General features: G+C 32.0%; 2 protein-coding genes and 1 long non-coding RNA gene across 7 annotated transcripts in view; 2 read left to right on the forward strand and 1 right to left on the reverse strand.

Annotated features, from left to right (window-relative positions):
- Positions 1-4,760: 4,760 nt before the first annotated feature.
- LOC126742190 (cystathionine gamma-lyase) lies at positions 4,761-29,452 on the reverse strand. The gene is made up of 8 exons (XM_050448782.1): positions 29,324-29,452; positions 14,174-14,350; positions 7,993-8,150; positions 7,814-7,943; positions 7,500-7,764; positions 7,251-7,403; positions 5,234-5,408; positions 4,761-5,177 (listed from the first exon to the last, which is right to left on the reverse strand). The coding sequence occupies exons 2-8, from the start codon at positions 14,327-14,329 to the stop codon at positions 5,036-5,038; spliced, it is 1,179 nt and encodes a 392-aa protein (XP_050304739.1). The 5' UTR covers positions 14,330-14,350; positions 29,324-29,452; the 3' UTR covers positions 4,761-5,035.
- LOC126742191 (uncharacterized) lies at positions 16,823-17,941 on the forward strand. Its single transcript, XR_007662504.1, has 3 exons — positions 16,823-17,053; positions 17,114-17,367; positions 17,816-17,941. It is a non-coding gene; the product is annotated as an uncharacterized LOC126742191 (long non-coding RNA).
- Positions 29,453-34,715: 5,263 nt separating the features above from the next.
- LOC126741868 (constitutive coactivator of PPAR-gamma-like protein 1) overlaps positions 34,716-72,089 on the forward strand; it is a 59,579-nt gene continuing 22,205 nt past the window's right edge. The window contains exons 1-12 of one of the 5 annotated variants that reach the window (XM_050448315.1): positions 34,719-35,060; positions 42,105-42,637; positions 42,699-42,845; positions 42,900-43,067; positions 43,124-43,319; positions 43,377-43,501; positions 43,561-43,651; positions 52,043-52,234; positions 52,292-52,543; positions 69,315-69,591; positions 70,879-70,990; positions 71,057-71,360. In XM_050448315.1, the coding sequence (XP_050304272.1) occupies positions 42,134-42,637; positions 42,699-42,845; positions 42,900-43,067; positions 43,124-43,319; positions 43,377-43,501; positions 43,561-43,651; positions 52,043-52,234; positions 52,292-52,543; positions 69,315-69,591; positions 70,879-70,990; positions 71,057-71,360 (2,368 nt within the window). In that variant the 5' untranslated portion in view covers positions 34,719-35,060; positions 42,105-42,133. Of the gene's footprint in view, positions 35,061-42,086; positions 42,638-42,698; positions 42,846-42,899; positions 43,068-43,123; positions 43,502-43,560; positions 43,652-52,042; positions 52,235-52,291; positions 52,544-69,314; positions 69,592-70,878; positions 70,991-71,056; positions 71,361-72,089 lie in introns of all 5 variants that reach the window. The other 4 variants (XM_050448313.1, XM_050448317.1, XM_050448312.1 and 1 more) reach the window with 4 other exon arrangements.

Raw genomic sequence — 72,089 nt, forward strand, 5'->3', positions numbered from 1 at the left:
AGTTCAGAAAAAAGTTCAGTCTCTTCAATCCAGTCTTTGGTCAGACCATCCATCCTTACCAACCTACGAAATATGTAAAAATTTCCTCTATTAGTCCGAGAATAGGTAATTTAATTAAGTCCATAGACAACAATATAAAAATTGTGTATAAGTCCTTTCAAAATATAAGAAGTCTTTGTTCAAGATTAAAAGACTTTGTAAACCCATTAGAAGGCAGTGGCGTTTATCTTTTATCATGCGACTCTTGTCTAGCCAAATATGCTGGTCAAACCGGCAGAAATTTAAAATTAAGAATTAAAGAACATTTGAACTCTCAGAAGTTGCCTAATGATAAAAGATCCGCCTTTGGAATGCACCTAAGAGAAACAGGTCATTAATTTAATACAGACGACAATTTCAGAGTTTTGCATGACCTAAATAAAAGCAAAAAATTAAATATATTAGAAAATCTAAATACACAAGTTAATTGTCTGAATGAACCTATTAACGCCCAATATCGAGAAGCAGCCAAGATTGTAAATTTATTTAAGTAGTTTACCACATTCCTGTAAATTTTTCGTTTTTTAAAATGTTAGTCGCGTTTAATCCTAGATGTCTCGATTCGTACTAGTATTAAATATCTGTGTATAATGTAGTACCCATATGGAATTTTTAAAAACCAAAATCCGTTATTGTTTGTAAATATACGGTGTGATGAGATGTTTTTTAGATTAAGGTACTGTAATGTTATGTGTGTGCCGTTGTTTTTAACCTTTTTATAGACATTTTGTGATAATATCATGTAAGTTTTACTATGTTTTTAATTAATTTATTAGTTTAATAACACCCTTTTATATTTTTACTTACATAGTTTTCCCTTGCCAATGGTTTAACAACCGAAAGTTTTGTGAAGAATTGTGAAGTAAACAGGATCTTTCGCCTATTATTTTGCTTTGTTCTCATTAAATATTTGGGTTGGCATTAGTAATGATTATTTGATAGGCTTATTTTTCGTCCTAAGAAGACTTAGTGGACAACCATATTTACACTTTCTTGAAGAAGATCTGCTGCCAATGCTTGAAGGCCTGCCCCTTTTATTAAGAAACCAGATGCGCTAATTCACAATATGGTGCGCCTCCACATTTTAGCTTACGAGTAAGTAGATTTTTAAATCACACCTACCGAAATCGGTGGATAAGCTTAGGGTACGTTGTTCTTGCATACATTGGAGTGGAGAACACTTCCAACAACTACTGTAAATAATTTGGATAATTTATTTTCTTTGTTTTCCTTTGTCATTTCGCTTAAAATTCATTTTAAATTAATCGTTTTAGTAAATAAGTCGCGATTCTTAAAATAAAATTGAAAAAAATCAGATGTGGAGGGGAAAGGTGTACAAAACGACATAGTGGGGTAAAATGACATACTTATTATATGTAACTTGCTAACGTCGTAAGAATATACGCATGCGCTAAATTAGATCATAAATTATTTACCCAACAGGTTCCAACCACTTCAGCTTGTCTCTGCTCACTAACGGAGGTGTACGCTCGATATTTCTAAATTTGTGGTGCAAAAATATTTTTCGCTAGACAACATTTCGCTAGGTAAGTTGTTTTATTTTAACTGATTATTTAAACTATTTTTTTTTTACATTTAGTAATAAGAGATTTACAAGAGGAATAAGGCAAATATTAGAAAAAATATTTTTTTTTGTTTTCTCTAGTCGTGTAAAATGACATAGTATGTCATTTTGCCCGACTTAGTTAAAAGCCATAGAAGCGGTCAATAATGGTGAAATGGGCTGGTTAAAGGCATCTAAGACTTACGGGGTACCACAAGCAACCCTACGAAGACATGCTTTAAAAACAAATAAAACAATAAAGACGGGGGAAAAACGCCTCGGTAGATTTAAGCCTACTTTTCCACCAGAAGTAGAACGGCAGTTAGTTGAACATCTAAAACTTCTAGAGTCAAGATTTTTTGGATTCACAAGGAAGGATGTGTTAACTTGGCCTACCAGTTAGCTTTTAAAAATGGCTTTCAACACAACTTTAACCGTGAGAAGAAGACAGCAGGAAAAGATTGGCTGCGAGAATTCCGAAGAAGAAATCCAGATATAGCATTACGCAAGCCAGAGGCGACATCTGCTACTAGAGCCCAGGCTTTCAACAAACCACAAGTTGCTCGTTTTTTTGAGATTCTAGAAAAGGTGATTAAAAAAGAAAATATCAACCCACTTAACATATATAACGTCGATGAATCAGCACTCTCTACTGTGCAAAAGCCTCAAAAAATATTTGCAACAACAGGTCGTAAGCAAGTAGGAGCCATAGCCAACCAGTGCTGAAAAGGGATCCCGTGTAACCGTTGTTTGCTGCATGAGTTTCAATGGTAATTTTATCCCACCAGCCTTAATATTTCCCAGAAAAAACATGAAGGACGAACTTACTGATAATGCTCCCCCAGGGCTCAGGGGTCTGGTTGGATGACTGGACCAGTATTTTTGCAATGGTTAAAACATTTTCAAGTTTACGAAGGCCTCATCAGACGAAAAGGTGCTTTTAATTGTTGATGGCCATTCCAGCCATAAGTACCTTGATGGTCTGATTTTCTCCAAAGAACATGGTATTGTTCTGCTCTGCTTGCCTCCTCACTGCAGCCCCTTGATGTTTCATTCTTCGGTCCCTTAAAAACCTATTTCGATCAAGCTATAACTAAGTGGCTTAAGGTACACCCAGGCAGAGTTGTAACGCAATCAAATAGGTGCCTTACTTACTGAAGCATATGGAAAAGCTGCCACTATTCAAAATGCAACCAACGGCTTTTCTAAAATCGGAATATGCCCACTAAATCCTGATGTATTTCCAGAATACATGTTTCAAGCAGCAGAGACAAGAAATATTCCAGAATCTGTAGGTAATATAAATATAAAAAACACTCTAGCTGAAGAACCTTCCGCAGCACTATCTCTACAAACTTCAAGCGGGATGGACATTTAAAGGACGTAACCAATCTTCAAAAAGTAATCCCCAGTACATCAGATCAACAAAATAAAAGTTTACTTGCCGTTACTGTCTCCGATCTGAGTCCCATTCCAGTAGGACCATTTATCTCAGTCCAGGGAAAGAGGAAGCCGAGAAAGCGTCAGGGAACTACCGTGCTAAATTCTAATCCAAATTTGGAGGAAGCAAAATCAAGAACTACACCCACAGTCGAAAATAAAAAAAGAGCTGCAACTAAAAAGGTATTTGTTGATACTGACTCTGAATCGGAAAACAACCCATTCTTAATAGAAGACGACGAAGATTGTACTTGCATTTACTATGTGGAAGAATTTAAAAGGTCAAAGGCAAAGGAAATTTAGCTGCAATGTTGTTCTTGCTCGAAATGGGCACACGCTGAGTGTGCTGGAGTCGAGAAAAAACTAAGATGTTTGTTTGTGAACTGTGTTGCGATAATTAATTTTCTACAGAAATTTTTGGCAATATTTAATAGGTATGTCATTTTACCCACTTAGGAGGGTAAAACGAACTTTTACCTTTTTAAATTAAATACTTTAAAATGAGAATTTCTTTTTGAGTTTTTTTAGTGATTTTTATTTTGGAAAATAGAGTAGAGATGCCTGTATTTTTTTGTTACTTTTGTAGAATTAAAATATTTTTTGGTCATAGACAATTTTAATTTTTGAAAATCCTATGTCATTTTGTACACCCTTCCCCTACAGTTTTCTTTTTAAATGAACTTATGTTCCTTAAAAAACAGTTTCTTAGGCAACGCGATATCTAACGTTTTACAAGTTACTTTCGATCGTATCAAATCACCTTCGATCAAGTTTGGGTTGTTACGTCGGTATTCTTCACCAAAATATTAGAAATCCAGATTTTGCGTCTTTAGTTTTTAACGAATTCTCTGCAGATTTTAATTATATACGGGATGTCCAGTTTAAAATGATGTGTTTGGGGATATTGGAAACCGTTAAAGGTAAAGGGTGGACTAAATGAGGAAAAATTTGCTCAATCAAGTGCCTTTATGATCTCTCATCTACTCCTTTGAACACGGTATAGCAACGGATATACAGCGAAAAAAAAAATTCGTTGCTAATATATTTTCAACAAGATGGCGCTTCGCCACTTAGTAAACGTAGTCTCACAGAATTATTTTTAACGAACTTAAAAGGATAGGCAACCTGAGACCAGCAAGATGGCGAGATCATGTGATAAAATGTGGTATACTGTAGGTCATATAAAACCGAAGAGGAGCTTACAAAGGCTGTTATAGAATACTCCTTAAAGCTGTTAACAGAATTACCTCAGAAATAATAGGAAAATCTGGAATCTAGAAAATATGTTGTGGGTGTCAGAAAATAGTGGCCTATTTAAACCCGTACTTTAAACCTAAAATGTTAGTTTCTCGTTTGCAGTGTTTGTTGCATGAGCAATAAAAATAAACATATTATACATGATTGAAGAGCATTTATAAAGAGGAATTTGAAAATGCCAATATTCAATATGGCGCTCATAAGAAAAACAGAAGTTGACTTCGGCCTCATTCAGCATAGTGGGCCTAGATTATGTTTTACTTTATTTTCAAATTCACGCGCATTTCTGCTTAATGTATTTCAGGGCAAGGCAACCAGAAAACCAAAGGAAAGAGAAAAAAGCTCCGGTTCGCGATCACAGGAGCTAATTACATGAATCAGTTGTTCGCTCCTGTTCATGTCTCATATCTGTGGTATTACGTTAATTTTATCATCCTGAAAAATAGGAATGAAATTTGAATTTAATAAAATTATATTTTTTATTTGTGTAGCAATTGTATTAAAAAAAAGTTAACGATTCAATAATTTCTTAATCTTTAAATTTACTAACATCCATTTGAAGATTTTTAAATAAATATGTTTTACAATATACAATTTTTTTACAAAAAATAATACTTGTCTGAAAGATACTACTAAACTACTGAAAATAAACAACAAGAGGTACAAATACTCAATAGAAACAATTCTCATGCCAAACCAGCGTAATATAAAAGATCTCATGTAAAAATTAATTATTTAAAGACCCCTAAATGCCTGCTCCAAATCAGCAATCAGATCGTCAGCCTCTTCCAGTCCTACCGACAACCTAATTAAAGTATCTGAGATTCCTAGTTCTTTCCTTAATTCTGGAGGCACCGATGCATGAGTCATTACAGACCTAAGAAAATAAACAGTTTAAAGAAAAATACCAGATTTAAAAAATAGTTAACGTACGGTAACTCAACCAAACTTTCATAACCTCCCAGACTTTCTGCCAATGTAAACATTTTCAATGAAGTCAAAAATGCTTTGGATGTTTCTATATTTCCTTTGAGGTAAAAGGAGAAGGTGCCACTATGGCCGCACGTTTGCTTCTTGAACGTTTCATGTTGTGGATGAGATGGTAGGCCTACAAATATTTTTGAATATTTCTTATTAGAAAAGTTTTTGAAAAGTTACAATTAATTAACATAAACTACTAAAAAACAATTATCGCATATTTTTTATTGTATTTCCAAAGAGTTATTCAGGGTGTTACAAAATAAGATGCTGATGCTTAAAGGCGTTAATCGTTGGTTAGGCGATTTTAAGAAGAAAAGTTCAAATAAACCCCTTAACTTTTAAGCTACAGAGTGTCAAAAAAACTGCAGAATGTCAAAGTGTTGTGGAGGCCATTTTCAACAACTAATCTAGACTATTTTAATTTTTGTTCAGGTATTGTTATTTTAGTTTAATGTTAAAATGAACATATGTTTATAAAATAAATACATTTTTGTTTTTTACTAATAAATTGACCATGCATAAAGATGTTTTTTTTCCGCGGAAATCGCCTGTCGGACGAAAAAAAGTCAAGAAATCAAATTTGCCCCAAAATGAATGGGGATTATAAAAGTAGTTTTTATGTTACGAAAAAGCAATGGTAACAAAATATAATCGCAAAGCGTCATTGCTTGCGCCAGTACATTTTCTAACGTATCAAATAAAGTGACGGTATTTCCAGAAGGTGGTCTATAAGGGCCAAAACCCGCTTACCACTCACTTCAAACCCAACACTCATATGTTTAAAATCTGGAGAATTGACATTGTCGAATATTATTCGAGAAAATTGTAAAGATTTTTTTATATAAAATCCAACTCCCCCTCCAATGCCAACTCTATCCTCTCTCACGAAATTATAGCCCGGTATATTATAAAAATTACTATCACAATTTGAAGACAACCAAGTTTTCGAAAGGCCTAGAATATCAAACGGATAAGAAAATACATAATTTTTAAATTCATCAAGGCCTGTGTTTAAGGACCTTACGTTCAAATGAGCAGCAACAACATTATTTATCCCGATAAAATTATCATCAACCAGGGCGCTACGCATGTCGTCATCCCGCAAAATATCGCGTTCATCCATCAGGAATCCCCCGAATGGTGTACATAATATAAAGAAATTAATCTTACCAAAAGCTTACTACAGCATTAAAAGAGTATTTTAACGACTTATTTTAATATTTAAAATTAATGTTCATCAGATTTTTTTTAAATTCTTATATTATATTAGTTCTTGCCTTTTCTTTTCTCTCTCTCTCTCTTTTTTTAGTTTTTTTTGATTATATGAAATATGCTCTTATGTACAATCAAAATGGATTCTGTATCCTATTTTAAATTTAACCAAGTAACTACTAGTATTGTAAATTCTAGGATTAGGAAGTTTTTAGCACAAGTTTGTAAACTTAGTAAATAAAGTATATTTTGACTTGACTATATTTCGAAAATATTTATTCTACGTTTCTGTACGGACACCGCAATCTCCTACATAAAAAAATGGGTGTTGATACTACTCAGAGGGTGTGTGTTAAATTTCATAAACATATCTAGGAAGTTATTAAAGTTATAATGAAGAAACGATTTTTTTCCCATATCCTGTAGCTCAAAAGTTAAGGTGTTTAGGACTTTCCACCAAACAAAATTCCACCCTGTATGTTTTGGCAGTGTAAATCATAAAGGCAGGGAAATTTTTTCGGTTTTTTAAGATTTTTGTTCCATTATGTATTTTCATCTACAGGAATTTGAAAGTCTTTCAGACCGATAACTGACCTGCGAGTATTTTGCATAATACAACTAGATTTTATTTAAAAAATTGATAATATTTTTGAGACCAAAGAAAAAATAGTATTTAACAATTTTAATATTCAAAGCCTTTCGGAGCTTCCCAAAATTTGCGATAATTGCTTTGAGTAGTATTGTCAAGTAAGCTTACCGGGATGCAGCACTTTTTCTACTTTAGGATGATTTTCTAAATATTTAGCTACTAATAAAGAATTTTCTTTATGTTTTTCCATTCTCAATGCTAGAGTTTTTAATCCTCTATTCACTTGGTAGCAATCGAACGGACTTGGAACAATACCCATGGCTAAAAATTCAGAAAGTATTAAAACCTTGATATTTAGAAATGATTGTTACAAAAACACTCCATCTCACTCCTCTTATGTAGTAATGTTTTACTTACAATTTTGTAAAAATTTCATCTTTTCATACAACTGGTCATTCGAGGTAACCAAAGCTCCCATGACAACATCAGAATGTCCATTCATGTACTTTGTTAATGAATAAGAAACTATATCTGCTCCGAGTTCTAAAGGTCTGAGCAGATATGAAGTTAGGAAGGTGTTGTCAACCACCAAAATCAAATTATGTTTTTTTGCTATCTCCGATACTGCTTTAATATCTACTACTTGCATAGTTGGGTTAGTGGGAGTCTCTATCCAGACGAGCTTCAAATAAATGTTAAAATATAAATTTATAATACAACATAATAAGTACCTTAGTATTCTTTTTAATATTCTTTTCAAAGTTTCTAATATCTGAAAGGTCCACCAAAGTTGTTTCGATTCCAAACTTTACAGCCACCTTATTAAACAAACGATTAGTTCCTCCATAAATATCGTTACCGCTAAAATAAAAGATAAAATAACAACGAATATAGATTATTTATTTATTACCTTATGAGATGTTCACCAGAATTTAACAGACCCAACAAAGCAGTCGTAGCACCTAATCCGGAAGAAAATGCCAAACCATATTTGCCATTATCAAGTTTTGCCAGAACTTGTTCCAGAACATTACGAGTAGGGTTGCCTGATCGACTGTATTCATAACTCTAAAATAAATATTTGTTAATTAGAAATTTAGGTAGTTTAGGTAGTACTCATAGTTTTTTATTTACATTAACAAAATGACGATAAAAGCTTATCGGCTATCATTGAACATAACTTGTAGTACCTGTTCCAATAAAAATGGAACGTCTTACGGTATTATATAAGTGCAACTGAGTGTATAAAGTTACAAACTATAGATCAATCAATGGATCTAAAGTCAGCCATGAAGAAATGTCAATAACAGTTTCCTGTCCTAGAAGATTTGGTTAGATTTTTTAACATCTGTTTGTAGCTGTTTTTGTACATTTTTCAATTCATTTATAAAATTTGTTGCGTTATTTTATTTAATACTGACTGTTCCAATGATTATTTTCTTTGCAACTATCATATAGTGTTATCATGTATTTATTTTCTGTATCTAGATTATTTAAATATAATTTTTTTCATATTCAAAAAGGCCTTGGTTATAATGTAGGTTTAATATTAATTATTTATATAATTCGTTTTATCTTGGGTACTCGTGGTATACATGGTGCCTCCGATTAAGTGGGCACTATTGGTATCTTTCGTTAATATTTAAGATAGAGGGTCGGTTAAATTAGCAAACTAGTAAATGTTTTCTGTGGTTTAAAACGGCAAAAACAGAAAAAAATTAAATATCGCGTTTTCTAAAAATTTTAAATTTTTCTTTTGTTAAATGGAATACCCTGTATATTTTTACATAAACCAAAAGATATCAATTTTCTTAATAAGGAAGTTTACACTAATATGTAGCCTAAACTTAAAAAGTTATAGCGATATAATTTTACCAAATTTAGGAAAAAATTACAAGACAGTTTTACCACTAACCAAAACTCCTTATTTTTACTCTCGACATAAAAAATAAAGTGTTTTGGTTAGTGGTAGAACTGTCTCGTAATTTGAGCGTCACGCCAAAGTTTCCAACCATAGGACTAAATTTAGGAAAGTTGGCTTTAAAATATAAAAATAACATCCAGTAAACCTCCTTAATTTACAATAAATGTATACTTAATTTGTAATTACAATACGTGTTTGAAGTTCATCAACGGTTCTGTATTTTTTATTTATATACTTCATTCTTTATGTAACCCCAGAAATAAAAGTCGAGAGGGGTTAGGCCTGGTGACCTAGGTGGCCAACGAATCGGGCCAAGTGTCGCAATTCATTTATTGTTAAATAGTCTATTAAGTAATATTCTTACATCATTTAGTTGATTCGGAGGTGCTCCATCCGGAAGGAAATGGATTTGTTACCGTATCTCCAAGTTAACATTCTCCAAATAATGTTACAGTGCTGCAGATATTATGAGGTCAAAATATCTCTATATATAGAGTTTATCCGATCAAACCGGAAAATGTTATCGTATTACAAGACAGGATTAGAGCAGATCGTGAATTGATAACTTAATATAACTTAGATGTTTACTTTATTATTTAATTGACTATTAGGATATCTTTCGTTAAACAATGCTGCCGTTCTTCTTGCACATCTTTGACTTTCCTGGCAAATAAGAATAATTTCTGTTCTTTGCTCAAGATTAAATATCATTGTTTAAAAAATACTTAAGAGCGCACAGCGCTTGACTTTTTTGACAATTTTTTAACCAATTTGTCAATCGTTAGTAAAGTCAAGGCCTAACCAGGCAAGTACTGGTTAAATAAATCTATCATATTTGCTTGATTTTTAGCAAACTTCTCAATTAAAAGGTCGACTATGTGGTTTTTCTTAAAAGGTAATTAAAAACCTTTAAAATGAGGTATGACTCGAGCCCCCTTTCCATTTAAGATTTTAGAAGTTATGTCCGCCCTCGCCAGGGAGCTGCTGGAATTTCATTGAAAACTAACCTAAAAACTGTCCCCTTAAAAATAAATTTGACGTGTTTTTGGAAATTTTTAAATTTTATACAGGGGCAGAAATATAGAGGGTGGTATCTTTTCAAATTTACATCCTATATAATATGAAGTACCTTATTTCTCTTAAGAATACAGGTCTGCTAAATACAAAAGATAAAAAACTTAAAAATGAATTGGGAAACTACAGGCAACTTTAAAACCTGAAACCTCAAGTAAGAGCGGCACATTACGTAAAGGTGACTCCAAAAATAACTGGAACATGCTGTTTGAACTTAATATACACTGCCTAAAAATTCTATACCGGACCACTTAGGCAACCCCAAAATCATAAATAACCTATTTGTAAATGGAAGGTTTTCCAAAAGTCCTAAAAGTTTTAGAGAGTCTACAGAGAATAGAGTATTTTGCTATTTTACCTGATGCTTTTTTAGGGAGAATTTTAGCTGTTTAACTGATCTCTTAAAGATCACAGACGATAAGGCGACTTACAGGCGACTGAACGAAAACAAGTTGATAAACCTGAGCCCCAATTATTCCAAGGCTTTTGACAAACTACGAACGATCAGTCTCTTATCAGCTTAATGAGAGTGAATCCTCTTCTTTGAGTCCCCCGCAGGGGAAGAGCAGATACACTACTCTTTTGGGTGGGTCACGTCACCCTGGGTCCGAGTGATTTAGAGAAGCGTCTGCACTTAAAATTGAGTGGCTCTCTCGACAACGTCTGACGCAAAATGGGCAGCTGAAATTACCACCTGGCAGTAGGTATAAAATGCATAAAACTTTAATGCAAGTCTCAAGGCTTCGGAAATTGCGTGGCCACTCCTCGACTTAGGCAGAGGGTCGAGTGACGCCATGACAGTCTCCAAAACAAACTGGAACGAATGGCGCTTCCAGCCGCAATACTACCTATTCGATACAAAATGTTTTTCATTGTCTTGAAGAACTTTCTAGTAAAAGGGCTCGAATATCTCTAGATATAAAGCACATATAATAGTACTACAAGAAACAAATCTAAAAACTCAAAACAAATTCAAAATAAAAAGTTACAACATAGTAAACAAACAACATAGTAGACCGGATAAACGCCAACAAAGCATCAGGTGGCTATCCTAATCAACAATAAAATACAATATAGCGAAATATTATTGAACACATATATTGAAGCAGTAGCAATTACACTTGTACCGCAAAATACTACGATATGCTCTATATATATTCCAACATCTTATGGAACTAACATAAATTCGTTAAATAATGTTATTCAAGAACTTCCAAATCCTTTTATTATAGGAGGCGATTTTAACTCAACAACAACATAATATGAGGATCAAGATATACAAATCAGATAGGTAGTACAGTAGAATATATAATTAATAATACCAACATTACTTTACTAAATGACGGAGCTCCTCCTCCGGAACCTTTTCTGCCATAGATCTAACTATGTAGTTCAGCTTTAGATATAGATATAAGATACTTATAGCAGTGACCACTACCCGATTATAATAAGACCTTTACATTGAAATCCTGCAAATGTAAATAAAAAAGTCTACAACTTATCTAAAGCTGACTGCGAAAACTATAAAAGATCATTTAAATGTGACGCAAATCCTAAAAGCCAAAACTTTCTGGAAAAATTCATCGCAGCTATCAAACTTTCGGCAGACCAATATATTTCAACAAATTTGATAAACTATAACAACTATACCAAAGCCCCTGATGGAAAGAATGCAAAGATGCAATTTTAGAAAGAAAAAAAGCCCCTAACAAATTTAAACACTCACCATCTACCGAAAACCTTATCTCTTATAAAAGAGCAAAAAGGGTCACAAAAAGCGCAAAGAGCAATCTTCTGGAAGCAATATGTATCCTCCATAAACTCATCAATTATTAGCAACGAACTTTGGTCAAAAATTAATAGAGTTAAGGGCAAACCCTCAAATACTATAAATGGGATAATACATGATAATGAATGACTAGAAGATTCTCTCGAAATAGCAAATTGCTTTGAAGAATATTTTCAGAATATATCACCATCTCATAACTATGACGAAAAAATGTTAACGATAAAATCAAACATTTAAAAAACAGAAATAATCTTCAATAGTAATACTGAATAATACTGAATTCTCATATAATCTGCCCATAACCATTAAAGAACTAGAATTTGCAATAAAGACTCCACATATCATTAAATTATAAGAAATGAATTTTACACCATTATTAAGAATAATTACTCCGACCACATCACAATTTTCACAGACGGATTGAAGACAAATTTACATACCAGCTCAGCTTTTTTCTTAAAACATTTTTCACAAAGTTGTGAAATAAATTCAAATAGCAGTATACTCACAGCAGAACTACATGCTATTAAAGAAGCAATTACTTTCATTAAAACATCATCTTTCAATAAATTCTTAATTGCTACAGACTCTCTTAGCTCATTACATACTCTTAAAAGGTATAGTTGTGAACACCCAGCATTCATAAATATTCAAAGTGACATAATCAAATGCAATAGAAATGGTAAAAATATTAGTTTTATCTGGATTCCCAGTCACATCGGTATAGACGGGAATGAAACAGCTGATAACATGGCAAAAAATCCAACTGGTATTTGCTCTAGACTATCAAATACCTTTTACTACAGAAATCTATTCCTGCAAATAAATAACAAAATACAAAATTTAACTCAACTCAAACTAGATTTAGACGAAACCGACAATAAGCTTCTTGAGATAATCAAAATACAACCTTCGCCTTACCTAGATGTAAATTTAAACATAAAAGACCAATCTCACCATAAAACATCTAATCTAATAATAAAAATAATAATCACCACTAACCTAAAACGTATACTTGAACCAAACAAAGAAAATATAAAGAATATAATAAAATTCTTAAAGGAAGTAAATCTATATAGCGATGGATAAGATGTCTTACCACCTCAACTTACTCCCAAAGGCTCCAAGTGACCAGTACTTAAGTTTAAACCCAGGTAAATACAAATTTCTTCTGCTCTGTTCTGTTGGAGAGTATTCCAAGAAAAAATTCCAAGTAAAAATTTAGATTTTATGAGCATATTGATCAATGTATAAAGAAGGTCATTATTAACCTGAAGCTACTTTATAATCAGATGCAGTTCTTTAATAAAAACCTAAGGAAAGTTTAATGCGTTAAAAATAGTATTTGTGCTTTATTTCACTTATTGTGATGTTGTATATGGTCCGTTCTTCCTAGCAAGTCATTCAAGACGGGCTCAGTTTATTCAAAACTGTGGCGTAAGATTTATACAGAGAATGAGAAAGTTTGATAGAGGTATGAGTGATTAAATGCGCGCAATGAAGTGGTTAAATATGACTGACTTGATAGTCTGCTCATTTTCAAAAACTTGTACTTGGATTTAGAAATAAAGAAATAAATATCTCATAATATTTCCTCGTTATAAAACTGTATTTAAGATGAGTTTTAGCTATTGCATTTATTTATTCTGTAATAAACATCCTGATATTTTTCACCCCCCTTATTCAAAAGAAAAATTAACAGCCACATTACTGATCTCTATCCGCCGGGTAACTGGTTATTATTACAATCTATATGGAAATTTTATATTATATAATAAATAGGCACAACTTGACGAACACTTATACATTGTAAATTTTGATAAAGATATTAATATTAATATTATTATTTTGATTACTTTTCTTCCAATAAATAATTGCAAAGGAGAATATAATATTTTTAAAACATGAGCGCTAAATTATTAAAGACTGGCATATAGTTTTTATGCCTCAATAAGGAGATAAATAATCAACGTTGTGCATGCCACAAATAAATGTAACTTTTTCATGTAATAATTTTTACTTTAGCGAAAAACACATTGCATCAACCGATTGTTTCACCACAAATTATCATGTTAATTTATGAGAATTTGTGGTTTCACAATGTAATGAAAATAAATACATATTAGTGCAACAAATAGTTCCAATTTAACAAACAAATTAAAATAATAATTATTATTTATTGGTTTTTATAAATATCAGTAATAAATATATGATTTAATAGTTCCAATCTAACACTTTAGTTTAGTAATATTTTTAAACGAAATCAAAATAACAATAATTAATTGGTTTCTGAATTGTTTTTACCTTAAAATCTGCAGGACCGAATTGCTTAAAAGTCGTAGAGGTGACTAGAGGACTAACTACTGCCATAGAGTCCCACTGTTCAGGTTCTTGAGCATGATGAATGGCTTGAGTAGCAAAACTTTTTGGATAGGGTAAAAAACCGTCGCCTTGAGACATTTTAACGTAGTTGCGGATTCGCTGTAAAAATTCAAACTGATGTAACTTACAGATTTGTTACTTAAATACACTGGGTTAAATGATTTTTTTAAACGGCTAAAAATATGAACAATATCTGTGGTATAATTTAAACAATGACTTGCTAAAATCTTTGATTGTTTGCTTTATATATATAGATAAGATTAGTAAGCTATTTAAGTGTGTAGTTTTAGCATATGATTTTTTAAAAATTTTAATGTGTATGTACGCAAGATTTTTGATCGAAGGATTCTTGATTGCAAAATTTATTTTAAAATATTAGAAGATAAGTTAATGATTTTTTACTAGACACTAAGTTAAATTACTTTTTAGATAAATGATATTTCTCACAGTAAATTATAATTTATATTATTTGAGCTAAATTACTTACGCTAAATAATTTTTAATTTTTTTGATGAATGAATCTAACTCCATAATTGTTTCCGATTAATCAAATCTAATTTAAATTTAGTATTAAGAACATAGAAAGGATTACTGATTACGGAAATGATCTTTTTTATGTGTTGAATATATTCGGTGTAAAGAAGATACAATAACTAAACCGTTTAGCAATTGATCCGATTTGATTTTTAGAGTTCATTTGAGACATCCTAAATGATTTTTAAAATTTTTATATATATTCTTCTAAATATCAGTCTTTCTATGTTATGGGAATAGGTATTCTATTTAGCCTCAAAAATTTTGTACTTTATTGTAAGTACCTTAAAGATTAGATATTATCCTTATATTGTCTTTAAATATCACTGCCTAGAAAGGCGGATATGGAGTTAGCTGGCCCCAAAATAGAATTTATTTTTAACATTTGGTTTTGGCTATAATAATAAAAATTAAATATTAATATATTTTTTTAATTTGAGATTTATGTAAGACCTTAGGTTGCTTGAAAAAATCACTTAAAAACACTTTTTATAGGTTCTTATCATTCTTGTTAGTGGTGACAAGAACCCGTAATTTGATTGATGAAAACGGGATCCACGATAAAAACATAAGGCATATTAAGTGTAAAACAGAAAATGAGAGAATACTCTTCTTTCTCTAAGGCTAATAATGTTAAAGCTTAACTAGACGGTAGTTAATATGAAAGCTGTTATATATACAGCGTGTTTATTTAGTACTCCCTTCCTCCATTGTGGCTATATTCTTGAACCAAAAAAATTAATTTTTTGTTGTGTATGGGGAATGAAAAAAGCTACATTATAAAATTGTTTTAACTTATACAGGGTGTTCACAAAAGGCGTGGCAGTAAAAATGTATGTTTTTTTAAATGGAAAACTTTATATATTATTTGATTTTTAGATTCTTCGTAAAATTCGAAGAAATGTCATGCGTGTCATACTTTAATCAAGTTGTTTTTGAATTAGAGACAGTTGTAATTTCGTTTTTTTTTAACTCTAAGAGACTACAGAGCCATAACTACTTGTCATAGGATATCTTAACTTTTTAGGATATGTTTAATAAAAGAACAAAATGCTACTATACTTGTGTTTTTTTTTCCTTAAAATGTTAAAAAAATATTATGGTTAACCTAGCTAAAAATGTATGTGATAGATCCTAAAAAGTTAAGATAAGAATGTGAAAATCATGTTATCCTATAACGAATACTTATGAATCTATAGCCTCTTAAAGTTCAAAAAAGTCGAATTTCAACTGTCTCTAATTCAAAAACTACATGATTAAAATATAACATGTAATACATCAAATTGTTTAAATTTTTACAGAGAATCAGAAAATAAAATATTATATTGAATGTTCTATTTAAAAAAAAAACATAAAATTACTCTGCCCCGCTTTTTGTGAACCCTGTATATGTCTCCCCTGTTTTTTTATCCCCTGATTTTACAACCGTCCATGTTACAAGATTGATACCCAGATTCATAGCTCATTTTACTAGTAAGGTGTTTAGTGTAAATGACTTACTCTGTCGAACACTCGGAAAACGTTCGGCTTTTACAATGGTAAAATGTAAAAAAATTCGTATTGTTAACTTAGGATACTTTTTTACCAGAAATTTGAAAATAACCAGAGGCAAGGAGAGACGCAAGATAGGCATGATTTAATGGTTTACTTAAAGCGTAAATAATTTTTTTTAAGAAAACGAATGCTATTTCCTTACGGCCATAGGTCATATTTGAGATTATAATTTAGAGGGATTATAAGTTGGAGCGCCTAATTATAGTTGCCTGCACGAATATTCTATTTTGCAGTTTATTTGTTAAATGCGCCACTGAAAGGCATTGCCAGCGGCACTCTTGATGATAAAAGAAACCGTAAGATATATAAATAAAATAAAAATGAATTAACATTTTTTAGTTAAGTATTGTAGCGTTTTTACATTCGTTAAGGTGTATTAAAATACTCAATACACAAAAATAGTCAACTGATTTTTGTCTACTACTAAACACGACCACTTACGACTACTATAAATATTTATTTACACCGTATTTATTAATTACTATTTATGTCCGATTTAAATATCGCGCCAATATTTCGAACTGAACTGTCAACTGCCTCCCAGCGGGGACACGGCTCCTTATATACTCGACTGAGCATGGTTTGGGAAGTTTCGCTCATTTTCCACGCGTCTCCAGCGACGTCGTGCGGTGTGCCCGATTGCCCGCTCGTTTTATTTTAGAATGCCGGAGAACATCTAGTTTTTACGGCGTTGCCAATATTATTCCACAGATGGTAGATATCAGATGTAAGTATCAGCAAAACGTTCCTCTCTTACAATTGAACCTCTTGTAGAAATAACAATCAACGCTTTTCTCCAGAGAACGACGTTTGAAAGTATAACAGCACACCAGAACTTGCATGCTTGTAGACCTGAAGACCACTTCTAACATGCTGCGAATCATCCTCCAGTCCAGATCATCGAGTTGGCATGCGAGTTTGGGAATTGCTAAGCTTCTCAGACCGTCGGCAAGTAACTCGTCCTTTAGAGAATAGACAAACCGTCTCAAACGTCCTTATAGGTTGGCTTCTGATGTGATGGTAACCAGGTAATAAATCTTTCTACTAAATTTTTCATCAGTGAGTTGTCTCGAGTGCTTGCCCGACTCTGGGGTTGGATCAACGCAGCTCTTTTCGAGAGTTTTCGCGAGTTTTTTCGAACTTCCTACGGAAGATCTCGGCTATTCCTCCAGGCACTTGTAAATCCTTAGCCATATAATGTGCTAGAGCATACTCAGCTGCAGCAATAAACAGGTATTGCTGCACTTCAAAGGTCACGCAGTACCAACCTAAAGATATGGTGTAATAATTTACTTAAAGCGCAAATTAATTTTTTTTTAAGACAACGGACAGAGGAATTTTTTATCTTGATCTTGACTCACTCTCAAATATTTGATTACATTTAAGGTTATAATTTGGAACGCAATCCTAAGTAAAGTGCAAACAGATTATAGTTGCCTTCACCAATATTTTATTTACGGCATTTATTTGTTAAAGGTGCCGCTGAAGGACACCGTCAGTATGACGATAGAAGAAACCAAAGCAAAATAGATTAACGTTGATAGAAACTATAACTATGTCTTGCCCGTATCAACAGATCTATCACCTAAATACATGCTTTGGGATAGAAGTCTAAATAATATTATAACTAGATATACTGGATATCCGTTTGAATATATGCTTTTTGTTTTGAAAGTAATCCAGTTAGTTTGTATGTTTTAGTACATTAAAGTGAGTGGTGATCTAGAAGATCATACATTTTTCTTGGACACTTGCATAAAAAGGTAGGTATTTCTGAAATTCCTAATTGGACTAAGTTAGACTCAAAACAGCATTTCGAGGGGATCTTCTTTCGAATAACATGATTCTTGTTTTATAAAAATAGCCAGCCAATTAGTTTTTTAGATTTTGGATCTGAAAATGCATGCTTTTCTTGAATGTTAGATATTGTCCTTAAATATTACCTAAAACTGTGGATATTTCTATAAAATTCCTCGAACTGAATTGAAATGCTTGGATTGAGATGAACCCAATAACATTTTGCAGAGAGTGTTCCTCTAAAGATTATGATTGTTTCATGAGAACAGTCCAATTAGTTTGTTAGATTTTGGATTTTAATTTTAAAGTGAGTGCTGACTCTCAAGTTATGACTTATTGCCCTAGACAGCACTGCATGAGTTTGGACTGTAGATTTGTCTCTTGCTCTGTGTACAATAAACAATACTTATGGGACTATTTCAAAAGAAAACTCCATAATAATTATATTCAAACAAAATACATTTTATCGTTACGACAAAAATCCGAAATTACTGTTAACATGGTGGGAATACACCATTTATCAGTTTATTACTTATAAACGATTTTATGAAATTGCTAATTCCCCGCATTAAGGTTTATTAAACTCATAATTGGATTTTAATTGGACTATAGGGGATAACAATATAGATTATTTTATTTGGTCTGCATCACCTGCAATAGCGACTTGTATTAGTATAAAAATTAAATGTTTATTATTGAAGCCATTGACGGTAAATATGAGTTAAAACCATCTGGAAATGAGTACTTACGTACCAAAGAAAAAAGATGTTTTGTTTTTCATTCATTGTCATTTTACAGGTATGTACATATGTGACCAATACTATCAGTTTTATACAAATACCATAAAAAGTTAATCTAGATAAATACCTCAACTCATAACACCTATTTATTACCTCTGCCACAAATAAAATTGAAAGGCTAGAACTAGTAAACAACAACTTTGTTTGAGTTCAACATGAGCACAGGGGTAAGGAGGGTGTTTTGTTCACAAACATGTTCATCGATTCTCTGTTGTCAAGTTTCCACCCATTTTCAAAAGAAGAAATTTTCAGCTATATATCAACACATATAATAATGTTAATTTAACTTATTGATATTAGATTTTGAATTAAACATAAAAAGTAGAAATAGATATATGTTATTCTAAGCGCAAAAATAACATATTAAAAGCAAAAAAAAATTATTAACATTCTTAATCCTAAAACCGCCTCTGAAAAATTTGAAATGACAACCCCGCAGGCAAAAGCTGATGTCATCTTGACAAACGGCTTTGTGTTGTGACAAATTTTTATGATATACAGTTTTTTTTTGCCATTTCTACATAAGCATTTGGCGTCATTGCATCAGAGATGTTGCAAGCAAACAAACGGCCCATAGATCCACGGCCATGCTAATTCTAGCCTTTCAACATTCTAAGCCTAAACGTCGCGCTATCGGCTTTGGTGGCCAATAGAAACGCATACTAATTACCAAACCTTTCATATCTATATACAGAACCTAACCTTTTCATCAAAATTCCCAAATTGTTTATGCCAATATTATGCCCACCGAATAGTATTACACAAGAGAGTCCACCTAGGTTTCTAAACATTAGTCTTAGAAAAAAAAGGGTGATTCAAAAATCATAGGAACTTTTTTAATTAGGATGACATAAAAAGTCATAAATATCCGTCTTTTTAGGCAGTGGTGTTTCGGACACAAATCTAATCTTCGAGGTAATCACTCCCTTTAAACGCCAAAAACGAATTGATACAAAAAGCATAGTATTTTTTTTCTTCTCCCCAGGATGTCGCAAATCATTGAACGATTAGTTAAAAAAAGCTCCTATCGTTTCTGTCCAAATATAAAATTGTCACTGAGCTCATCAGTTTGGATTTTTGAACAACAAATGCACAAATGACTCTATGTTTTCTTAATAATGTGTACTCCAGCCTGAACAACCATCATTCAACAGCGACAATCTTTTGTGATTTTTTAAAAGCAATTGATTGTATAAATCACAACATCTCAATTAATAAGTTACAGTATTACGAATTCAGAGGTACGGCTCTTGAATGGCTTAAGTTGTATCTTAATAACAGGAGTCTGCTTGTAAAGGTTGATTCGACGATGTCTTCTTGCAAGCCAATTGCATGTGGAGTACCTCAGGGATCTGTTTTTGGTTTATTTTGTTTCTGCTGTTTATCAACTACATTGCTAACTTGAACATAATTGGAAAAATTGATCTCTTCGCGGACGATACCAGTTTCACTTGGAGCAATCCGGACAAAATAACACTCAGTATTGTTTTTATTGACTTATTGACTATAAAGTGTTGGTGCGCTGCTCCTGTGCCTTAACGTTTCTAAAACTAGGCTTTATCATATAAAAGTACGTTGCAATGTTTTATACTAAATAACACCACTATTGACGTCGTTGATTCAGTAAAATTCTTGGGGCTTGCAATTCTTGGGCACTTGATTGACGCTTTATCAAAAAAATTAAGCTCTGCCTGTTTTGCGGTAAGATCAGTTTCTAAGGAACTTAATTTGTCCACTTCTAGAACCGTGTATTATGCCCTTTTTGAATCGCATCTCCGTTATGCCCTTCTCTTCTGGGGTAAGTGTTGCGTTACCCAATTTGAGCGTATTTTTATGCTTCAAAAAAGAGCTGTTCGTTACTCACTTAGGCTAAACAGAAGAATCCACTGCCAGGACTCCTTTAAATGATTCAAAATTTTTCAACACTTCCTTCCTTATTTATATTTGAATCTATTTGTTTAATCCGTTACAGCTACTTCAGAAGGGCTACTTCACAGTTACTCACTCAGGAACGCTGAGCATGATCTTTATCTTCCAACCCCTCGCTCAGAGGTAGTCAGAAAATCGATTCTGTATAATGCGAAAAAGATGCACAATCATCTGCCATTAGAAATAAAGTCCATACCTTCCGTTCCCTCATTTCGCAAAGCATTAAAATTGTACTTACTGGAGAGAGCCTTGTATGACTTTTTTATTCATACTTAAATTTAATTACCCACACACTTTTTAATTAAAACTAAAATATTTTTTTTATATTTTATTGTACGTCCCTGTGTTGCTATATATTCTTGATTTGCTTACCCTTTGACCTTATGTATATTTTAGTGGAAGTTATGTATGTTTGTTTTCTTTCTATGTGTATGTTTTGTATTCTCTGATTTTTACTGAGACTTTGTCTACAAATTGTAAAATTTTTTGACAATAATATTATATTTAGGCGAAGATTGTTTTTCGACTTCGACTATTTCCATAAAACAAAAGTCAAGGTGTTGCAAAAGCCGTCCATTCTTGCAGTGCAGTCATACGATGAGAAAAATTAAACGTCTGCTCTCCACTCACAAATATATTTACAATTAATGTGTTGTTATATGTTTTGAACATGAACATGTTCATCCGCAGAGGTTCTAAAAAGAAGGTACATAGTAGAAAAGAAATGTATGGGTTGCGATATATTAAACTAAATTTACAATTACTAAAAATTAAGTTAGTCTTACCAGAATTCGAGGTTACTGACGTTGTTGCTCAACTAAGAGCTAAGCTTGAATAATCTTAGGGTTCAACAGCAGATTTCATCGAAAAAAATTCCACCGAAGGTTCGTAAGGAATTTATAGAGTTAAAAAAGAAAAGGTATTGAAATTTAAAGAAATTTAATTAAGAAAGAAAAATAATTTAAGAATGTTAATTCGAATTTAATGATGAATTACGTGATGAGTTAAATATCTTATAATGTTCATTTTGGAACTACTTACTATCTATCTGTATTAATATATTAATGAATCCTTAATAATGGATCTCACAATTATCAGTGCTAAAGCAAGTATTTAGTTACAAGCCATAGGAACCAAACTTCTATGAATAACAGTCTTACAAACCAAAGTGGAGAAAGATAAATTGTCGAAATCGGTCAAAATATACCTGAAAACAACCACTGAACTCGCAACGCAGAATTACAATGGTTGTTAAGTTTAAATTAGACAGCTTGCTTCCATAAAGGTATTGGCTATATTGTTGCAGTAGATACTTGACCCTGACATGTATTCATAGATTTTTTCGTCCCTTTGAAAATGTCTAGAATATTGTCTGGATTTTAGATTTAGGTCTTGGACAAAATGAGACGAATTAAGAACGAAGCTATTAGTTTTCCCAAAAAATATCTTCAAAAGAAATCCACGATATTTTGAAAGGCAATGTACGCCCTCTTGATATCTTCATATAAAAAATAATATAGTTAAGATATCTTGATGGTTTGCTTTATATTGAATCGATAAGATTCTTTGAAGTTCTTACTTAACAGGATTCACCCAGAACTATTATTATATGCTTTGCACGTTTTTAAAAAATGAATAAAAAATGAATTTCCCTTATAAGCATTAAAAATACCAAAATCCTTGTTAGATTTAAGAAATTTTAAGGGTAAAAGTTCTGTTTTTGAACAGTTTCGAACTGGAGCTTTGGCTTTCTTAACCCCTAACGCTAATTAAACAAAAATTATAGTTCTATAGGGTGTATTTTTTATGTTACATGATTACAGGGATCTCAGAAATTCAAAAGATACAGAAAGGTTAAATGTATTCAAAAAATAAATTATAAATAATATTATCTTTAAAAGATATGGAGTTCGCATGGAAAAACATAATCGAGAATCAATTCTACTGAAAAGCCATGAAATTGTTTGTTGGAGAGGAAAATTTCTAAGAACCATGAAGCAGTACCGCAAGGAGCAAAATAATTTCTTTATGTTAATAAAACCTGACTTAACGAAGGATATATTGTTCAAAAAATATGGCAAGATAACAAAAATTACCAGTGCCCGCCAAGCACACATGGGAGGCCTGTCAATGGGTATGAAAGTGCCATCGGGAAAAGACTCACAATTAAACATATTGCAAGAGAAGACGGTTTCGTAAAAAAAGGTTTGCTAAGTTTTAAGTTGTGTCGGATGGGAAATTCTCACGAGTATATGAATGCAGATGTTTTTGAGGATTATTTTGTAGAAATGCTTTAGCAGATTCGATGGTAGTCTTGGACAACGCTATCTACTATTCACGGCACATGGAGAAGACCCCAATTACATCGTGGTGAAAACAAGAAATTATGGGTTGGCTAAATGACCAGAATATTGAGTTTGAACCCAACATGATAAAAAAAAAATTACTAGCCAAAGCAAATATTCACAAATGCCGCTATCAAAAATATGCCGTGGAAGATATAGCGGAAAAACATAATATTACTGTGATGCGCTTACTGTGCTGCGCTTACCACCATATCATTGCGAAAATTAAATCCTATTGAACTAATCGGGCGCAAGTGAAAGGATTTGTTGCAAGATGGATTACCACTTTTAAAATCAAATGCCTTAAAATACTATTTGAACAAGCTATTAGAGAATACTCCGGAAAACTGGCAAATAGCAATCGAACAAATGCGCTCCCACAATCTGATCGATTAGGCGGTTGACCCTCACGTAGGATTGTCATTATTATTTCACGGGGTGGTGACAGCTCTTCATCAGATGACGAAGATTATAATTCTTTATATTTAATATTAATATGTTATTTTATTCATTTTTATTTAAATTAGAGGAAAAATACAATTTTTCGTCATTTTATGATTAAAAACATAACATGTATTATTATTTATGTTTTTTAAGAACTTTCAATAAAGTTATTATACTTTAATGGTTTAATTTTTATTATAGCAAAGACTTTAATTATATGTAGTACCCTGCCTGCACGCCCTTGTCGTATTTTCAGTATTTATCCGAAGGATAACTATAGAAAAAGCTTATAAACCTACCCAAAACTGGGCAATCAGGTGGAACTACCTGCACTCCTTAAAAATAATTAATTTCTTAATGCAAACTATGGAAGTCGCATACATTATTAGACGGTTGGCAAACCCCTTCTGCATACTTAATAAGGTTTTATTACTCTCTACCTATTTGAAATAGACTATAGTTTTCTTTATTTTAGTTTTTTAAATAGAGACCGTATTGATTTTAAATAAAAAGAATATCAGGTAGATTTGGTTTATACAGAACTAAGCAAGGCATTTGACAGAGTGTGGCATCAGCTACTTGTTAAGAAGCTACAATCAGCAGAGTTCTCAGGGCAATGCATAAAATAGTTTGAGTCTTACCTTACAGATCGCAAACAATGTGTCAAACTGGGTAATGTGTTATCGCGTCAAATTAATATAACTTCGAGTGTACTTGAGGGTTATCACTTGGATCCAGCGCGAGTAAGTTTAAAGTAAAAGAGCAAATGTCTTATAACGAAAAACTAAAGAAGACTGATTTGCACTTCAGTCAGATCTTGGTTCTTTATTTAACTGGCGTAACTTAAACAATATTGGTAAATGTAAGATTCTGCAGTATTTTAAATGTAAATAATGTGTTTACATTTAAAAGGTTTCTGTAGAGGAAGTATATCAGTATTATTATATTATCAGTATTATATTAAATTAAGACGGGAAGAAGCCATAAGAATTTTTCTATACAAATTAATTCATGAGCAAATTGAGTGCGTTAACCTATTAGGTAGACTTTTTTACAGAGTTCCTTAAAGGATCGCATGATCAGAACATATGTGGCTTGTACGCAAAATAAAAAATTTATCAGAATACATATTAAACTTTAATTCTTCTATTGGTATATCCGAAATAGGGACTACTAATGAAGTTTTAGGTTATAAACCTAAATAAACCTTTTTATACCACGAATGAGTTTTATTTCATCTTTCAGTACCTAACTTTAACAATAATAAAAAAAATTAAATTAACTATTTGTAGAGACTAGAGAATCATGTAAAAATAGTATTTTTCACTGATACTTAGCATAACTCCTTTCTAATGCAAAACTCTGGTCTTGGGTATAAACTACTTGGGTATTACAAGCGATAGCCACTTTTGGGACACGATGGGATCTACATAGTGGAGAACTAACTACTAAAATCCGATATATAATTTAAAAATTTTAACATGTTAAGGATTATTTAGATAACAACCATTGACGAATTCTGTCTTTGCAACTTGTGCAGTCGCAAATAAGCGATGACATTGGCGAATTGGAAGACGTTAGAGATTGCTATATTACATCTTCAGAAGAAGTACGGAAGTGGATACCAAACTGGAAAAATCAGTGGCCAAAGAAGGTTTATCAAAGATTTGTCAAAATTCCATAATATTCTACCTGAATTATTAAGAGAAAATTAGTATTTAAAAAAAATTAGGATCCGAGGTAGATGTTAGGATCAGCAAACAGACATTTCATGCTTTTTTTAATAAAAAGATAAGCGAGGCAAAACTGGTTAAAAACCATCAAATAAAACCGATTTAGACTTTTAAGACCCTCGATTTGATAAATCCTGTGGTGATACCCTAAATTTAACATCATTCTCCACATGTGTGAGGGTTAGTAGTTGGGTTTTTATCGTGTAAAAGGTATAATTTTAATTGGAATCCTAATTTGAAGATTCAAATTATGAGGTATAAGCAATGCTTCTGTGGTTACTTTTATTTATTTTATGTATTGCTAATGTGTTATATCATAAGTATTTATAAAACTTTGTAAATTGGCAAATAAAAAAACTTACTGCCGCCAGATGGGCAACGCACACTATTAAGTAATTTACTTATACAGCCCATAATATAATCCTCATAAGGACCACAATCTTAGCAACAGCATCATAAACCAAACTCAGAAATATTTTATTTGTTTTACATATACTTGATAAAAATCTTATAACATAAATTGTCGAAATAAGTCAATATATATTATACCTAGTAAATTTTTTTAAAGCGAAAACTATAGACAAAACTAGGACAAAAAAAACCAAGAGATCAAATTTGCTAAAAAGAGTCTACAATACTGATTTTTTTTGAAAACTTTAACACCCTGTATCTCAAAAGTTAAGATGTTTAGGACATATGTTCATAGGAACTTTTTTCTTAAAATGGGTCCAGGAATCACCCCCTTAAATATTAACATGTCTTTAAGGAACACCCTGTATATCAGAGAACAATGCAAAGTACAAGATACTGTGAGATGGAGAAGACAACGTGTAAAACGGTATAACCATGTAAGACGGATGTAAGGGAACAGACTCTCAAAAATAGTCTTAAAAAACAACTCCGGCTTAGGACTCTCATGAGGCCATCTAAAAGATTGAGAGATAGTAATGAGGAGGTAACAATCAAAACGTGTTTTGTCACATTTTTATCATTTTGGAGTTATAAGTGCAAGACAATTTCATACATCTTGCATTACTATTTTAGCTACAATAAATCGATCAAAACAATATAGCTCCCATATAAATGGCAATTGAAAACTGCCATACTGTGCAAAAGATGTTTTCTCCTTCGTCAGTTTTCACTCAAGCCGTGTTTTGTCCAACCAACCAATCAGGAGATCGAACGCCATCTTGGACGATGGACAAAACGTGTTCTGTATGAACATGCTGGCACAATGTTATTACATTTCCACGTGTCGTGCAAAGAGGTTTATGTTGGTGTTTGTAAGCTAAACCAATTTAATAACAAGTTTTTGTGTATGTTTGTGTTCAAAAGGTTTCAAATTATCAGCTCATAAACTCCTGCTAAATAACGTAGTTCGAGAAAGACTTTACTCTGTTCCAGAGAAACGACGACAAGACACTATAGTGGCTTCGGTTCTACGCACGGTGCCACCGAGACACCGACCTAGACCAGCTGACCAAAATAAGAAAAAAAGATCTGGTGGTTACCATAATTAACTAAAACTAGTACCATTACTATCCCCGTTTGCCAAAAATTGTTCTTAAGTATTATTAAAATAGGGAGAACAAGAGTAAAAAATATTGCTGAGAAACTTCACAGAGGAAGTGCAATCGAAGATAAGCGTGGTGGTGACTGCAAAAGCCATAAAAGTCTTGGAAAAAGAGACAATGTACGAAATTTTATCGCAAAATTAAAAGGAATTGAAAGCCACTACAGCCGTCAAAAATCAAAACGCATCTATCTCAGTTGTCAGCTAAGTAGTATTAAAAAACTGCATGCTATTTATGATAGTAGTGTCCCCGATAATTTAAAAGTGCATGAATCTATGTTCCGTAGAGTGTTTGTGAATAACTTTAATATAGGGTTTAAGTCTCCTGCTTCAGACATTTGCAGTTATTGTTCACTTATGAGTTTTAAAATTAAAAATGCAGCTCGCAATAATCTTGCAGCTGAGAAAACCAAATATATGATTGAAAAAAGAGTCCACAAGCTTAAAGCAAAAGCTTTTAGGAAACATCTATCACGAAACGTACCTGACGCTATTAGTCTTTGTTTTGATTTGCAGCAAATTTAGCCTCTTCCAAAGACTGCAATACAGGAAGCCTTTTATTCGCGGCAAGTTGGACTTTACAATTTTTGCATTGTATACCTACAATCTAAGGATGTCCACTCATATACATGGACGGAAGAAGAAGCAGCCAAAGGGAGTGCAGAAATTTCTTCAGCATTGTATAACTACTTGCAAAATAAAGACTTCAATGGCAAAAGAAAGCTTAGATTATTTAGCGACGGGTGCGTGGGTTAAAATAAAAATAATATTGTTTTACGTACATTAATGTTATTTTTGGGGCAAAACGAAACTCTTGATGATATAGCGTGCTTTTATCCAGTTCGTGGACACAGCTTTATTCCACCAGATAGAGTCTTTGGGCAAATAAAATTGCAACTAAAGAAAAAGACCACTATTCTAACCAAAGAAGACTATCACGAGGTCTTCCATAAAGTTGGAGTTGTAGAGGTTAATGGAAAAGACTGGAAATTGTTAAATACAAAGTCATTAAGCATGTACTATAAGGATTTGCCGATGATCAGTGATATGAAAAGAATTCAAATTCAGCGAAAAGAAACCAAGAAAGGCTTTAATGTAGTGGTTAGAGGACTGCAGAACTTTTGTTTTGAGTCTGAAAATAGTTTCAATCACTGGTAAAAAGAGGAATCAATACTGGTAAAATAAGACGTATGAAGCTTAAGGAACTTCCGCTTAATCATGCAATTAGTGAGAACAAAAAGAAAGACGTCAACAATCTTTTAAAGGCAATGTATGAAGAAACAAATCTGGGTGATGAGCGGTTTAACTGGTATAAAAAAATCCTTTTTAACACTCCTTCAGCAAGTGTGGATGAAGATGAGATAATCTGTGAGTGCTTGGAAAAGGATGTGGCAGTAAAAATTTAACTTTTTTTACGTTTCTCATTTAACTAATACATTATTCTATTTTTATTACAAATAAACTGTATAGCATTCAAAACAAAGTTTGTCCATTTATTTAATTCAAAAACCGATTTGTCCATTTTTTAATTAGCCTTTTCAACTACTTTATTTAAAAAATTATTAGCAGTTCTTTAAATATAACTTAATAATGCAGTGTAGAATGTATTAAGACAATAAACTAATTGCTACTGATACGATTCAGGTAAATAAAACGTTTTCCCGCTTTTACCAAAATTCTGATTAGTGTGACAAAACACGGTTTGATTGTTACCTCCTCAGTTACCAATCTAACTCGGGACTAGATGCAGACTTTATACAGAATTTTAAATAAAAAAAATAAAACACGTGGTGTTGTCTATTTAAAATAACAAAGACATAGCCAGCCGGTTTTATAATATATAGCAACACCGTATTACTGAAAATATTTTTAAAATATCGATTTTTTGCACAAATAGACACAAAGTCCTACTTTTTGAGAAATCGACCCCCGCAGTTTATCATGGAACACCCTGTATTATTAATGCCATTGTGTCACTCCTGTCTTTATGCAAGGTTTTATAGAAATCGATAATACAAGTCCATTACTACATAAATCGGTTCTTTAGTCCGAGTATGTAGGTCCTTATTGCACATAAACATCTTCCTTCCGTTTCCTTTCGTTCATCTCTTTTCTCTATTTGTCAGGGACAACTTCTTAATAGATTTAATTTATTTAATTTTTATTTATGTTACGGTGTTAAATACAAGGCTACATTTGAAAGAATTTATTGTAATGTGTTTGGAATCGATGCATATTAAATATCATCAATCATTCCCTGGCTCAATCTTTGACGTTATCCGATTTTGCGGTTTAAATGATAAGAATATCGTTTGTACGATTGAAGATAAAATATAATATAGATATGATGTGGTAGCTCTTACCTTACTTGAAAAACAAGTTAAAGATTAGATTAGGTTATAAAAATTAAAGGTTTCATAAATAAATAAAGAAAAATTGGAAACAACACGACACGAGTTAAAAGATTCCTAACCATACGTAAAAAATAAAAATGAAATGATCCTAACCTAACATTTGATTTGACCCATTTGGGAAGTGGTAAGCCGACAAATATAGGGAGCGCTTTTGTACAGCGTTAACGCTAAAATATGATAGCGATAGATGGCAAGCGGATAGAGTTCACCAGCAGATTTTTGAGACTTGGCAATTGCAGGTAAATTTCCGTTTTTAGAAAATGTGTATGCCATAAAGCGAACAATTATGGTTTTCAGTTGTTTAAATCAAAATCAATAAAAGAGTGTCGTCAAAATAATTATACTTATTATCCGCTTAAATGAGAACACATAAAATACAATTATGAAAAGAAGCAAAACATTATTGAAAATAATTGTAAAGTAAGAAAGTTAGCAGTTAAATATTAAAAGCATAGGTTTATAGGAATAAAAGAAAAAAAACATTGAGAAAATATACAGGAGTAAAATAGAAGGGAAAAAACAAAGAGGATCATGAACATAAGCGAACAACCAATTTGTGTTACCAGCTCTATTACTTCCAGTTTTGGTGGTAAAATACAGTAATCTTCACTAAGGATGCATAAACGCCCTTGGTGGAATAACCTTAACCTGAGTCAAAATAGTTCTAAAGAAAAAAAGTTAGCTGAAAAAGACAAAAGGCAGAACTTCTTTTGCATTTCCAGACTGTAAAGGTTTAGTTGGTTGCACAAACAATACATTGATCGAAATACACCTAGTTTAATTTTTTTAAGGAACCCTTTGCAATTTTTTTACTAACAGAAAACGTTTATAACATAAAATCGAAAATTGAACACTTATGGTTCGTTTGGTATCCTATCTACGAAGCCCATATTATAGCCCTGGAGAGCGTATAGAGTAGATTTTTTAAGTTTTTATATTTTAGCGAAACGTTTCTAGAATGGGTATTTAATATTGTCGTTTTACTGTCATCAATTATTTAACTCTTTTCCGTACAGAAGATATGCTTATATAAACTTCTTCAAAACTTTTCTCCTTTATACATGTTATCAATGTTACATTTTCGAATACTATATTAAAAGTTTACGTTCTATTCTAGAGATATGAGAAAGTACTAATATAGTAATATAATACAGTAATACAGTAAAGAACTAATACATTTAAAGGAAACTATGCATTTTTTAAAATGTCGAATAACTTTAACAGGAAATCTTCGTTATATCATAAATACTATTGCTTCCTTTTTCTTAGTTTCTAATACCTGATTTATATTTTATTAGGTTCATCTGTAAAATCCTAGGTTATCTAAAGAAAGTAAAAAATAAAATATGTTGGGTATTTGCCGTAAGTTTTTTGTTATAAATTATATAATTAATATACAGATCATGTTTTCGTTCGTTACTTATAGGAACCGCATAGAGGCGAAATTTTGCAACGTCGCGCGTGTACGAGTGGCCGGCCCGAGGACGGGATTAGTTAACCCCTATAAACTGTTTATCTATGGGCAGAGACAACCAAAGACAACCAGATACAACCAAATTTTTGGTTGTCTCTGCTATGGGATTAGTAAACATCTGACTTTCGTGGGAGCTGCGTCGTTTGGCGACAAAATGTCCCAAAATATTACGCGAAAAACCAGGCATTTTTAAAATATTTATTCTAATGCGGATTTTACAGACATGACAATGTGTAAAACCCGCATAGAATTGTAATCTTAAAATGTTTAATAGGCTGTGTTTTGCATAATGAAAATTAAAGCGTTATTCTAATAAAAAATAAAATATCAACTCTGATAAAAAATATAATAAAAAATCAGAAATAAAACTCTAATAAACAAACTTAACAACATATCATTTTTTAAATAAAAGGCTCAAATAAACCACCTTCTTTCGCTAAACAAAAACTTAACCTATTGCAAAAGGTATTTCGCACCTCCAAAAGAGTTTCAGGTAAAATGGAATTGGCACCTTCGACAATTTTATTTCGCAACTCCTCTAAATTTGTTGGCCTACTAAATTCACGCTTGTAAATGGTCTGCTTAAGGTACACCCACAGATAAAAGTCATTTGGAGACAAATCTGGAGATCTAGGAGGCCATTTAATATCGCCAGTCCCACTAATAAGGCGGTTATAAACAGCTATAGTGAAAAAAACACGAAAATAACGCTCAAAAATTATTAATGCAACGTGCAGTACACAGCAAAGTGAGGTCTGCTGACTCCCGGTTCAAAAAATAAATACGAAAAATTCCGCCGCCTGCAAGCCGCAACCAAGCGGTGTTGCCATTATTTTGGGTAATACGTAGCTCACGATAACACGATCTGTATAATTTTCGATTGTTACTAATTTAAAATTATCTATTTCTCGAAAACACGTTCAGCCAAACTTGACTTTTCAACCTTACCATATTTCAAATGAGTTACATATTCTTTAAATCTGACATTAGTAGACCTTCTTATTTCCTCATGTAGTTCATATCACAATCGTTACCAGTATTCTCATAGATCCTGGAGTATTCACCTGTCTTCATTTTATCTTTTAAGTTTCCTAAAAGATTTCTTAATGAAGCTTGCCCGAAGTTTGATAGACCAATCTTAGACCAATCTCGGATTGAAAAATCCTATCAAAGCCTTTTGTCAAGATAAGATCCTAAGGTATTGTAAAGAAAATTTGCTTATTTTTATCTTTTTAAAATGTGGTGGAGTTTTTAGGATTAACTTTAACCTTATCTCTACAACTACTAAACTAATAGTTGGTTATTTATTAAAGATAATTTTAATGAATGAAAAACAGTTATTGAATTGGTTAACAAAATTATGAGTATTGCATTTGCTTTTGTCGAACACGGCAAATACATTATAAAACATATCTTAACTAACCTCGTGGAAAATATCGGAATGTATTTTTTTATAAAAAACTCAAAACGTTCAAAAAAATCAAGAGTTATAGTCGTTCATATAAAGAATTGTTGTAAACCGGTTTTAGTTATAGAGAGTTGCCATTTGAAAACGACACAGTCAGTTTAGGGCATTCTAGGTCATTTACGAAAAGGCACCCGTCGATTTTAAATTTTAGGGAATTTTTTTTTAGCAATTAGATCACATTCTTTGGTCGCAATAATGAAGTAAGATTTATAGTTTCTTTGAATTTCGAAATAAGAAATATGGAATGATTAAGAAACTCCAATTATCCAGAATTAGTTCAGTTAATTGGGAATGATGATGGGTACATTAAAAACAACTTAATATTCCAGCGGACTATAGCACGGTGCGCCACCCATTTTGAACTGACCGTTCATCAGTATTGTGATAAAACTTTTCCAGGTGAATCGATCGGACAAAGAGGAAGTAATAATGGTTAGTGGGATTTTCAACAAAACCTTTACTATTATATGGAGGTTCAGCATCATCTTTTAGCGGACACTGGCAACTTCTGGACATGGTCTCCTCTAAGTTCCTCCTTGTCCCTCGGTTTTACTTTTCTCTCGGTTTTACATCTCTCTCGGTCTCTAATTTCTTGAAACAATTTCTCCATTTTGCTCCCAGTCGAATATTGAGATTGATGTATATGTGTTCCTTGCATTTCTTAAATTAAATTACTGTCTTCTTACTGTCCTGAGTATGGTTTTATTTCATTATGATGCAACGAAAATGCATCCTCCGCAATAAAAACATACAGGATCAACATTTCCCTGCCAGGAATGTTTTAATTACTTGGAAGATTTAAAGAGCTATCCTCCAGCTTTTTGTAAAAGATTGTATTGGGTGAAAAATACTGCCGTCTGTGATTTAACCTTGACAGGCCACGTCAGCATAAAGAAAACAGTAATCGGCATCAACAACAGCAGAAAAACAATGATAAAAGTTCTTTTGTAAATAAAATAGTCACTGCCTGTATTTATTGGACACTAAAGAACAACGTGTTTGCCATTTATTGCCCCCGTGCAATATCAGAAGGTCTATAGTCTTTTATATTGAGCTTCTACTTGAAGCCACTTATTCTCTGTTCGTGTTATCTGAAAAAAACAACCCTTATTAATAATATTTAGTTTTTGTGCACTTTCTTTGACAGATTTTATTAATTTATTAAAACATTTTTGTAGGAAACTTCAACACAAAGCCTAGAAGAGGAAGAAGTAGAAAGTAAAGAAGGATACACACAAGAAGCACCTAATGACAACACTTTTGAAGAGACTGCACCACAAGAAAATAGTTTGGGCGTAAAAGAATTCGTAGTAATGAAGATCCACGAATAAATGAATCATTTGAAATATTAAAGAAGATAAACAATAAAAAGAGAGATGAGTATGACGTACATGGTGAATACATCCAGAAAGATTTCACTGACATCCTGTTTGAGGCAAGGGTGAGGTAATACCCTATGCAAATGCGATCTAGGAAACTATATGGTACAGAACAATACTGCAGACATACTGGAGTACGGCTTTCCCTTCACCAACTAAATCTGCTTCTACTGTTCCAAGTCCTTATCCCTTGCCTCATACAATAAACATGGAATTTCAACCACCAATACAAACGTCACAACCTAGGTGTAGATGTGTTGGTTATGACGGTTGTTGCACCCTCTTAGCCTCGATAACAACTATTTATTAACGGTGATGTAACAAACCGGCGATTACAACTATTCATTAACGCCATGGATTCACATTCTTAACAGTAATCAATATTGAAATTTGTGAATTTCTATTAATAAAGAACGGGTTATGGATATTCATCTATCTTTATAAAATCTTAAAGAACTCCATATAAAGCAGTGCATACCTCTGACAAAATCAGCGAAATGGACTGCTTGGAAAACTTAAACAAAAATACTAAGCTAGTGTCGAATCTATCGATCCTAAATATCTCAGTATTAAAGCTAATCTTTCTTTTAAAGGTATTGCTTTTCGAAATGTTGTATTTTTTTCATGATTCTTGAACCGATTATAGTTATCATTTTCTCAAAATTACTAGGAGACAATGTATGAAAGTGGAGGTTTTCAATATTAAGTACACTAAATAAATTACTTCCATTGTATTTGCTTCAACTTTTAAATACCGATGTAACCCACCACCGTCTCTTCTTTCTCATTTTAAAACTTATGTTTAAAGTACGAGCCCAACTAGTCTGGACCCACCTTAAGATTAATGAGAATCAATAATACACCGCTAAACGTTAACTGCAAAATTTCCATTTACAGAGTTCTTTCCATCCTTATTGTACAACTGTCAATTGTCCAGCAATGAATGTTACAGATTTCTGTAAGATTATTGACTTAATTAAAGAAAAAAATGACATATGCACATTCTGTCATGCGTCATGTCATGCGCACAATTACATATATAAATGAATTCCGGTAAACATTCTTCTCTTACCCGAGATTTTTTTTGCTAGTTCTTTGGCATTATTTTCGCAAGATACAAATCCCTTACGGTTTTAACACATTTAAGTGCATTATTACAAACAAATTCCGTCTAAAATTCGCATTATTTACATCAAACGGATAACGGCAAAACAGGGAAAAAACTTCAACTTCTTACCGGCAGATTGCCAAACATGGATTCTTTAAGGCGTCTAGCTGGCCGAGATCTTTAAAGAATTTGTCATACAAAGGCTACACCTCGACGTTTACAGTTTATCCAGCAGTGTTTACGGGGTGGTTTTATATGTAAGTATTATGAAAAATATGACTTTAATATCATTTAAACATTCTAAGCATGAAAAATGCAACATTAAAAATGTATGTCAATGGACGTCCCACGGTCCGCCATTATAGTTAGGTCAATAAAATGTCTAATCAAAATCAATTTTCTAATAAACAATTTACTGTTTAACTAGTTTATTACACGTATATTAAATAGTTTGGGGTTAATATGGTATGCATGTACCAGAGAATCTTTATGATAACATTCTGGTGTGTCAATTTAAATATTTCACTGATTATCTGAGTGGTTCTCCATACAGATTATACCCTACATTTAACTAATATTAAGGTAATAAAGTAGCAAATGACTTAAACTGTGGTCTTAAACAGGGCAAAACTAAAATCTTTCTCCTTTTTTGATATTTGGAATGTACAATTATTTTTAGCTACAATCCATCCCTCTTAAAACATTCCATCTATATTAATTAGGTGAAACACCACTAGTAAACTTTGTCAATTGACATTGCCATCAACAGGTCATAATTGGCCATTGTGAGGTCTGGATGATATGCCACACTATAAACCTGTAATATAAAACAAAACATTTAAGTACTTTCATATAGCAACAAATGATTTTTACAACAAACCACATGACTTATCTCTACCAAAAAGCTTATAATGAAAATAGAAGAAACGATTTTCTGATTGCATCCACAATCCAATTGTCTTGTACACTTCAAGATTAAATTATCTTTTATTCTTTATTTATGCAATCAACCCCATTACAAAATAAAGAAATTCAAATACAAAATAATATTTTAGTCCCTTAACACCCAATTTAACACTCCATAACAAAAATAATACAGTCAATATCATATGTTGCTACATTCCAACAAGTAATATAAACTATTAAAACAATAACAAATAACAATCCATATTATCCCAATATTTGAATAAAATTAACAATAAATAAAAATATATCAAGTCATTTACTATTAATTAAGATCTAACATTAATCAATAGCAATTCACTAATCCACATTATAACAACCAGGTTATGAAAGTAACAAAAAAATAGTAATAATAATAATAATAATAATACCCGATGACACTAATAGATCTTTGAACACTGAAATTAGATTAAACTTTTAATTTTCTTCTTAAAACTAGGTAAAGTAATGCCCAATATTTCAACTTCATTAGAATTAATAAATTTAAGTGTCAGTTCAATTGGGGAGTGGGATGCATAATTAGTGCTATAAAATGGCAGTGAGAATAATCTATTATGCCCAAAATTCCTAGGTGGTATATTATAAGATATTGCACCAAGGAATTCAGGACAGTTTAACTGACCATTCACCAATTTATACAAGACTACCAAATCAGCATAAACTCTCCTTTGCCTCAGTGTTGATAAGTCCAACAACCTCCGAGCATCAGCATAAATGTGATCGTTGGGAATCCTCATAAGAAGCTGATATAAACAAAATTGAATAAATTTATTTTGGACCCTTTCTAGGTCAGTACAACAATTTGTGTAAAAAGGGAACCATATCATTGATGCATATTCCAACTGTGACACAACAAGAGACATATATAATCCTTTTACAGGTCTCAACAGAAAATTCCCTGCAATTACTCAAAACAAAGCCTAAAACTTTTGAGGAGTTAAGAACCAGATTAGTTATATGTGTGTTAAAGTTTAGGTGCTCATAATAATATCAAATTAATAATTAATTACACCTTAAAGATCCTTAATAATATTTACATGACTGAAGAGAAATGCCCTCTATATTGTAAAATGAGTCAAACCTTTTATTTTTCTTGTAGAAACTAATAAACTTACATTTACTCACATTCAGAAACAGTTCATTGGCAATATACCATTGATTGAGCATATCTAAGTCACTCTGTAATAAAACTTGATCAGAAGAAGAAACTACTTATAAAACTTGACATTGTTGGAAAAACCAAAAAGAAACTGTTCCTAAAGCACTTATTTATATAATTTATGAAAATGATAAATAGTAAAAGAGAACAATGCCCCCCCTTTTGTACTACTTTCCATGGTTTGCACATTGTTTCTCAATAGACAGATCTGTGAGCAAACTCTCTTACTCAATAAAAAGAAAATTTCTTTCTATTACAGAAAAAATGTCTAAACCCTACTTTTATTCTCAACTGGTTCCAATCGGGTAGAGTTCCGGTTGCCATCGGCAGCCTTCAGAGTAGAACTATAGAAAAAGTTTGTATGGTCTTGCTATTACTGTTGTCTTTTTTTATTTATATAAAAAAAATATTTATCTTTCTTGTGGGGATGGGACGTTTTTATTTATTTATTTATTAATGGAATCCATTTACATTGTAATTATAGAAAAGATATAATAAATTACATCTAAGCTTGAGAAAAATATCACACTACATATCACTCAATATAAAAACTCAGTAGTAGCAGCTTTGAAAATCAAAAATTCTCGACTATCAATCACCCTATTTAGCTAATTCCTATATTTGGAAAGATCTTTGAATCTGTGCTTAAGATACAAATTGAAGGGTATTTTGGACTCAATTCATTTTTCTATGAAAAACAGCACGACTTTAGGAATTCGCATTCAACCAGCTTGGCAGTTATGGATTTGTGTGAGAAGGTGCTTGAGAGCTTTGAGGGTGGCTTACATTCTCATGCCACATTTAATGATTTATTGAGAGCCTTTGATTGTGTTGACTCCTTAGTTTGACCTTTCCGTCGACTCTCCAGATCAAGAACTGGGGTTTTGCACTACGGAGTAAAATTTTTTAATGCTCTGTAAGGGCTATGCCACTTTGTATATTCAAAAATAAAGTTAAATTTAAGATTTCTTAATTAACATCCCTTTTTACTTGTTTGAAGATTTCTTCACTCCACTGTGGCTTTTTAGGAGTATTGTGTTTTTTATGTTTATTTTGATTTCTGTTAAAGCTGCTTTGTATTTGTTAGTTTTACTTAATGCTTAATCCTTGATGTATTTTTATTTTAATTGTGGATTATCTTATCATATTATACTGCATGGGTTTTATTATTATTGTAATGTTAATTGTAATGCTTTTTTTCTGTATTTTGACTTGTGTTAGAGTTTTTTTGCTTTTTGGCATAAATAAATAAATAATCCTATGGACAAATGTCAGTGTATTGAGTAGAAGGTGCTCTCTGACTAATAACCATTCTAAAGCCTGTAACATGTCTTTTATTGGAGTCAATCTTGGTTTACCCAGTATTATGTGCATGACCCTATTTTGCAACTTTTGAAGTCGAGACAACTCATTTTGTTATAATAGAAATTATACACTAGAACAATAATAGAAGTAAGGTAGAATAAGTACATCGTGAATAGTTTTTTTTGTCCATAAGCTTAAGTAAAGTGAACATCTAAATAAATAATAAATCTTATATGAAATCTTCTTAATGTCCTCAAGTGTATGACCTTTAAAATTTAAGTCCCAATCTATCATCTATCCATATGCCTAAGTAATTAATTTTTGTTACATGTTGTATTGAATGTTCCCCTATTTTTATATTTAACTGTGCTGGTAAGTGTCTGTAAAAACATTCCTTTGCTATTATCATATACATTCAAACAAACATAACATCTAAAACACTTTACCATAAAATTTACACACATTACCAAAATTAATCATAGCAAAACAGATTGAGAGAAAAAAAAAACATTTTTTTGATAAATTTCATTAAAAAATAAAACAGAATTTAGAGGAAGTAAATTAAATTATTTAATAGGAAACAAAACTAAAACACTAAAATGATGTCAGAGCACAGGTTAAAAGGTATCATTAAAAAAATTGTCAAGGCTATAATATGCCCTGGATAATAAAAGTGATTTTAATTCCTTTTTGAATTTCTTAACTTCTAAAATTTGTCTGATACATAGAGGAACATGGTTGTAAATCTTTTTGCTAAGGTATATAAGTGAGTTCTTGGTGAGGGAGGATGTAGGGATTGGTAAGGGAAAATCGTTAACCTGGCGAGTCATATGACCAGTGTTAGAGGGAGGTTTAGGACATTTATGAATAAGAGTAGCTGTTTCTAAGATAAAAAGAGTTAGGATTTTTTGAGATATAAAGAGATGTTTACAAGAATCTCTTAACCCAGCGGAACATAGGTATCTAACTGCCTTTTTTTGAATCACAAAAATTATGTTTAATAATCCCTTTAAAACCCCTAAGGTTGCTTAAACCCCAAAAAGGCAAGCCATAACGAAGATGGGACTCAATAAGAGAAAAGTACACTGAATGTGCAACTACCCCTCCCAGCTCATGCCCCGCCATTCTTACTGCAAAGCATCCAGAGGATAATTTTGATGCAAGATTTAGGATATGATCTTCGAAGCGAAGGCGACCCTCAATGGTAATACCAAGGAACTTACAGCTTTCTTTGTTTTGCAAGAGGGAGTTTTCACTAAACATAAGGCCCTGAACATCACACTTAAATCCCATAATAAAGGTTTTGCCCACATTAAATACAAGCCTGTTTGCAGCGCACCACTCCGATAAAATCTTAAGATCCTTAAAAACCTGGGCTCTAACATTATCAGAATCTCTATGATTCCATAAAATGGTGGTATCATCAGCAAACTGAACCACTTTGCCCTGCAGTTTTAATGAACCCAAGTCATTTACATAGAGCAAAAATAATAGTGGTTCTAACACTGAACCCTGAGGTACTCCAGTTTTAAGGGATCTGGAATCGGATAAACATCCAGACACTGTAACTCTTTGAGTACAATTAGACTCCAGCCATTGCAATGCCACACCTCTAAAGCCATAATTATTGAGCTGAGACAGCAGTATTCCATGATCTACACAATCAAATGCCTTGGATAAATCGCAAAACACTGCCGCCGCGGACTCTCCAGAATTTAAGGACACATAGACACTCTCCAAAAAGTCGAAAACAGCGTCATGAGTCCCTTTTCCCGTTTGAAATCCAAACTGATTTGCAGATAAAATGCAATTATGTTGCAAGAAAGATAAAATTCTGATTTTTGCAAGTTTTTCAACTATCTTCTATCTATATATCAACTATCAACTAACTATCAACTATCTATATATTCTTATCTTATTACTCTTACTGTAAAACTTACTGACAATAGTTTTTTGCTTGATTTTCATATGTGTTAGAAGGCTAGACCTAGACCAGCACACACTCCACATCACACCTAAAGCTGACAATATGTCTTTCAAGTTAACTTCAAGAGAGAGGAGATTGACATTAAACCATTCTTTAAAAAGTTTAAGGCTGCTCGATCGCCTCCCTTCAATAGAGGTACGACCATTATAGACTTTATGTGAGAAGGAAACAAACCTCACAACCAAGATTCAATGGAGTGTCCACATACATTTTTTTATATTCAAAACTGCTTCTGGAATCTGTGCACTTCAAAATTTAATTGTAACAGTTTCTCTAGTTCAGGCTTGATCAATTTACTTTGCATGTGTCCCAAACTAAGTCTTAGAGAGTCCAAATTCTTCAAGCATTGCCCTATAGAGCACATTTTATATGCAAATTTTTGCCTGTTTGATACATTTAAGAAGACATTTCAGTAATTATGAAATATTTTGAAATGCTCACATTTACTCGACTAGCAATAATAATTTTGTTTTCATAGATTAAATCTCATGAATACTGGAACATTGATAACTGTTTCTAGATAAGAGCATATCCTCAGAAGAATCATTTTAGGACAGTTTCAATGGAAAATCAGTTCCTTTGTAATGCAAGTTCCTTTGTAGCAAGAAACATAAAAGATTCATTATTAAGATGTCAAACTCATCTTTCTACCATTTTTTATGTTGAAATTCTAAGTGTGCAGCCACACATAAATCTGGTAGTGGACAAGGTGATGGAGAGTACTTCATATTGCTTGAGAGTTGCTGGTGTGGATGCTTATTTAATCAGACAATTAAACAAACAATACAGAACTCAGGTGATGGTGGTGTTGTTAGTATGGAAAAATATCTCTTGCTAATAATTTATATTTAATTGAAAATTCAACATTAAAATTAAAGTTTCACAATCCATTTTTCACATGTAATTTTCCAAAACTCAATAGGCCTAAATAACCTAAAACGCGCGAAAATATTAAACAAATTTGTGTGGCCCTATGTGTGGCAATACATATTTAATCTAAGTCAATTGAACGTTTTATTACATTTTTTTAAATTTATTTATTTATTTATTTATTAACGTAAATTACATTTGATGAATGTTACAGTTTACAATATTAATACTAATTCTAGTTATCTGAAGCTTAACGTTAGTGGCAATGAACAGTATATGTGTCCACAGAATGGAAGAATAGAATATCAAAAGAACTACATAAAACACCCATAAAAGAAAAAAAAAAGAAACATTGAATTATTTTATTGCTCAGTTGTGCACAATAGCTTTCTTTCCTTCACACTTAAATTTATTTGGCGAAGTACAACTAAAATAATGTAACATATTACAATATTTGTTAACCTTATTTGAGATTCGGTTTACTGGGCTGTAAAGCAAGTAAAATGTTCTGCAATATGGCACAGCAAGAGGGATCTATTACGTGTATATGAATGGTACATGAATTTTAAAGGTGGCTTAACACTCTGGGCTATCTATATAGTTATTTAACACTTTGTACGTGAAACAAACATCATAATACTCTCTTCTAGCAGACAATAGACTTAGGTTTAGGTATGACATAGTAAGTTCACTGTTTAATATTATCCCAGACTTAGAGAGTGTATAGCTAGCATATCTTAAAAATTAATTTTGAATTGTGTCAATTCTGTCAATATGAATTTGAAAATAGGGACAACAAGTAAAGACCTCACATATGCAATATACAATTGTTTTCAAGCAATTAGTTTTAAAGCAAGTTATTTTATTGGTATATTTATTATAAGATTTTACTATCAATCAAATGAATTTATTAAATTTGTTCTTAAGAAACATAATTACATCGGATTCATATGCAATCATACTTATCTATTTAGGAACATAAACAATCAATTATTTTAGGCTAACATGATTTTTTAGTCTCCTGTTGCATCATAATAAAACTCAAAATGGGCATTCAAGATTTACAACACTTTTTGGAAAGCGACAGTCTTGAGGGAGGTTCTGTATCAGTTGATTTACTAAAAATTGCAAGAAATGTTAGCCAACGTCAACAGCCACATCAGCCAAACAGAAAAATCAGACCTATGGGAGGAGTGAACAAGCTTAAACTTATAGTAGATGCTGAAAATTGTCTCGATAGATTGTATGGAGGGTATTACTCAGATTGGGCTTGTGGTGGGCAATGGAACCGTATGGTTCAATACCTCTCATTGCTCTGTGGTGCTTTGGAACATGGCAACATTGAAATAGCTGTGGTTTTCAATGGAACTATAGAACAATGCCGCATGGAAGAATGGAAAGCTGAACAGGCTGTTATTCGGCAAAAAGTTGGGATGGTTCTAAAGCATATTAACACCAAAGGAACTCCACCTCCTAAAGTGTGGTGGGTGCCTCCCATTACTTTAAGATCTGCTCTTAGAATGGCTTTAAGACATTTGGGAGTCACAGTGGTAAGTGCTATATATAGATCTTTAAAATAAACATTATGGTAATTTGTTGATATATCTTAAGATGTGCACAATGGATGATCACCATCAAGAGACCATTGCTTACTGCAGAGAATATGGATTTCATGGATTGTTGGCAGATGATTCTGAGTATGCTGCCTTTGATCCTCCAAGATATTTTTCATCTGAACATTTAAAGATGACATACAAGGTATATTAGATGAAGGCAATCAGAAGAAAATTTCTTATTGATTTTTTTTTGTAGGGCTCAATTGAAACGAAGGAATACATGTTAAGTGTCTTAACTAAGGCATTAAACATTACTCCAGATCAAGTCTGTGTAATGGCTGCTTTACTTGGAAATTTTTTGCTTCCCGAAGCTGAACTGCAAGATCTATACAAGAAGATTAATCTTACCAGAAAAGATGAAAATGTATATTAGTTTTCAAAGTTTAAAATAACCTTTTTCTAATATGCAAATTATTGTAGAGCTCTGAACAAGTAGTCAAAACTCTAGCGGAATATGTGAGTGCTTTACCATCACCAAGCCCGCCAGCAAATATGGATGCATTAGTTGCTGCAGTATTTGGATCACTAGAAGATAAAAGAGCCGCTAGATTTAAGCAGTCTGTCCAATATTACTTAAATGGAACTCACAGTGGATTTTTGCAGTACTGTGCCCCTGGTAACTTGTTAAATTATTTTTTCGTTGTATTTATTTGTGATTTATCTGTAATTGCAGCCAAAGATAAAAACGAACGTAAACAGAAACACGCTGAAAAGAAAGAACCGCAGCCGCAGAGCCCCAAAGAAGAAAATACCGATTTAGACGAGTCTGGATTTGCATCTGAAACTTCTGAGCAACAGGTACTTTGGCGTATTGATTTTGTGCAATGTCTTTGTACTTATTTTTTTTTTTTATTTAGAGGGAAACTCTTCAGAACTACAACATGCTTACTGCCCAAACAGTGATGTCTTCAGATCTTGCAGAGATGGACATGTTGATCAAGTCAGCAGGTAAGTGTACTATCTCAAATTAGTAGTTATTTTCCAAAAATAATAATTTATTTAACAAAAATAGTGTAGAATAAATTAATAAAACTGAGATGTGTGTATGTCCAAGATATTAAAGATGAATAAAAAATAAAAAAAAATCTGAAATTTAGATTAGATTGAAACCGAAACAGTTAACATATATGTTTCAAAATTGTACTAAAACTTTCAAACTAATTTAAAAACATCTTAATGAGTCCATATTATGTACCGTCAAACGGGGTGAATCGGGACGACTATTAGATATTTATGTTATAGTTTTTTATACAACTGCCGAACAAAGTTAAAATTTAGCAGAAAGTGACCGTAGTCCATACAACAGCAGAAATATGTATTCGATTATTTTTTAATTTCCATGGATTATAAAAAAAATAAATAAATATAGGGTGTCCCGATTGACCCCGTTTTGGGGCGAATTGGGACGCGCCGTTTTAGGCCATGTAAAATGCATGTCGCCCCGCGTATGAGGTGAATCGGGACCAAAAATTAAAAAAAAATTATATTTTTAAGTATAAAAACAAAAAGAATACTACAGTAAAATACAAAAAAAACTGTCTTTATTTTACAGTTTTCAGTTACAAACTTAAAAAAACCACACTAAAAAAAATATTTTCAGAAATAATATAATGATATTAGATAGCATAAGATTTTAACTTCAATTGTAAAGGAAATTTGTATCCTCCTCGTCGCAACTCGGTTGGTTTAGGTAGTTTTTTATTAATTTGTTCCGGCGTAATCATGCAAATATCTTCCACTGTTGGAAAAATAAAACAATTTTTTATTTTTCGGTTTGATCTGAGAAATTTAACTTCAAAACTTTTACCAAAGAGTTCCTTAATTTGCCCGATAACATATTTTTCCACTTTATTTGTCCTAAACTTAACCTCGACAAAATCGTCAGTGGCAATGCTTTTTCCATTGGATGCTGTACATCAAAGCACTCATCTAGTTCCATTGCTTCAGATTCTGCTTTATCTGACTTAAGTTCGAAAATGTCGTCGTCTTGAGAGTCTTGAGGCACTGTTGTCTTGCTTGTTGACGGTTGCGGTTGCGCTTTTAAAAAATCTGTGGTAGAAATGCTTTTGCCTGGCTCGACTGTAACTTTCTTTTTCCTTGCCACAGTAGGCTTGCATGTATTCCTGCTTTCGTTAAGCACTTCTACCACAGATTCCGTCCAGTCATTAGGATCATCTTCTTCGAGGATTCTTTCTGTTGGCAACCTTTTCAAAACTTGATTTCTATCGATGGGAATGATTCCCGTGCCACGAAAACCGCTTTTAATCTTTTATGTTAGAGTTGCTTCTAGTTTGCTTATAGCTTGCCTTAGTAGGCTTGGAAAATACTCCTTCGGCAAAGAACCCTTGTATTGTTTTTTCCAACCTTCTAGAGTTGACCTCCAAGCCTTTTTCATTGGGCCAAAAACGGACACGTGCTGTGTTAAATGGGTTGAATTTGGCGGCAAAAAAAGAAAACCGAATATTATTTTCTTCGCATAATTCAATCACCCTATGTGACAAATGACTACACAAATTATCGCCAATGACAACTCTTGGTGCCGGACGCCTCTTCAAGAAAGGTAGAGCTATGGAAATGAACCAGTCTTCAAACAATGGCTGGTCGAACCAGCCACTTTTATTTCGTCCATACCGCGCACCTGGTGGCCCATTTGTCAACCAAGTATCGTATAGATGCTCGCTTTTATAAACAACAAATGGGGGTAATAGATGGCCATCACCACTTACTGCAAACATCACTGATGTCGATTGTTTTGTTGAATCGATGATCGGTTCTGGATGCCTTGTTTTTCTTTTTACGATGACCTTTTTCCGTCCGGGATCATCCACAAAGCATGTTTCATCATAATTAATGACAGACTCAAGTTCAACGTTTTGCAAGTTGGTTTGGAGATTATCGACGTATTTATTTACTGTTTCCCGAGTCAAGGCTGCACGAGACCGTTTGATATTCTTGCACAGTCTCTCAGTCAGAAGTTCTTTATGTCGGACACAAAACAAATTCGCCCAATCAATACCCGGCATATTATTTTTAAATTTCGCCACTCTTACCCCTTTTCTATCAAGATATCCCTTTAAAATGTATCGAATAGTAGTTTTCTCCATTGGGTATGCCCACTCTCCCGCCAGTACTATTAAATGGACCAGCCTGGATTCCTCAGCTCCTGTCAAAATTGTTTGAACACCTTGTTTCTTTGGCTTCTGCTTCGCATGTCGCTGTAATGTCGATTTTGGGATGTTATATAACTCCTTTGCGTCTGGAAGAGTTATCTGGCCTCTTTTGAACTGCCTCAAAGCCTTTCCAGTTGTTCTTGACTATAATTCTGATAGACCTTAGTCCCAGGCGTTTTTTGTATTTCCGGACCATTCACCCCTGAAAGCGAATTTTTATGTTTAAAAATTAATAATAAAAAAACTAGGCAAAATAATTTAACAAAAGTCCACTCAACATCTAGAAAATACCCACAGGTATACTATATTAACAACCCAATGCTCAAATCTCCCAATAAAAACCTTTTCCAAACAAAGTTAGCAGCAGATTGAAAAAACGTTAAATTTCGCTCTAATATGTGGACACCTGTACGCACTGGAATCTTCCAAATAACTAACGGCCACGCGTAAATGTCAAACAGCTGTTGTGTCTACAACAGGTTTTTCATATTATCCATCCTAAAAACATTTGCTGCATGCATGAAAATCACGTGTTTGTAAAAAAATGTCAAACTGTCCCGATTGACCTCCTGGTCCCGATTCACCCCGTTTGACGGTATATAAATCTTTTGAAAGAAAATAAATTATTATTTGTTCTAAAAATAGGCTTGTTTTGTAATTTTAAACGGAGCATATAAGGATCATTATTAAATGCAGCCCTAATCACTATCGAAATGAAATACGGTTTTTTGGAATAAATTATTATTTATTGCAAATAGTGTGAATCTAAAACAAAATAATTAAAAATTAAAGATTAATTATAAGTTTTAAGGTAATTTTAAATAGGATGGAAATAATTTTGGTTTTAAAAATCTTACCCTAAGGACATGTTTTTAAGCAGTTACTACTGGTTGAAAGGGAATTTTAGTGGCAATTAATTACCTTTTTGTAATCTTTTATTTCATCACATAATGTGCTTTAAGATTTTATCTATATGAGTCTTGTTTTAATTCTACACATAATGCGCAGTGCTCTCTTTTGTATCACAAATTTATCAGACCATCTCACAATTCTACCCTAGCATATAACTCCATACTGTAGGATGATAAGAGTGCACATTAGCATAATAGGTTGCCACCAATGTTTTTTCATGCAGTTAGTTGATGCTCTTAACAAAAAACAAGCAGAGTTAAGCATTTTGCAAACTTGATCTATCTGTGCATCCCAATCTGAGGTTAATCCACAGAAAAATTACTGATTTAGATAGTTTTACATTCTGGATTGATCTTGAGATTGGATGGTGTTAGGCAAGTTATCAATATAAACCAGGAAGAGAATACCTTTGACACACCTTCTGGGATCTTTATGAAATAGCCGTTTTAAACAAGAACCCGGTATACCATACAATTCCACTTTATTAAGTATCGGTTCGAGGGCGTAGAACCTGGTTAATAATTGCTTGTTTAAGGTTTCTAGGCCAATGAAACAAGAGGGAGTGGCAAAAAATCAAGTGACAGTATGTTTTTAAAAAAAGCTCATTACATATTCTTCAGACCAACATTTGCCAGACCAACATAGTTGAGCAAACTTATTTCATTACAAAGTTACTTAGGCCCTAAAAGACGGTACAATATAAAACAAAACTAATTATACAATATACAAACATTCAGAGCAAATCCTTGTACCGGGTGAGTCAACAAGATCATACAGTATCAGACAAAATTGAAGCAACTTTTAAAAACCTATTAGTTGTTTCCATATTTTCAATTCCATACTAAAATATATTTAATTTTTGCAACAGTTTAGCTCAGACAAATGCGTTTATATTTAGTTTGATTTGAATTTGATTTTAAAATCATTGAATCGTTTATCTTCATAAATAGTTCATCAACATTCCGAAATATACTGATAAATTTGAAGCAATTTTTCCAAAAAAGTAATATTAGTATTTTGTTAAGACTGAAAGTGTATAATATATTCGCATTCCTTCTTATTTAAGTATGCCTCGTGAAACTAATTTTTCGATTGATCCTAAGCTCCACAAATTTTGGCCAATCTGGAAGATGCTAAAACGAGAGATGCTAGTGTCCTCAAGAACAATTCAAAGATCTCTGGTCAAAGCTCTGAAGGCAAAAGGACCTGCAAAGAAACCTTTGCTTTAAAAAAAAATAGGGGCAGTAGGTTACTTTTTGCAACTTTTTATCGTAACTGGATGGGCAAAGACTGGATAAAAGTGTTGTTTTCCGATCAAAATATCGGATTTTCGGTAGCGATGGTGTGAAGTGGATACGTCCACCAGAAGGCAAAAAACTACATCCTAAATATGTTACCTGACAGTAAAGCATGGAGAAGGTAATATAATGGTGTAGGATTGCTTTTCTGTAGATGGTATGGGGCCATTTTAAAAAAAGTTGCGGGAAAAAGGGACCGATTTGAGTATCAAAACATCCTCTAAAATGTTATGTTGCCCTCTGCAGAATGCATTGCAGAACAACTTTGTGTTTCAACATGACTAAACTTGCCCCCAAAATTGTAAAGCAATGGTTTACGTTGAAAACAACATTAAAGTTTTGATAGAAAATTTATGAGAAGTAGTAGACAACCAAATTCGAACAAAAAATATCAGAAATGCGACAGAATTACATGAAGAAGTCGAAAAAGCTTGGAAGGCGATTGATGATAAGGCCATCAATAATAATTTAATTGATTCCATGACCAGATGTTGTGCAGCCATAATTGAAAACAATGATTACTGGACTTAATATTAATATTTATATTTTATAGTTTTTTTTATTAAGAATTTTTGCTTTAATCTTGTAAATATACAAAACTTGCTCTGATTTTGTCGAGCTCATACTAGGTTTTTTGTAATAAATTCATATATTTAGATAAAAACTATAATTAATAAGCCTTAAATCTTGTGTTTGTATTTCCTTTTAAAGGTGTTTTCTCTGTAAATAGTTGTTGCTTCAATTTATTAAAGTGCCTTTCCTATCAAAATAATCAAAAGTTACTACGATAAATTAACTTAATTTAACTACAAAAAATTCTACGATACTGTATGTGAATTAATGTACTTCTGGACTACTGCATAATTAATTGGATATTCTATTTTCAAACGCAGGGCACTACAATTAACTTACAGTTTTTAACATAAAACACCCTGCATATAAGGATATTTTTAAATTTTGGAAAGAAGATTACATGCATTTATTGATATATCTATTATTAAGTGATAATACAAAAAACAATTGAAAAAGGTAAAGAAATAATAAAGACACTACAGTCTACACATTTTGTTATGGTGGCGCTGCTGTTTAAGCATCAATACCCATTTTAGGATGACATGGTCAATTTATCAGTAAATCTCTAATATTTATAAATAAATTAGTAAATATCTAATATTTTCCATATATTTACAACCTTTAGATAAAAACTGTCTTGATGCTTACAGAGCGTGTTTTATCATAGGAATATCTTTGAAAATATTAAAGTTGTGTCAAAATTTCTAGTTTAAAAATGTTAACATGCTGTAACTCAAAGGTTGACAGGCATACGACAGGTTTGTTTAAATTTTTATTTTTAAAATCACGTTAAAATCACGTAAAAAGGATTCACTCCCTTAAAGGTTAGCATTTTATCCTGCAACACACATCAGTTTTTCTATAACTTTTTAAAATCCTAATATGTTAATATACAGGGTGTTCATTTGAAAACTTCCCACTACGGATTTATCGAAAACCACTGTTTAAAAAAAAAAAAACGCCGAAATACGTCAAAAGGTTTGTCAAGGGGGACAACTTTCTAACCTAAAATTAGTTCACCCCCTTTCACCCATTGCCCCCCCAGGGTCATCCCATTAAAAATTTTAAATGACAAGGGGTATCGAGTAATAGCTTGTTTAAAAGGTCTTTCGAAGTCTTTTATTTTTTATTTCAATAAGTGTTCAAAATGTTGCCCGTTTTTGGCCAAACAATGATATAGGCGATGTTCAAATTCCTGACGGACATTTTCAAAAACATGTTGTGGGATATCATGGCAGCTGTCGAGGATGCGTTGACGAAGTTCATCCAAACTTTCAGGTTTAGATTTAGGACACAATAGATTTTAAATGACCCCATAGACAAAAGTCTAATAGCGTTATATCAGGAGATCTAGCAGGCCAGTCTATAGGCACCCTTCGCCCTATACATTTATCTGGACACTCGTCGTCTAGCCATTGCCGAACGGGAAGAACATAGTGAGGAGGAGCGCCGTTTTGCTGGAAATATATTTCAGCCTCATCAAGTATAGGGTTTCCATCATCATCGATTTGGTTTTCAATGGATTTAGTCATAAGCGGATTGATGGTATTTTCTAACATATCCAAATAAATGTCTCCATTTAAATTTCCGTTAATAAATAATGGCCCAATCACTTTATTTCCTAAAATGCCTGCCCATACATTAATTTTTTGAGGGTACTGGGTATGCCCTTCTACAAATGCATGCGGATTTTCATTGCTCCAATATCTACAGTTATGCTTATTAACAAATCCATTTAGATAAAATGTGCATTCATCATTGAAGCAGATATTCTTTACATGAATAGTATTATCATTAATCGCTTCAGTCATTTTTTCAAAAGAGTCAACTCGCCTATTGAAATCGTCTTCGGTTAACTTTTGCAATATTTTCATTTTGAATGGATGAAATTTATGAAGTTTGGTAACTGTGTGAATAGAGTCTAATGAAATACCAGTGGCAACAACAATTTTGCGTAATGAAGTATTAGGATTTATTCCAAAATTACCCAAAACTTCAACTTGAGCGGCTTCATCCAAAATTCGCCGATGATCACGTTTTTTATTTGCAAGAGATCCAGTTTCAGTAAACTTAGTAACAAGGTCCAAAACATACCTATGCGAAGTTATCTTCTCCGGATGTCTGGCGTTAAACGTGACGGCAGTTTGCCGAGCACATTGATTTTGGGCACCATAAATTAGAATAATTTCCACTCTTTCGGCTAGTGTGTAAACCATTTTGGAAGTAAAATCTTCAATTCAAAACAAATGTAACTGACGGCATAATAAATTCTTTATTTTCCTTAGCAACTATAAATAACTAAGCAGGTATAACAATAATAAATACAGTTCGCCCAGGATATCTGTGTTGACGAAAAGAATGCGGAAAAAAATTCAGGTTGTTATTTAGTTTTTTCCACGTCTAATCTTCGGAATTGCTGTTTATGTTGGTAGTTTCCGTTTTAAATTATAAACGAATTGTAGATTTGGCAAACCCTAACGGGCAATATTTTGAACACTTATTGAAATAAAAACTGATATTTTCATGTTTTTATTTTCTATCTGAACAAATTAAGATAAACAAAGATTTTTCTAATTTTGTCGAAAACGAAATCAAAAAATCAAACGTCAAAATAAAAGACTTCGAAAGACCTTTTAAACAAGCTATTACTCGATACCCCTTGCCATTTAAAATTTTTAAGAGGATGACCCTGGGGGACAGAGGTTGAAAGGTGGTGTAAGTAATTGTAGGTTAGAAAGTTGGCCCCCTTGACAAACCTTTTGACGTATTTCGGCGTTTTTTTTTAAACAGTGGTTTTCGATAAATCCCTGGTGGGAAGTTTTCAAATGAACACCCTGTATAATTTATGAAGTTTTTGGTGATGGGAATAATATTTACTTCATTTGTTAAGATTTAAGTGCTGATTAATTTATTTGAGTGTGTTATAGGTTTTAGAATGCTTCTAAATAATATGGCACTGTTCTACTCCCTATTTCAGTGTGTGCTCAATTTCTTTAATGGTTTTTTTGATGGTTATCATGTAAAAGTCTCAATATTGTAACTGTGGTCTAATTTCTGGTTTACATTTTTGACTGTCTGTCTGTCTTATGTTTATGTTCAACAAAATATAGGTTAAAAATTATCTTATGAGAAGTCCTTATTTAATTGAGAGCATTTATTTGAGCAAGACAGATCTAATTCAAACTTTATTCTTGTATAATGTTTTTACAAGTATGTTGTAATTTTAATTATTTACTGCTGACACTATGCTGAATCGTACACTCTATCATAACCTATGTAACAAAAAAACTGTTAATTAAGTACTGAAATATTATATTATAATTTTTTTATTTCTATGTAAGCAGTACAAGTTCTCTTACATAACAATTTATTTTTACCTTTTCAAGAAGAAACCTTGGTGGCCTCTATTTTAGATGATTCGCCAGGCTCCTCGGAACAGGCGAAAATCAATGGCGTCGAAAATGGAAGCGAGCCGCAAAAAGAATCTTCTGAAACACCGGTAAAGATCGCTCAGAAACCTAAAATTCTTCAGAATAATTCTCAAGCAACTGCCAGTTCTGCCAAGCAGGTCCAAAAATGTAAATAAACTATTAATAATTTTTGAATTTTTTATTTATACATTATCATGTTTTCAGCTAACATTGTGACACCATCAGTCTCAGCAGATGTGCTTAGGACCGCCTCTCTACGCCATCAAAAGGGTCTGATGATGCCAACCATCCTTCACGTTTTGAGCACTCAGGAAGTGAGAATGCCTTGTCTGATGGAAGATGAGAGCAATAGAGAGTTTCCTCCGATTTATGATATCTATCTTCCTTTAAGGCAAAGAGTGTATGCGGTACTTTTCAACTTGCATCATTTGAGATATGTTCACTCTAAAAAGAAGGGTAAGTGATAATGTGATTTTGTATATTTGTATAATTATTTATATATCAACATTTGCAAGATGTTTTGAACATTTGTATGTGCCATATATTTAAGAGTATCTATATTTTCAATAGTAAACTTCGTTTCTATTATTTTACGGGTCTACTGGTAAATAAGCATCAATAACAAGTATAGTCGCTTCGCTCCTATACTTTTGGTCCGTGGGGACCAGTTTGAAACCTTTAGGTCTTGTCTGTGAAAAGCCATAAGGTAATAAAAAAAAAATCAAAAACTATCAGGTGTACTTAGGTGAGTCGGGGAGGCTAACGTTTACCTGCCAAGGAAAGAGAGGACCAGTTGTTGGGGTATCATGCTTCAAAGAACCATAATTTGTTATATAGTCGCGTTGTGTGTCAATATACTGTCTTATATTTCAAATATCTGTGAAAGTATATTAATTGTATTCTAAATAAAGTCTGAATACCAAATTCGAACAGAATCGGACCAATAGCAAAAAAGTTACGGTAGTCACGTGACCTAGGCTGAAACTTAAATGTCAGTTATCTGTCATAATTTATTAGTTGTATCCTAAATAAACCATAAATACCAAATTCAGAGAGAAGTTCCCATAAGGGTCTATTTCTTGAAATAGAACAAACAGGGATTTTACGTCGATTTGTTTTAATTTTTCTTTTTATTTTGAAATGTAATAGTAATAAAATATCAAAAGAATTGAGAGGAGGAGAATAAGAAATAAAAGAAACCATCAATGAATTGAATCGAAGCTATAGAAGCCGAGAGATTAGTAAAAATGTGGGAAAAAACAAAAGAAAACTGGTTTTTTCCCACGGTATCATTTTTTTTTCTTAAAATAATTATTGACAAATTATAATGTAAGCCCTAAGTTGGCAATTTCACGTAAAAAAAACCCAAGAAAAAAAAAATTTTTTTTTGGTCGAAAATCGAAAGGGGTATAACCATGAAAAATTGCGAAAAAATGGTTTTTATTTTTTTTTAAATAAAATATAACTCTGACAACTTTTTGTCTTAAACAAAAGTTTTCGGGAATATTACGAGGTATCCGTGCGTTAAAACGAATCGGTTCTAGCTATTATACAGTCGGAGAAAATTGAAAAAAACTATTAAACATAAATATCGAATTATCAAGAGCCCTATGGAAAAATTTCAGTTTTTTATTTTTCTATCCTGTACTACTTCAGAGTATCTTTAAAAAAGATTATTACCAATTTGACTCTAAAATGAACGGAAAACCTATTTCTTTGCATTTTTCGATTTTCGAACAAAATCCGGGGTCAAAATGACCATTTTTCCAAAATATGCTCCGAATTCAAAATTTCTTTTTTCTGGTTAAAGACCATTTAAAAACTAATAAAAAAGCTTTATGACAAAATTTTCCACGATTTATACGAGTGCCATAATATAAAGGGAAAAATTAGGTTCCATAAGAGCCTATGTACAGGGATAAGACAACCGGGCTTTTACGTCGATTTTTTTAATTTTTCAGTTTTATTTCGAAAGGCAGTTGTAATAAAATATAAAAAGAATTAACAGGAGGAGAATAAGGAATAATAAAAACCATCAACAAATTGAATCGAAGCTCTAGAAGTCGAGATATTAGTAAAACTGTGAAAAAAAAATAAAAGAAAACTCGTTTTTTTCCACGGTAGCATTTTTTTTCTTAAAATGATAACTGACAAATTATAATGTAAGCCCTAAGTTGGCAATATCCATTAAAAAAAACCCAAGAAAAAAAATTTTTTTTTTGCTCCAAAATCGAAAGGGGTATAGCCATGAAAAATTGTGATTAAATGGTTTTTATTTTTTTCTAACTAAACTATAACTCTGACAACTTTTTGTCTTAAACAAAAGTTCTAGGGAATATTACGAGGTATTCGAATGTTAAAACTAATTGATTACAGCTATCACAGATTCGGAGAAAATTGTAAAAAACTATAAATCATAAATATCGAATTATCAAGAGCCCTATGGAAAGATTTCATTTTTTTATTTTTCTATCTTGTACTACTTTAGGATACCTTTCAAAAAGATTATTATCGATTTGACTCTAAAATGAACAGAAAACCTATTTCTTTGCATTTTTCGATTTTCGAACAAAATCCGGCCCAAAATGAAAATTTTTTCAAAACATGCTCCAAATTCAAAATTTCTTTTTTCTGGCTAAAGACCATTCAAAAAGTAATGAAAAAGCTTAATGACAAAAATTTTCAAAATCTATAATAATGCTACAATATTATGAAAGAAGATAAGTTCCCTTTAAAGCCTATGTATTCGAACCGATGATTTTTTTATTTTTTTTTGAAAGGCAAATTTAAGAAATAATTTAACTAATTAAGATAAAAGGAATAGGGTAATACGAAATATTATCTATAAATATATACATATCATCTAATAGCAGATTTTAATCAAATAGGAAATTTTGATAGTCACGTGACCCTAGAACTTAATATTTTAAAATTTTGTAAAAAATCAACAATTGCATCCTAAATAAACCCCAAATTCCAAATTTGAACCCAATCGGATCAATAGCAAAAAAGTTATGGAAGTCACGTGACTTAAAAAATTCAACATGTCAAATTTCTGTCAAAATTTATTACTTGCATCCTAAATAAAGCCCAAATACTAAATTTCAACCCAATCGGATCAATAGCAAAAAAGTTATGGAAGTCACGTGACTTAAAAAATTCAACATGTCAAATTTCTGTCAAAATTTATTACTTGCATCCTAAATAAAGCCCAAATACTAAATTTCAACCCAATCGGAACAATAGCAAATAAGTTATGGAAGTCACGTGACTTAAACATTCAATATGTCAATTATCTGTTAAAATTTATTAATTGTATCCTAAATAAAGCATAAATACCAAATTTGAACCCAATCGGACTCATAGCAAAAAAGTTACAATAGTCACGTGACCTGGAAGTCAAATGTCAAATATCTGTGAAAAATTAATAATTGCATCCTAAATAAACCCCAAATACCAAATTTCAATCAAATCGGACAAATAGGAAGAAAGTTAAGGTAGTCACGTGACCTTAAAACATAGTCATGTCAAATATCTGTAAAAATTTATTAATCTTATCCGAAATAGGTACTAGGTACCAAATTTCAACCAAATCGCACCAATACCAAAAAAGTTATGATACTCGACTAACCTTAAAAATCAATAATTTCAAAAAAATTTTATTTATATCCCAAAAGCAATGTTTAAGAATTATTAGCATATATTAATAATAAACTAAATAGTAAAAACTCACCTAATATCGAAATTTTTATTTTAAATTAAATAGATCATTACGACTGACCCGTGTATATATTCGAATAATTTTAATAAAATAATCGGGCAAATTTCATTTCGTCTCACCCCGGTATAAAGACACTGACATTTCAAAAAAACGGCATTTTTCGAAGACGTCAAAATGTTTGCCGAATTTTCCTGGCCGCAATACACAATTTCCCCTATTGATATGCACAGATTCGGAAAGCCCATTCATTTTCTGATTCGGTGCTTCCTTTCCCTGATCGTTTCCGGTTCATTTTCATTCATAATTTTACAAAAAACCCAACCAAGTCCCGGCCACCTGTCACGAGCAAAAAATTTGTATCCACCATGCGTCAAAGTATTGTTCCCACCAGCCATTTCATCAGAGTTTAGGTTGACACCTCCAATTACCTGCAAAAACGCAAAAAAATGGACTTTTTTCATAAAATCGCATTTTTCGGGTACTTGTACTATCGCTGGAACCCTGAAATTTTAGTATGTGTTGTAAAACAAAATTTCGGATCTTTTAGATGATGTCTGATCTTTTCACCATGTACAGGGACGTGGCAAATGAATTAAACGCGAAAATTCGAATTGCTCAGAACCTATTAATGTTGGAAGATTGTAATTTTACATAAATATTGGGGTTATTAAAGTATTTAATGCCTGAGAATATAAATGGTCCAGATGCTACTACGAAAAAGTTATTAAATAAAATGTGATTTTCGGGTCGGACCTTCATGGGTAAAGTTCATTATTGCTCGCCCTGTATGGTTCCCAAAAATTTCGGTTATATGGCATATAAAAGGTAAAAGATGAAGTTATTTTTTGAAAAAAAAAATTTTCCCAAAATAAGTATCGTTTGGCGGAAAATCCCAAAAAACTGAAAATGCCAGAACTCGTAAAATAAATTTTTTACAAAAAAAAGCTCCAAGTATGTTAAATCTCTTATAAAATGAAGTCTTTTCGCCGAAACACTTTTTTTATAAAAATTTTTTTTTAGCCTCTGGAGAAGTTTGAATTTTTTTTTTAGTCACTTTTGTTCGCTTATAACAACTCACCCTGTATACCGATCGGGCTCAAAAAGTATACAGACACGTAAGCCCCAAGAACCCATATATCCTGAAAATTTCAACTCGATTGAACGCTTTAAAATTGAGATCTCGTGAGCAACTCGATTTTTACCAATTTTTTTACGAATTTTTGAATTTGAGACAGTACCGCTCCGTTTGGTGGTACCGGAAAAAAAATTCGTTTACGGATCCATCATTCCCAATGTATTGAGAGACCCTATGCCAAATTTCATCGTTTCGCTAGCCATACAGCCAAAGATATGAATTTTTATTTCCAAAAAAACACGATTTTTCGGACCCGGGCCCGCGTGCATAATATAGTCGCAGACGCTCCTATATAACAAGTATAGTCGCTTCGCTCCTATACTTTTGGTCCGTGGGGACCAGTTTGGAACCTTTAGGTCTTGTCTGTGAAAAGCCATAAGGGAATTTAAAAAAACAATCAAAAATTATCAGGTGTACTTAGGTGAGTCGGGGAGGCTAACGTTTACCTGCCGAGGAAAGAGAGGACCAGTTGTTGGGGTATCATGCTTCAAAGAACCATAATTTATTATATAGTCGCGTTGTGTGTCAATATACTCTCTTATATTTCAAATATCTGTTAAAATATGTTAATTGTATCCTAAATAAAGCCTGAATACCAAATTACAACAAAATCGGACCAATAGCAAAAAAGTTACGGTAGTCACGTGACCTAGGCTGACACTCAAATGTCAGTTATCTGTTATAATTTATTAGTTGTATCCTAAATAAACCATAAATACCAAATTCAGAAAAAAGTTCCCATAAGGGTCTATTTCTTGAAATAGAACAAACGAGATTTTACGTCGATTTGTTTAAATTTTTCTTTTTATTTTAAAATGTAATAGTAATAAAATATCAAAAGAATTGAGAGGAGAAGAATAAGAAATAAAAAAAACCATAAATAAATTGAATCGAAGCTATAGAAGCCGAGATATAAGTAAAAATGTGGGAAAAACAAAAGAAAACTGGTTTTTTCCCACGGTATAATTTTTTTTCTTAAAATAATTTATGACAAATTTTAGTTTTAGCCCTAAACTTGTAATTTTCACAAAAAAAAACCCAAGAAAAACATTTTTTTTTTTTTGGTCGAAAATCGAAAGGGGTATACCCACGAAAAATTAAAAAAAAATGGTTTTTATTTTTTTATAAATAAAATATAACTCTGACAACTTTTTGTCTTAAACAAAAGTTTTCGGAAATATTACGAGGTATCCGTGCGTTAAAACAAATCGGTTCTAGCTATTATACAATCGGAGAAAATTGGAAAAAACTATTAAACATATATATCGAATTATCAAGAGCCCTATGGAAAAATTTCAATTTTTTATTTTTCTATCCTGTACTACTTCAGAGTATCTTTAAAAAAGATTATTACCAATTTGACTCTAAAATGAACGGAAAACCTATTTCTTTGCATTTTTCGATTTTCGAACAAAATCCGGGGTCAAAATGACAATTTTTTCAAAATATGCTCCGAATTCAAAATTTCTTTTTTCTAGTTAAAGACCATTCAAAAACTAGTAAAAAAGCTCAATGCCAAAATTTTCCATGATTTATACGAGTGCCACAATATAAAGAGAAATATTAGGTCCCATAAGAGTCTATGTATTTACGTCGATTTTTAAAATTTTTCAGTTTTATTCCGAACGGCAATTGTAATAAAATATAAAAAGAATTAACAGGAGGAGAATAAAGAATAAAAGAAACCATCAACGAATTGAATCGAAGCTATAGAAGTCGAGATATTAGTAAAAATGTAAAAAAAAATAAAAGAAAACTCGTTTTTTCCCACGGTAGAATTTTTTTTTTTTAAATGATAACTGACAACTTATAATGTAAGCCCTAAGTTGGCAATTTCCAGTAAAAAAAACCCAAGAAAAAAATTTTTTTTTTTGCTCCAAAATCGCCAGGGGTATAGCTATGAAAAATTGCGAAAAAATGGTTTTTATTTTTTTCTAAATAAACTATAACTCTGACAACTTTTTGCCTTAAACAAAAGTTTTCGGGAATATTACGAGGTATCCGAATGTTAAAACGAATTGATTCTAGCTATCACAGAATTGGAGAAAATTGTAAAAAACTATTAAACATAAATATCGAAATATCAAGAGCCCTATGGAAAAATTTCAATTTTTTATTTTTCTATCTTGTACTACTTCAGAATACCTTTCAAAAAGGTTATTATCGATTTGACTCTAAAATGAACAGAAAACCTATTTATTTGCATTTTTCGATTTTCAAACAAAATCCGGCCCAAAATGAAAATTTTTCAAAACATGCTCCAAATTCAAAATTTCTTTTTTCTGGCTAAAGACCATTCAAAAAGTAATGAAAAAGCTTAATGACAAAAATTTTCAAAATCTATAATAATGCTAAAATATTATGAAAGAAGATAAGTTTCCTTTAAAGCATACTGAACCCATGATTTTTTAATTTTTTTTTCAAAGGCAAATCTAAGAAACAATTTAACTAATTAAGATAAAAGCAATAGGGTAATACAAAATATTATCTATAAATATATACATATAATCTAATAGGAAATTTCAATCAAATCGAGCGAATACGAAAGAAATTTTGATAGTCACGTGACTTAAAAACATAATATTTTAAAAATTTGTAAAAATTCAATAATGGCATCGTAATAAAACTCTAAATACCAAATTTTAACCCAATCGGATCAATAGCAAAAAAGTTATGGAAGTCACGTGACTTTAAAATTCAATATGTCAAATTTCTGGCAAAATCTATTACTTGCATCCTAAATAAAGCCTAAATACTAAATTTCAACCCAATCGGATCAATAGCAAAAGAATTATGAGAGTCACGTGACTTTAAAATATAATTTGTCAATTATCTGTCAAAATTTATTAATTGTATCCCAAATAAAGCCCAAATACCAAATTTGAACCCAATCGGACTTATAGCAAAAAAGTTACAATAGTCACGTGACCCGGAAGTCAAATGTCAAATATCTGTCAAAAATTAATAATTGCATCCTAAATAAAGCCCAAATACCAAATTTGAACCCAATCAGACCAATAGCAAAAAAGTACCAATAGTCACGTGACCTGGAAGTCAAATGTCAAATATCTGTGAAAAATTCATAATTGCATCCTAAATAAACCCCAAATACCAAATTTCAATCAAATCGGACAAATAGGAAGAAAGTTAAGGTAGTCACGTGACCTTAAAACATAGTCATGTCAAATATCTGTAAAAATTTCTTAATCTTATCCGAAATAGGTACTAGGTACCAAATTTCAACCAAATCGCACCAATACCAAAAAAGTTATGATACTCGACTAACCTTAAAAATCAATAATTTCAAAAAATTTTTATTTATAACCCAAAAGCAATGTTTAAGAATTATTAACATATATTAATAATAAACTAAATAGTAAAAACTCACCTAATATCTAAATTTTTATTTTAAATTAAATAGATCATTACGACTGACCCGTGTATATATTCGAATAATTTTAATAAAATAATCGGGCAAATTTCATTTCGTCTCACCCCGGTATAAAGACACTGACATTTCAAAAAAACGGCATTTTTCGAAGACGTCAAAATGTTTGTCGAATTTTCCTGGCCGCAATACACAATTTCCCCTATTGATATGCACAGATTCGGAAAGCCCATTCATTTTCTGATTCGGTGCTTCCTTTCCCTGATCGTTTCCGGTTCATTTTCATTCATAATTTTACAAAAAACCCAACCAAGTCCCGGCCACCTGTCACGAGCAAAAAATTTGTATCCACCATGCGTCAAAGTATTGTTCCCACCAGCCATTTCATCAGAGTTTAGGTTGACACCTCCAATTACCTGCAAAAACGCAAAAAAATGGACTTTTTTCATAAAATCGCATTTTTCGGGTACTTGTACTATCGCTGGAACCCTGAAATTTTAGTATGTGTTGTAAAACAAAATTTCGGATCTTTTAGATGATGTCTGATCTTTTCACCATGTACAGGGACGTGGCAAATGAATTAAACGCGAAAATTCGAATTGCTCAGAACCTATTAATGTTGGAAGATTGTAATTTTACATAAATATTGGGGTTATTAAAGTATTTAATGCCTGAGAATATAAATGGTCCAGATGCTACTACGAAAAAGTTATTAAATAAAATGTGATTTTCAGGTCGGACCTTCATGGGTAAAGTTCATTATTGCTCGCCCTGTATGGTTCCCAAAAATTTCGGTTATATGGCATATGAAAGGTAAAGGATGAAGTTATTTTTTGAAAAAAAAAATTTTCTCAAAATAAGTATCGTTTGGCGGGAAATCCCAAAAAACTGAAAATGCCAGAACTCGTAAAATAAATTTTTTACAAAAAAAAGCTCCAAGTATGTTAAATCTCTTATAAAACGAAGTCTTTTCGCCGAAACACTTTTTTTATAAAAATTTTTTTTTAGCCTCTGGAGAAGTTTACATTTTTTTTTTAGTCACTTTTGTTCGCTTATAACAACTCACCCTGTATACCGATCGGGCCCAAAAAGTATACAGACACGTAAGCCCCAAGAACCCATATATCCTGAAAATTTCAGCTCGATTAAACGCTTTAAAATTGAGATCTCGTGAGCAACTCGATTTTTACCAATTTTTTTACGAATTTTTGACTTTGAGACAGTACCGCTCCGTTTGGTGGTACCGGAAAAAAAATTCGTTTACGGATCCATCATTCCCAATGTATTGAGAGACCCTATGCCAAATTTCATCGTTTCGCTAGCCATACAGCCAAAGATATGAATTTTTATTTCCAAAAAAACACGATTTTTCGGACCCGGGCCCGCGTGCATAATATAGTCGCAGACGCTCCTATATAACAAGACTGATAAAATAAAATACACATATACCTGCAAAGAAGAAATTTCTTAAATATGCACACTATATAAATACAATAGACATAAATGACACCTAGATACAGAGGTATCTGTGTGTGCCACATGATTCAAAACAATACTTCAACTTAAATATACATAAAATATTCTCTCTTCAAAGAAATACAGTAAAAATTGATTTTACCAAAGCTATATTAGCTAGTATAGGTATCTAATAATTACATATATAATACATATATAATGAGCTCTAGAGATTGGCCCTTGACCACATTTTAGATAATATTCATTATATGTAGATTTTTATATCTACCCTACAAATCAAGAAATTAACTGGAAAAAATTGATATTAAATAAAGTATATGTTAGCTCACAAATTTTATTTTATTTATTTTAATATAATTATATTAAAATAAATAAAACAAAATAAAATTTAAAATTTTTAAATAACTAAAAAAGTAACTAAGACGTTAAACTTTTTAAAAAAATTTACTTGCTTAATTTCATTTGGCAATAGGTTATAAAATTTGGGGCCCAAGAAAAATATTGTTTGCTGACTTAATGTTCGGTTTACTTTAGGTAGGAGTATATTTTTATTTAAATTGCACCTGGTTTGATGATGATGATTGGTAATTGTTTGTTTAGAATGATGTTTATGTATATAGGAACAACATGTTGCAGTAAAAATTGTCTTAATATCACTTATATCACCTTTATACAATTCATTAGTTGAAAACAATCTGGGTTTTTTAAACATTATTTTTATGATTGAATTCTGTACAAATTTAAGTGCACCAATACTGTTTTCGTAAGCTGCACCCCAGAGCAATATTCCATATCTTAGTAATTGTTCAATTAAAGAGTTATATTATCTAAGAATATAAAAATTATGGATTAGTGCTCCAATTTTTTTTTATATATTACATGATGATCCCATTTTAAGTTTTTTTCTATGAATACACCTAAATATTTAATTGAATCAACCTGTTCAATAGAATTTTCTATATTGTTGACCTTTATAGAAAGTGTAATGAACTTTGATTTTTTGCTATTTAGAGTGAGTTTAAAGGTGTCTAAAAAATTTTTTATTAAGGCCAGACCACGTTCAAATTTTGATTTAACACCTCCCCATGTGTCCCCATAGAAAACCACAGAAGTATCATCTGCGTAGGAAACTATCTTCCCACGTAAATCTATCTCATTTATACCATTCATGTAGATATTAAATAGTATGGGTCCCAGCACAGTGCCCTGTGGCACCCCAGTCCTTACAATCTCTGGCTCGCTAATAGTATCCTGAATTTTGGTGTATTGTACCCTATTTGATAGGTAGTTCTTTAAGAGTAACAAAACGTTTCGTCGTATACCATATTTTTCCAGAACTTCCAATAAGATTGAATGGCAGACTGTATCAAATGCCTTTGATAAGTCCAGGAATGCCATAAGGCACTTACTATTTTTGTCTAGATGTTCAGTTATAGTACCCACAAGTTCATACATGGCATCCACTGTGTTCATACCAAAGGTAAACCCAAATTGTTTTTTTGTAAGAATATTGTTATGGTTAAGATAGGATGTTAATCTTTCTTTAAGAGATTTCTCAAAGATTTTGGCAAAATTGGAAATGGTACTTGTAGGTCTGTAGTTTTTCATGTGATTTTTTTTACCTGATTTAAAGATGGGACTTACGGTGGATACTTTGAATTGGTAATTTTTCCAGTCTGAAATATTTGATTTATAATATGTACTAGAGGTTCTAATAGGTATGAATGAAGAGACTTTATTACTTTTGATGTTATTCCATCCTGACCTGGGTAGCAGTTATTTTTTAGGGAGCTTATATGTTTAATTACATCATTTTTTGTCACAGGTGGTAAATACATAGATGTTTGACATGCATTTTTTAGTTTAAATTGGACTGAGTGCTTTGCTACTGTATCTGCTATTTTAGAGCCTGCATCAATAAAAAAAGTAGTAGAACTGTCAGCCAAATATTTAGGATCTGCTATCTTAGTACCATTTTCCAGTTCAATGCATTTTAGGTCTTCCTTTTTTTATCTTTGCTTTCATTAAACACATCATTAACAAAATTATATATTTTTTTAATATTTTTACTATTTTGCTCAATCTTAGTTCTGTAGTATTCATTTTTTGTGTTTATGATTATTTTGTTGAGTTTATTATGATAGTCTTTATATTCTCTAAGTTTTTGGGGATTCGGATATTTACCTAGTGAAAGTTTTAGCTTATCTCTGGTCCTTATTGAAATAATTAATCCATTTGTTATCCATGGTTTGATTTTCCTAAATTTATTGTTTATTGTGATCTCGTAGGATAAGTTATTGACTAAATTTGTAACTTCATTTACGAGACTATCCACTGCTGCTTCCGGGTCATTAAATTTTAGAGACTCCTCCCATTTCGCTCTTTGTGCCAGGTCACATAACTTTTCAAAATTAAAATCAAATTGACTTATGTCTTTATAGCCTCTAATTTCTAAGGTACTCTGCTTTTGGTCCAATGTAATTAATGTACTTAAAGGTCAAATTCTTATTAGTAAGAGGAAGTGGAATCTGTTTATCAAGTTAGACTCTTGTATTGTGATTGTGTGTCCTACTGGTGTAGAAATTATTTGGATGTTCATGTATGTAAATAGAAATTTGTATTGATGTAAATGAGAGATATAGTATTTCCAATTTTTACAACTTACATTCGATTACCAATGTAAGATTTAAACAAACCTAGTACTTTACCTCTAATAGCAATAGTCTCAAGTTTTTCAACAAGTGAGGGGTTATTTTAATAAGTTAAGTTTACTATTGTTTACTATTATTTAGTTAAGTTTACTATGTCAAATGCATTTGACAAGTCAAGAAAGATTGCCAATGGTTTATAACCCTCATTAAAGCTGTCAACCACAAACTGAATTACTTTGGCCAAAGCGTCCTCTGTTTCGAGCTTCTCTCTAAATCCAAACTGATATTTTGAAATTAATTTATTATTTTCTAAGAATGAGCTTAGTTTTAGTTTTATACATTTTTCGATAATTTTACTTAGAGTACTTGTTAATGCTATTGGCCTGTAATTGGTTTTTTCTTTGTTATCACTACATTTATGTATTGGTATTATAGTTGAAGTTTTAAAAATATTTGGATAGATCCCAGTGCTAAAGACAGTATTTGGTAGATGAATAAGAGGCTTCATCCAAACAACGTGATTGTCCTTAATAATGTCTACAGAAATTCCCTCCACCGATTCATTTTTTAATGAACTTATTTGAGCCAACTCATTATCAGTGACAGGACTAAGATACATGGAAACTCGATTCTGTACATGGTCCCTAGTTTTACATTGAAACACTGATTTTGTTAGCTAACTTGCTTCCTATTTTACAAAGTACTTATTGAAATCATTTGCCATTATTAAAACAGGATCAGAGATTTCTTCACCATCATCATTTATAATCGTTTTAAATCCCTTTTGGCCGACTCTAATTCTTTTCCTGTCTGCCAAAACTTTTTTGGATTTTTAGAGTTAACAGAAAAAGCTTTTTTATAAAATTTAATTTTCGCATTTTTAATTAAGTTTGATAATATAGTTCTATATTCCCTATACTTTCTAATCAGTGAAATGTCGTTTGGATTTGATTCTTGTTCCTTTTTTAATTTATCTCTATATCTAATTAAATTTACAAGCCCAGTACTTATCCAAGACTTAAAGCATTTTGTCTTTGATTTGATTTTCTGACTAGTTTTACATTTTTTAGCTCTATAGTTTTTTGAAGTTTACCTACAAACTTATCCGCAAGACTATTGGGGTTTTCGCAGTCCAAAACATCATGCCATTCCTCGATTTTTAACTAAGTAATTAATTTTTGTTTATTTAGTTTATTAATAAATTGAATGGTGTAAGAGTGGTCATCATTTTGTCTAAGTGTTAGTTTGATTTTTAAATTTAACAATATAGGGTAGTGATCTGAGATACTACTTTTTAAAATTGCCACATTTGTTTTCTTAATATGTTTTCGATTGTTTACTTTAGTTGCAAAATGGTCAATACAGGTCTTTGAGTCTCCACAAACTCGAGTATAGTTATTTATAAGATCTTGATATCCATAGCCCCTAACATATTGATATATTTGCTTACATTTCTTGAAGTATTATCAAAAATGTTGAAATTTATACAAATATTTCACAAGAAGACTGCCTTGGACCTGCAACAATTTATTTAAATTGCTTAGTAACTCCTCTTGAAGAACAGATGGTAGTCTGTTAGACTGCAACAACCCCAACAGTCTCCAAGTTTTTGGTCAAATTCCCCCTGAGAAAGTGTGTTGTTTACTTTAATAATTTCTGAGCTTAATACTAATTCGCTTTTGGCATAGATAATTGTTCAATCATGCTTGTTCATTTTATTTTCATTATAAAAAATATCATATCCATTAATAGAAAATTGATTTAAATTATTAAATACATGGGTCTCAGACAAAACAATCAAATCAAATACCTGAACCAAAGCCAATTGTCATTTTTATTACATTGATGCCTTGCCCTGTATACTGCTATTCAAAATATGTGGAAAAAAATTATTGATTTATTAATTTTTGTCTATTGCTCGCGCCACTGAGCAGCGGCGCGATGGGTTAGATAACTTCCGTGAGGTCTTGGGTTCGAATCCCAGTCATGGCTAGATCGTTGGTGTTTCACTGATTTAGTATATAAGTGTAAAAATTATGATTTCCTGGCTAAAACACTTAGCCTATAAGGCAAATCACTAGAGAAAAATCAATTTTTTTTCAATTTTTGTTTTTAATTTTTATTAAAGACAGCTGTATTGTAACTGAAATTAAATTATTTGATGAAAATGAAGAAGCACTTTGTATAAAGATAACTTTCTAATAATTCATTTCTGTTTGTAGTAGTAGTGTATATTGTTCCTAACTGTCCAACTCTGACATATGAACACTTTTATGATAAGATCTACTTTAATTGATAGATCTAATAATGAATTAATTATTATAGGCGATTTTAATATTCCCACTTTTGTCAGTCCAATCGCTCATTGTCCAACTTAAATGCTCTTCAATCATTCTTGGCATTTAACAATTTATCGCAATCAAACCAAACTCAAAATATTAATATCATTCTTGATCTTGTGATAAGGTCTTTTGATAAGGTAAGTGTTAACATTACAGATGACTTTCTTCTTCCAGCGGACAATCAGCATCCCTGTTTAAGCATATACAGCATCCCTGTTAAGAATAAACATTGAATCTTCTGTCTGCAGTTCAAAACTGCAGACTTGTGACTACTACTAAATATAATTTTAAGAAAGCTAGATGTACGATCTCTTTAAAGGCCAAAATTGGGACATATTGTCTACTTTCACAGATATTAATTTGGCTTTGGACACATTCTGTGCATTATCAATGAAATATTTGGCAAGTGTGTTCCCCAGTCTACACAGAAAGTAAAAAAATATCCTGTCTGGTTTAACAAACCTATAATTACACTCATTAAAAACAAATATCAATGCTTCTTAAATCTAAAAAATTTAAATCACAATATTGGAGCGCTAAATGTTTGTGACTTCGCATTACTATCTAAAGCAGAAAAAGGACAGTTCTGATGTTCTCCAAGAAATGATTCTTAACGACACTACTTATACAGGTTCACGAAATGTTGCTAATGGCTTTGCCACTTTCTTAAAATCCGTCTTTATTAATAATGTCGATATCAATTGTTCCCAGACTTGTCTCACATTTTTGTGATAATTTAATAAATGAAATAGAAATTTTCAAGTGCTAAAAAAGTTAAAAGGTAAGAAACCCATAGGCCCAGATGGAGTTCCTGCTTATATCCTCAAGGGCTGTAGTAACCACCTAATATTGCCACTACAAACGCTATTTAATATTTTCTTAAAACCATCAACTTTCCCTGACACATTGAAAACTACAAAGGTTATACCTATTTTAGCCAAGACATCAAAAACTATCGACAAAAAGTATCATCAAAAAGTATCATGTGCGCAGCCTCGAAGTTGTTTGAGCTAGTTATATTTGAGCGGAGATTCAGAGAAACTGAGGGCAAAATTTCATCCTTTCAACATGGTTTTTTCCCAATAAGTTCAACTTTTACTAACTTAACAACGTTTTGCCAACTTGAACATGAAGCTATTAATAATAAGTCATAAGTTGATGTAATATACACAGATATAGAAAAAGCCTTTGACAGAGTAAGACATTGTGTAATTCTAGATTTTCTAAAAAATCTAGATGTTCCGCCATATCTCATACTATTGATTCAATGATATTTGAGGTTGAGGCTTAAATATGTCGAGGTTAGAGGGTGTAGATCTGTTGTATACAGAAGTACTTCGGGAGTTCCCCAGGGATCTAATCTTCTTCTCTCCTCTTCTTGGCTGCCATAAATGGGATAGTTTCTAATCTTAGGCACGCCAAGGGTGTAGTTTTTGCAGATGATTTCAAATGCTATTATTTGATTAAATCAACTGAAGACTGTGAGACCCTTCAGAATGATTTTTGTAACCTGGTGTGAGGTACATTCTTTTAATTTAAATCACTGTGAATAAGAACCTATTTCAATATGACTACACTTATAACAACAACAAAACAAAGAGGGTTGAGGAACAAAAGGATTTGGATGTGACTTTTGATAAAAGTCTTTCCTTTGCCAGTCAGATTCTAGCTAAAATTGAGAGTGCTCAAAGGATGGCAGGTTTTGTCGCAAGAAATACAAAAAACTTTGACATGAATTGTCTCTGCATCTTTTTGACAGTTTTGGTAGTGCCAATATTGGAATGTGTATCAGTCATCTGGTCTCCTCAGTACGACATTTGGATTTGTGCGATCGAAAGAGTGCAAAGAAAATTCTTGAAGTGTCTTTATTTCAGAAAATATGGTGTTGCAATAATAACTATTTGTTTTTGTGTGTGTTGTGGTGTTTTTCATAGATTACTTGAAAAAAGAAGGGAAAAAGTACTTCTCTGCACTATGTGCATTATTGAATAATTCAAGATTCACTTATTAAAATTTTTGGAAACTTTGCACGAGGGTTTGCCAGATTGGTCTCTTCAAAAAGTTATCTTACATTTTTTCTGTAAAATATACAGGGAAGCCAATAATTGACCCCCTTAAAATTTACATGGGATTTTCTATGTTACGCTCGGCGACGCACCACCCGGTATATAAAATTAGTTGGATCTTTTACTAGTACTGCTCTGAAATTGACATTAATGTGATAAATTTAAAACAATTAAAAAAAAAATTGACCAGAAATTGTGTAGCATCAACTAAATATCTTGTAAAATGGCACATTAGTGACCTATGTTAAATAATAATGTATTTACTGCTACCTATAGACTATAGACCTAAGTTTATATTTTTTACTGTATTATTGTATATAGCTCGTTCTTGTATGTTTCCTATTATTTACATAGATGTTTGTAATTGGCATTAGCTGTTGATATCTTTATGAATAAATAAATAAATAAATTTCAATACTTTAAAATACCTATATTATAATTTCATTAGAAAGCGGAGAACTAGGAGAGAACGCCCCGCCGCCAGATATCATCGTAAAAGAGTGGGTTTACAGTAGGTCGAACCCCTACCAGAAACCAGAGTGTGTAAAGGCAGAGCCTCTTCCGTGGGCCGTGCCGACCCTTCAGAGACTTTGGTTCGGTCCCGCTGTGGACGACAAACGCAGGCGTATGCGGGCATTTTTGTCCTGTCTCAACTCTGATACTCCTTTGATCCTTAATACTGCGTATGTGCCCCAGCATATGCTTATTATGGCTTGCGTATTAAGGTAAGTTAAAACAGCTTTTTGAAAAAATTAAAAACAGTTTTTACATTATGTAAATTTTAGCATATCAAAATAAATATTAAATTAACTAATACATTTTTACAGAAAAATAACATGTCTGAACCTAGGATGTCAATTTAAAAATTAACCCCGCTTAATGTTTTAGCCTACATGGAAGATTACAAAAACAAAACAAAAAACTCAATTTGTTAGGGGAGCATTTTATGCCCTTGTTTTTAGTAAAATTATTTTAACCTTCTAGGAGTGGTTAGAGCAGCCTATTAAATTTTGAATGGGAGATTTCATGATACCTTGTTAGAAAGTTTTTTTTAATAATAATTATTAAATGTATTATTAAATTCATTAAAGCTAATAAAATAACGACCATAGTAAATTCCTATCAAAGAAAATTCTTGTTGGTGGTATTTTAGGAGCACTTAATGAAAGCTTAATGTGAGGAATATGGAAATAAAATGGAATTATACCCAAAGTAAGGGCGGTACAAAACTATACAACAAAAATATAACAGAAACAATACAAACTTACAATAATATAAAAATAAAATAGATGCGCATGTGAAGTAACAAAATAATTTACCCCTATTTAGAATTATTAATTTTAACTAGGGTTATTTTGGGAGAGATGAACCACCTTTTTAATTTTTGCTGTAAAAAATCTAAAGATTTTTTTTTGAGGAAAAACTTTTATTACTAAAAACCTTATCTGAGGCACTGAATCTGTAAGATATATTGACGGAACCCCTTAATTTGTGTAAGTAATTTTAATACCTGTTGTAGCTTAACAATTTGAATCTATATCCTATGTTTCCTTGGTTCTTTTATAGTATCCCTGATGATGGACATGTTATATGTCTGGAACTTGTCGGATTAAAATTCAGTGGAGGATGACTGAAGCATCTTTAATTACCCATTTATCTTTTTTTATTTTTTTACTTCAAATAAATTGGGGTATTTGCAGTTGTCCAGATCTGTTTTTTTTTTTGATAATTTGTTTCAGTTGTTCAAGTTATCGCCACTTTAAGATCTGAAAAACAGGCTCCATTACTATTTATCTACCAAAAAACGAACATTTAGTTTAAAGTATTTTGATAGCTTTCTATGTTTTAAATTGATTCATATTAATGTATCACACAGAAAATCAAAATCCAGTTAAAATATTCAGATAATCTTAAAATAGCATTTCAAAATTATAGAATTTTTGGCCTAATATATCTCTAATTTAATATAATATTGGTAATGCAATTGTATTTTGACATTCGTTCCTTTTAAGGTACATTATGTCTCAAGATAAACCCATAATGCGAAGAAATGAACTTGACTCTTTCCTATGCCAAGCCTTCAACCCGAATTTAATGAACGTACAACATTTACAAGAACTGACTGTAAGTAATTAAAATTTCCAATGTAAATTAATTAACATTTAAAAATACTGTTTTTCTCTGCCTTAGCCAAATATAGTATCAAGCAGAGGCGTCCAGTTGGCCGCTCTATTCATGCAGGGAGTTGAGATGGCAATTTTAGCTAACGACGCGTGCGGAGCGCCCCTGCCTTGGCTGATGTGCTGTCCCTGGCTGTACTTCGATGGAAAACTTTTCCACTACACCTTATCCAGATCTCAACATGCCAAAAACATCCTGGAAGTTTGTGACAATTACATCGAGCGTGTAGTTAAGGTTGAAAGAATGCGAAAGGCTATTTTGGAGGGATTGGATATTAAGTTTGCGAAAATTCAGCCGCCGCAGTTTCAACCAGGTAAGTTTGCAATTAATGTTGTTAATACATTTTTGATAGTAATAATAATAATAAGCGCTTTAAAACATAATGTTTTTATTAAAGAATTTGCATAGAAACAGGTAGCTCTATACAAATCTTAAATCAGTTATAACTAACAACTATAATAATAATGTTTGTCCAAAAATTATTGAAGAAATATAAAAGAAAATAATAATCTAAATAAGAGAAAGATAAAAAATTATTTATAAATACACCAGAATTGAGTATTAGAAGACCGATAATACCATTGAATCAGAGCAAAATTTGATTTTATTACTTATGCAAAATATTTCAAAAGGAGCCCTGAACATTAGATTCAGTGTGGTTCACGTTCATCAGTTTGCTGTCAAACAAAACAGCAAGGACTGTAAAAGTTGTTAGTCTTTAAGAATAGATAAGTTTGTATACTTTATAAGATAGGATTTTCAATTTTCATATGATTAAATAAAAAAAAATTAATATTTGTGAGTGCAATAACCGAAAAATAAGTTCAAAAAACAGAGTAAAATTTGTGAATGCATAATAACATTGTTAAAATAAATGTTTTTAGGCCAGACGTAGGCAAAGTTTTCTTAAGATTAAACCAGATGACAAATACGATACGTTTCTTTTATTTTTTGTCTTTTCTGTGATGCATGTGCTCGTTTTAAGGGAGTCTCTAGCATTCTTAGACTCCCTTTAATGAAGTTCCTTATGAAGCTTGAGCGT

Source organism: Anthonomus grandis, chromosome 11, assembly GCF_022605725.1.
Source record: "Anthonomus grandis grandis chromosome 11, icAntGran1.3, whole genome shotgun sequence".
In the NCBI taxonomy this organism is placed as follows: Eukaryota; Metazoa; Arthropoda; class Insecta; order Coleoptera; family Curculionidae; genus Anthonomus; species Anthonomus grandis.

Excerpts from the sequence above, each read along its gene's own strand:
- LOC126742190 (XM_050448782.1), bottom strand. The coding sequence starts at position 14,329 with ATGTCTCAAGGCGACGGTTTTTTACCCTATCCAAAAAGTTTTGCTACT. Across the intron at positions 8,151-14,173 it reads TCGGTCCTGCAGATTTTAAG|AGTTATGAATACAGTCGATC; the intron begins GTAAAAACAATT and ends TATTTATTTTAG. Across the intron at positions 7,404-7,499 it reads GATGAAATTTTTACAAAATT|CCATGGGTATTGTTCCAAGT; the intron begins GTAAGTAAAACA and ends CTGAATTTTTAG.